This window comes from Pholis gunnellus, assembly GCF_910591455.1.
Source record: "Pholis gunnellus genome assembly, chromosome: 16".
Classification (NCBI taxonomy): Eukaryota; Metazoa; Chordata; class Actinopteri; order Perciformes; family Pholidae; genus Pholis; species Pholis gunnellus.
In genome coordinates this window covers 13,210,909-13,282,997 of record NC_136543.1, presented here as the reverse complement: position 1 = coordinate 13,282,997, position 72,089 = coordinate 13,210,909, and the positions used below count along the sequence as shown (strand labels likewise).

At 42.2% G+C, this 72,089-nt stretch overlaps 2 protein-coding genes across 2 annotated transcripts; both read left to right on the top strand.

Moving 5' to 3' along the window:
- Positions 1 to 12,220: 12,220 nt before the first annotated feature.
- Positions 12,221 to 14,331, top strand: sem1 (SEM1 26S proteasome subunit). The gene is made up of 3 exons (XM_079175918.1): positions 12,221 to 12,342; positions 12,833 to 12,926; positions 14,128 to 14,331. Exons 1-3 carry the CDS (start codon positions 12,267 to 12,269, stop codon positions 14,168 to 14,170), a joined length of 213 nt encoding a protein of 70 aa, XP_079032044.1. The 5' UTR covers positions 12,221 to 12,266; the 3' UTR covers positions 14,171 to 14,331.
- A 15,085-nt stretch (positions 14,332 to 29,416) lies between these two features.
- slc25a13 (solute carrier family 25 member 13) lies at positions 29,417 to 71,833 on the top strand (the record flags this gene model as incomplete). Its single annotated transcript, XM_079176442.1, has 15 exons — positions 29,417 to 29,526; positions 34,905 to 35,020; positions 38,086 to 38,225; positions 43,348 to 43,494; positions 45,541 to 45,679; positions 49,925 to 50,018; positions 51,172 to 51,256; positions 53,213 to 53,294; positions 54,340 to 54,498; positions 56,460 to 56,512; positions 56,838 to 56,918; positions 62,057 to 62,197; positions 66,594 to 66,732; positions 69,902 to 70,060; positions 71,625 to 71,833. The coding sequence occupies 15 exons, from the start codon at positions 29,417 to 29,419 to the stop codon at positions 71,831 to 71,833; spliced, it is 1,854 nt and encodes a 617-aa protein (XP_079032568.1).
- Between the last annotated feature and the right edge of the window lie 256 nt (positions 71,834 to 72,089).

Here is a 72,089-nt window from a genome sequence, read left to right as displayed (position 1 = left end):
ACCTCTGCACACATGTCCAGAGAGTGGATCATGCACCGAGTGGTTGCAAAGCCTTCTGAAAGGGGAAGACAGTGTGTGAGCATGTTTGTGTGTCTGTGTGAGTGTAGTGGAGGAGTTGTTCTATGGATCAGTGTCACTTTGTTCATTTGTTTGTTTGTCAACATGATATCTCAGATTTTGACCTAATATGTGAGAGAGATGGATTTCACAACTCTAGCATTTTAAAAAGAAAATATCTATACCACTGTTTACAGACTGCTAATTTTCTTTACCAAATTAAACAAAGCACAGGAATTTGACACAGTATAGCGGACTGTGGGTGCTTCCACGACGATGCTGTCGGTTGGGACGCTTTATCAGCTGTGAAACACAGTTGGAGAGCAGTGCAGGACAGAGAATGTCAAAGGATGCACTAACATGCACTAAAAGCATGCACATCAAGCTCAGATAACAACACCAACACAGAAGGGGTGTGACTTTATTCTCTGCTAGATGTTACTCCACTATATCTTATATAGATAATGGTCGTTTGTAGCTATATTAATGACTGTTAAATACATCTCCTTTAACATCAGGGACGGTTGCAGTTTTGATTATACATTGAAAAGTCAACGACTCCTGTCTCAAGCTCAAAGATGTTCATATTTTCAATATTAAACCACAATCTTTCCCACACCTTAACCTTAAAGAGCTTTGATTTGCCAAAACATAGTAATACAAATCTCAATCATGCTTTAGTTACTAGGAGAGGATACCGTAGAAAGAAATACATAAAATACATTGTCGGTGAATGTTTCGCAGATAGACTAAGTATGCACATTTAGTGTGTTACCGTGACTTTCCAATTCATTTAGCTGTTTAGTAATTTGTGACGTTTCCCAACACAGCTCACGTACATTTAGTTTGAATTCTATTTCATCGAATTAGTGTGTCGACTGCTGTATGCGCAAGCACTCGTGACTGACCATTATGTCTGTGTGAGTGTGTGTGTGTGTGTGTGTGTGTGTGTGTGTGTAGGCCTATGTCTCCGCATTTATGGCTGTAAACAATGGGACTGGTTCATAGACGCCACTACAAGCGGCCCAAGGCCAGAAGGACGTTGGCCCATCAACAGCTCATACAGACGACTCCCTGGCTTCTTGCCCATTATCTTCCCCCAACCAGCCAGCCAGAACTACTCTGTGTTCTGTGGCCTTTTACAAAGGCTGATGAATAGACTCAGTAGCAAAACATGAGAGGATGCCTAAAAGGCCATTCTGGGCATAACACAACTGTGACAGGGCTGTCTACTGACCAAGTAGTTGAGAGGTAGAGGTGTCCTCACACCTTTTGGACGGTGTATGTACAGATCACGTATGTGTCCTCATGCTCATAGTTTCATGACAAATGACAAGTGAAAATACTTGAAGAGACGAACCCCTCTTTGCAGATGATAGTCCTCTTTTATTTTGAAGTAACACACTTTTTTGACACATCAAAAGGAAGATGAACAGAACAGTATTTAGTTTCTAGAATAAAAGCAGTGATGTTCTCAACGCTTTTGCCCTTTAGTGTCAAGCAATCAGACATGATTCAGGTTGCTGTAGTTTTTAATTTAATTTGATTTCATTACTGTCCAAAATCAGCTGGATTTTATTTCATTAGAGCTAGGGGCAAAGCTAACCTCTTCACAGTGTGTGTACAGCGTGCAGTGCTACTGATGATATTACCTAGTATGTGTTTTTTAAAATGCTTATTATTCTGAGCTGTGGATGTTCACATAATGGAACAGAAGAGGTGTTTCACTGAACAGGTCAACTCAAAGTTACACCATTCTAAACTCTTTAGCATCTCTTCACAGAGTTAAAAGCATTTTAAAAAGTGTGCACTCTATTATATGAGAGGATTTTTGGGAAACTACTATAAACCACCTGCATGCACATGGTTGGGTTTGAGTGTCGTGGGAATATTGATTCTGCAGCCTTGTAAAAGAAGTTGCCAGTGATTTATTTGTATTTTTTTGTAATGATTGGTGTTCCTTTAAGAACACCATAAATGTTGACATTTGTTGATATATGTTGTCTTTCAATACTTTTTTTTCCATGAAAGACTTTTTCATGGGAAATTCACTGACATCGAGTGTTTTGTCGACGGCTACAGAGCAAGTATGTTGATGTTGATTAATTGACTCATTCTAGATCAAAAGACCAGGTTATCCTCTCCAACAATCTTTTTTTTGGCAGGTGGGTGAGTCCCATTAACATTGCTAGTAATGAACTATAATCTTACTTTAAAATTAGTTTCAGGAAAATCTCATTTTCTTGCAATGATGGCGGAAAGCATCCTGTGCGACCCTGAACTGCCCTGCGTTTACCCTTTGCGTGTGTCGAGATCGGAGAACCTCCCACAAAATCCCAGACTGCCTTGCTCCTGATCAAAGGTGCAGCATGTTATTCAGAGAACCCTGGAACTATGATAAAGGGGCTCTTGTTACAATAAGTGGGAAGTTGTACTTTCTTCATCGGTACCCCTCCACCATCCACGTCTTGTAGTCGCGTTGATCGGACGATTGTGGACATGAGAGCGTCGGCTCTGACCTCCGTTTGACAGTAATGATCGCGCCTTGACCCCGGGCTTTTTTGTCAAAGTGATGACGACCCTGCATGTATTTTGGTGAGACATGACTAAGCAAGATCTAATGCAGATAAGATGTACAACACACCATTTGTATGATTAGTAACATAATGGTTAAACAGTTAGGGTTTAACCGTAGACTTAGACTAACCTAACCCTTGTGGTTCCCCTCTCTAACTTTGCCTCTGTAGACTGTAGGCCTCTTTAAACCAGCAGCTGCACTTTCAAATCTCTTATCCCAGTATGCATGTATGGGAACTTGTCCTTTTTCCCCTGCAGTTCCCCCTCCTTGCATCCCCCCATCCACTTCCTGCTATCTCCAGGGCCAATCTAAAGCTGTGCTATTACGAGTCCTGTACTCGGTGTGTTGGCGGCCGATTTAGAACATCAACACCATCAATCAACCCACCGATGGGGCCAACCAGCTGGCTGAACTGTCCTGTCCCACTGCCGGACAATTTGTCATACGACGAGGCCAAGTTGCGTTCATGTAACTACACCCAAACCTTTCTCCTCTCTGTCTCTCCCCTCGGTAAAAAACCTTTTCTTGATGACTTTTTGACTTGCCCTTTCATCTACTTCCTTGAAGTCTCGGCATCTTGACTCACTAAGGCCCTCTTTACCAAAAGCTTTACAATTGTTTTCTTTCTGTCACCTCATATGAGGATAATAAACACTTATAGACATCCACAGGACAAGGCTCACTTTGGTTTCTCTTGACTGACGGTTTTGTTTCTGTTCACAGACAGTTTAATTCACTGTTTTTTGCAATTACTTTTGGTGGAAAAAGCTGAGCATTGGCCATTACAAATGTTTCCCCTTTTGCTTTATGTGGTTTGCTGAGGTGGGTCATTATGCACCAAAATATATGGCCAACATATAAACAAACAAATAAACATTCAATGGAGAAACCATGAGTCATTGTCCTATAAAACACTGGATATGGCTATCCTGCTCACTTTAACTACGCAAATATTTGATTTTATGCATGTTTCCTGTATACTTGAGTGATAATAACAGAGTAGAACAGACTTTATATGTTCATAAAGGTCGTAGACATGGTCGATTAAAGGGGAGGTTTTTCACAAACTGATAAAATGAATCAAGATTTATGTTCTAAATTTATGTCATCAACTAATATGCAAAAAAGAAGACAGATTAAATTACTTTTTGGTTGAAAATAATAAGAAATCTGAATTACTGCAGCTATACATTTGACAAATGACTTTTATAAATTCCCTTTAACAATGATGTCATAGATTCCTCATCACCCCAGCTTCTAACACACACACACACTGTCAGACACACACACACTTCCTCTCGTAATTGCTCAGTGTTCACTGCTTTGCCTTATTACTTGGTCGCTCTCACTCTCCAGGCCAGCTGAGAGGCCCCTGGGGGCACTGTGGGGGCCCTAGAGTTGTCCAAACACCCCAAATGAAGGTCTGGGGAAGTTCCTTGCTCTTTTGTCTCTGCCGTCTCTTCCAGGGAAACAAGTGCAGCACAGTGCGCAGACTTGGTAGTGTGTCTGCCGGGGTCATGATATGGCTGCTCGGCGGTGCCTCGCAGTCACGCTACCATTTCTCCTCTCAGCACCCCACTGCCCTGACCAGCCAGACAGACGGCCCCAGCTGCACAACTGGCTGCCCTTTTACCAGTTCAATCAGCCAAGGTCACCAACAATCAACCAGTGATGATGCACATCTGTGTCTGTGTGTGCGGGCAGAAAGGTATCGAGCAGCATGCCTCTGAATTCCTGAAATAAAATGGTAATGTGTCTCCTACTACACACATACACTCTATTGTTGCCGTCTGCAGAGAGCTGTGTTAAATTTAGATGATCAACTTTCAAGTGTGTGCAAAGGATTAACAAGAGTCTGCAACAAATCACAGGCGACAGTGAAAATTATTTCTGCTAAACAGAACCATACATCAAAACTGGCTGGCTTTTTTCATGGTCGCACGCAACTTTATTTGCCTATAAATAATTTTCCAACATCCCATTCAAAAATTGGAGCGTTTGATTTCAGTTTTATGAGAGCATGTTTTACAAACGCTACACTGGCCAAGAGAAACTGTACCTGGCAGTAATACTGAAAAAGACTTTCCTCACCTTCTCCCGGTATTAATGAGCACAGAAACAGCTCGGATCCCGAGCCAGAGTAGATTACATACAATGTGAGGCAGTTGCCAAACAAATTGCACGACAAACATTGGTGCAAATGCTGCTAAACAGATGCAGAACTGGATTCCATCACATTAAACACAGTCTGATTACAACAATTAATGTTTAGAAATCAAAGTCGAAAATTGATAGCAACATTGTAAAAACGTTCCTGGCATTGTGACGAATGTGATATTTTTTGCATGTAATCACATGCTCCAAGTTGCAACTTGTGTGGTGTTCTTTGGATACCTAGAAGAACAATGTGTTGAGGGGCATGGGGGAGCGATTGGAGTGAAATTATAACAAGCAAATTGGACCCTTGGCATTGGCCTTTCTTTGAAAAGTCTTAATGACAAATCACCACTTTCCCTTTCACCTCCTAGTGTTTCATCTGGGCTATACCCAGAGTGCTCTGCTCCCATCCTGAGCGCCACCTCATTGGCTGACCCGTTTAAGCCTCGCCCATGGCCATATTCTCAAGAAAACATTTTTGGTTTCATGCCTGCCTGAACTTCTGTGCTAAACTGACATTTACTGTTACCGCTGGCTGTTACCGCAATTTGAAAATGCAGACGGGCAAAAGTATGTGGTGATTTTGTTGTGGTGCGAGGATTGATTCTGTGTCATCAATACCTCTTGCAGACATTATCACTTAAATGATATATCATACATGTCTCAAACAATTTCTTACTCCTCCAATTTTTATGTGAATGAGAACCAAACTAAGGAAACTTTAGAAAACGTATACATGTGTGGAGTATATTGTATTCTTTACTCTCTACTTAATTTAAGATGTTTATTTTGTATTCCCCCCCCCCCCCGAAACTTGTGAAATTGACGATGAACAGACACACTGTGCATCTTTGTTTAAAAAGTCATCGAAGGAGAAGAAACAATTAAGAAACAGTAATGACTTTAACAAAGGGGGGGAGTTCAATGCCTACTCTTGCATACCTTCCTCTCTGTTTTATCATTAACTTCCCCCAATACAAATAGCTGTGAAGGGAATTTAAATTGATACCAAGGGGGTAAAGTTAACAAGGAATGAGAATGCCTAATTAATATTGTAGACTTCATATTATCCTATCTTGTGGACAAAGTGGATTGTTAACATGCAATCTCAAAACACACAGGATGGTTTCCTGGTTGTTTTCATAAAGTGGTAATAATTACATCTTTTTAACCTGACCAGGCTAAACAAACACACAACCTTTAACCCTGGTGCAGAAGAGTGGATTGTGTCCCATTCACAACATGAAACCACAGTCAGACCTCCAGACCTGACTGATGGCTGCGCGATGCCAAAGCTAAATCCAAGCCCAGGTGACCACCAGCGGTCCCTGTCTGCAGCCCTCGTCTTGAGGGTCTAACTACTTAATAAGTGGCTGTCCCAGGTTTCCTGGACATAGTCCAGACCCACAGAGGCCCCCTTCGAACGGACGCCCAAAAGCATAAGGAGGGCTTCATTTATCAATCAGACCAATCACAGACTTTTCCGGGGCTAGGGACGGCCACATGTTGGGGATTAGGCACACGGAATTCAGTGCAACCAAATTGTGGAGGTTTGGTCAGTTAGAGATTATAGCAAATCAACAATGAAAAGAGTTGGATTACACTACAGTTGCTGGATCGATGTGCTGGATCGCCTATCAATGTATTGTAAGACACAGACTGCAAATGACATGGGTAATGCTAAATTAGCTAAGATGCTAAGCTATTTTAACAGTAGCACAAAGTCCACAAACTGACCTTAGACAGCAATACTTATATCTAAAGTCTGCTAACGTTAGCCACCAAAAGTTGATTAATTTTATTGCTTATGAGGACAACTTTTCATTTGTAAGAGGAAGAGTTATTTATTTATTTTCTAAAAAGTAACAGAGTCTGGCATTAAGCTTTTAGAAGATTGTATGTAGACGGATAAATGTGGCAGAATAAATTCCAAACTCATTTACAGTTTAACCTGATCAAACCTGATCAGTTTAACCTGATCAAACGTGTGCAGACGGACACTGACCGTGCACGTTTCTCCCGCCACATCCACGGCATCACAACTCAAATGTCAAAGTGAGTGTGACATCGCTGCATTACAAATAAGGTTTATCTGAAAGCTTCGGAGTAGATAATTATTGTTACCCAACCAACATCCAAGCCGTGAGCCGTGCATCTGATTGAGAAGCCGACGGAGAGAGCCGTCAACGTCACCTCTGGCATGTTGTGTCACTCCTGCTCATTTCCATCTCTGCACACAGATGACAGACGAGGCCCTGACAGGTGTCACCCCCACCCCCCTGACCCCCGCTGTGTGGGACATGCACACTTTTATATACCATGACTGTAACTAGAAGGAGAGGTAGGTGTTTCTGTTTCTGTGTGTGCGAGATAGAGAAATAGAAAATGACTGGAGAGAGGAAAATGGAGAAAAGAGACACATGGGTGATGATAGATGTAGGCAGCAAACACTATGTAATGATCCTCTTAAAATATCAAGCAGACAAAGAAATTGAAGGATAATAAAGTCTAGATAAGGCACATTGGGTGAAAACTACAGACTTTTTCCAAACAAAAAGGTTAGAAATCCAGGTAGCCAGCATTTCTCCATGGACATGTGACATGTGTCATCTTTCACAAAGCCCTTTTGTGGGGCAGATCTTGGGACACGTCACAGCACAATAGATGCACTTCAGGCCCAAGTTAGCAAACGCGGAAAGTATGAAGTACAGAGTACATGAATCATTTTACCTTCTTGGCCTAAACAAAAACCAAATTATAACCATATTGCCATTCAATTATTTTATTTTTCATGTAGAATTATGAAACATCACAGAGCTCAGTCATTTGAATATGTAATATTTGAAAACTTTAGCGGGGAGAAAAGAGCAATAGATGTCATGTTACCTGTATGTATATACGGTGTAATATTTTTGTATCTGAGCATTCAACTATTTAATTTACCTGTAATTTATTTGTAGCAGTCAATGAAAATATGTGTCAATTTACCATGCACCATCGCCAAAGAAATTAACAATGATTTTACACAGAGGACAGCTTAAGCTAATGACTTGGTGTCAGCATGAAGATAGACTTAGCAGATAATGGGTACTTCCAATAAGAGTGCTTTTCACTGAGGGGGTATCACCTATGGGAAGAGTGTGTGAGTGCTTTTCACATACAGTATAGGTCCATGGCATTGGACCATGGACACAGAGGTAGTGCACGATTAGCGCACATTACTGGAAATAAATTAGCATGTCATTTTAGAATTTTATTAAATGATATTTTGGAGGTTTAAAAGTTGTTGTAATTGTGTAAGTGTTGGGCAGCAGGATTATGATGCATTTATGCAAATAAAATTAAAATCTAAAATGGTTTGAGTGGTATTTGTACAACCTTAGTGTTGGTAACAAATATTAAAAGTATATTAAGTAATATTAAATAGTATCAGCAAGTGACTATTGCCATTATTGGGAGTCATATGGTGTCTATTCCAACCCTATCGACAGTCTAGCTCCACCAATAGAGGTGTCATTGTTCCTCAACTCTATGGATTTCAACTAGGAGCTCAGGCAAAATGGAGCTAGACCCCCCATATTTCATTTCTCCCTCGCTGATAGCATTTATCAGCAGTGTCCTGATAAAAACAAAATATGCAACTTAAGCCCGAGCAGGGCTAAGCCGCCGAGGTGGACAGGATTACCTGGAGGCTAGCCGGGACAGGCATCAGATTGTACTGTCATAAAGGGCCATTAGACTCTTGGCAAACTGTACCTCAAGCCCAAGATGACAGAGCTTTTCAAGACGGACAGGGGGGAAAATATGAAACTTAAATTCGTCATGACAGACATCTCAGTGAATGAGACCCCCAGAAAAATGGCTCTGTGGAGAAAAACAACATAGAAAAGATACTTTATTTTTATGTTCATATGACACCTATGGCAATTTAATTGAATGTATTACCAAGTTTGAAATAATCAATACCCACTGTTCTATACACAATCTAAGTATTTATATGAGTAGAGAGACTGGGTTTCCACACAACACACAATGGAGTAGACTTACTGACTGGCTGGGATTAAATTTAATACAGGATCTTGACAGACATATCCTGAATGCATATCACTCTCTCTGCAGATTTCCTAGGAGCAAAGCTTACATGTTTTTTCTTGGATTTGCCTCATTAATTGGCTAGTTAAGTCCCCCTAATCCACGATGATCACTTTCTTGTATGTTTTAGGGCATTTCTTTAAGCTCAAGTATCCCATTACTTTCTTGTTTCAATACTTCACATCTTTCACAAGTAAATAAAGCTCAAACACAACGAAGCTTTGAAAGACATGAACACGCTCAGTTTTGAGTGGCACCATATGAAGCCTCCATTTCGAGGCAGAGAAAATAGCAATGCAAAGTGTAATTGTTGTGAGGGGGTGTCTAGACAAAGCGTCCGCAGGTACAGCAAGTATACGGCTAGACGACTCAGCAGACAGCCGTCTGTCTTCCTATGCGCTGTCACTTTCTCTGACATGTGGAAGAAGAGGTCTTGTCTGTTATCTCTGTGAGTTGATCTGGATTATTTGGAGACACGCACTTCTCTCGTCTCTCTCAAAAGTCCACCCATTTACATCCATCCACCTCTCACTGTGCACCGCCTCAAGGCCATATCAGTCAGGCAGTAGTGGCGGGGTTGATGTGGGGGGGGGGGGGGGGGGCAGACTGGCCGGGCAGGCTTCAGCTGGAGTCTTCCTCTGTCTGCCCTGTCTGTCTCTTTCAGTGTACTTATAGCGGCTGTCGACCTGTCCTTTCCCAGAGGGCTTTGTGAAAGGATAGAAATGTGATGCTGCTTCTCAGACACAAGTTGCGGTGGAGTCTGTCTGCGGTGGCCATGTTGTATCTCCCTTCTATGCCCCCCCCCCCCCTTCCTATTTTTTTTTTTAACAGAGAGACTCCAGGCGCCAGGCGCCGTGTAACTGCAGTCTCAGGTATGCTGGACGGACGTTGCAGCCACTTCCCAGGGCTTCACCTGCACCTGAGACTGAGTGACGCGGGCACCAGAGTCAGCTAGAGAGAGCAGCTCAAAGCAAGACAGGCTGCCATTCATAAATCAAATTCTCTAACAGAAGATGTAAATGAAACTGCCTCGGCGGTTGTCACTATATAGTTTATGGCCTTATTAACTTAGATTGCACCCATCATTTCAATCCTATAGTCTCTTTAAAAAGGGTGACAAGAACTTATTCTGTTTTCAAAAATATTGTTAATCAGGCTCTGAGAGCATCTAATCTGTCATAGCTATCATATAATGCGTACTCTATATATTGCAGCTATTTCCATAATCAATAATAATTTTTTTCAAGCAAAAATGTAACAAATGTGTTTATTTCAGCTTCTCAGTTGTAATGATTTGCTGTTTTTCTTTGTCTAATTTGACAGTAAACAGAATATATTTAGGCTTTGGACTGTTGGTAGGACACCACAAGACATTAAAAAATAGGTATTTTTCAATATTATTTGAAATTTGGTCAAACAATTCTTCAATTAATTGAGAAAGTTATCTGCAGTTGCAGCCTGAAAAACATCATTAATTAGCATGTATCACTGTTATTCTCCATTCATTAATTCAAATGAAAAAGTCTCAGACTCAGTAGATGTGATCTTTTGTTTTATGATCTGTTATGCCTAAATCCTGTATTTTTACGCATGCATTTCTATGTCTAACTATAATGAAGCTATTTAAAGACAATCGCATTTACTTCCTGCACTTTCTCTACATGTCTTGTTCGTCTTTCCTCTAAATGTTGTGGCATTGTCATGTGTAAAGCCTTAGGATGATTACAAAATAATTTGAAAATAGAATAAGTACGTAGAGCCTAAGTTGAGGTTTGCTCCATCTGTCAACATATGACAGCTGCAGAGCAATTTTCATTGTGGTGTGAGTGGTTTTGTGGGAAATGTGCGCTCTCATTTATCTAAAATACATCCTAAGCTGTGGCTGCCGCTTCATTATTTGAGCAGGCCACATGGGTTACAATGTGCATTTGTTCCTAAATGAAAAATCTTTGCTGAAATTTGACTGACTTGTGTGCATATGTTTTGAGGACTGCACAAGGCTTTTGTGGTGGTGTGGGAGAGAAAAAGTGTGCCTGGGAGAGAGTGAAACAGCCTACAGGGAGAAATTCAGAGGGGCAGAGAGAAATAGTTTTCTGTTTTCCCCAAAAAGATTTGAAGCTTTGCTTTGCTCCACCCTTTGAAACAAACAACTGTTATTGAAATCCATCCATGCTGAAGACAAGGAAACAAGCAAACAGATGCTTTACAGTATAGCCTTAGCTATATCTACAATTTACTATACCGATGAAGCTCTGCATGCTTTTTAAAATGTCTTTATCAATGAGGTACAACAACAGTCATGAAAATACACAAATGCTGTACAGGCCAGGGGATACTAAGGGATATTTAAATTCTCATGACACCACCACCACATGGACCTTTCCTGTGTATAGCATATATGCTTAGTCTTACATATCGCCATCACATCTTTTATTGCCACCTATACAGTATGACAAAGCCAGTAAAGACATCAGTTAGGCTACTGGACATCCAGAATTACTTTAAGATCAGAATAGGTAACTTTTCAATGCCAAGGCCCCGAAAATAGCATTAGCTTACAGCCGAGGCTCCCCTTTTGAAAGTTATATGGCAAAAAAAAAGATAATAAAATCATATAAAACATCTGAATAGATTTCCTCAACAATAATAAAAATATTGATAATAAATCTTTTTTTTTTTTTTAATCTTCCCTGAAATTTGCTGAAGACCCCCTGGTTTAAAGAAACTCACTAGTTTATACACTATAATGCCCTCCACCATTTCATCAAGCTTTTGATTAGTTACTGTATTTTATAATAAAATAATAAAATGAAAATAATACTAATAATATACTATTAAATATAATATTATTAAATGTGTGTGTCTGATTCTGTCTGTCTGTGTAAATGGTGTCTTGGCGATGAACGTGGTGTTTTTTAATACTCTCCCGGACTGAGTGGAAATGCATATTTATCAGAATTAGATAATTAAATTATTAAATTTGACTCTGGTTTTCACATTGCTCTCAATGTACATACATATAATATACAAATAAACAAGAAAAATATAAAAAAACAAGGACATTAAAGACAACAAAGTAGAACAGAGAAACTAAGCATAAACATTTAACTACTATGTACAATATAAATATCTATTGAAGAATATATATGAACATAAAGAACAACAAAAAGGACAATGGATTTGGGAATTTAATGCAATATTAATGTAAAGCACATTGAGTTTACTTCAAATCAAATGAGCTACATACGAAAAACAAATGCCTCGCTGAATGCTGCGCTTTTCTGCGCAGTCAACGCAACCTAGAGCTGCTCGAACATCCTCAGCGTCCTGCGATAGAAAGCCATTCATTAATAAACAGCAACACAGCGCCATCACAGCTAACATGTCAGACAAGAAACAGACCGTGGACCTGGGCTTACTGGAGGAGGATGATGAGTTTGAAGAATTCCCAGCCGAGGGTAAATACTACAGATAATGTCTGAAGTCACACTACGCTTTTTTACTTTTCTTACTGACCGTCGGTAGCTTGTTTTGTCGGTGCTGGGCCCTGCAACAGTGACTCAGCTAGCCTAGCCATGTTAGCTGTAGCGTTAGCTAGCAGTTAACTCATTTGCTGCTAACACGATACACAACGACACACAGCCAGGTGATTTACCTTTAACTAACGTAACGTTAACCGAACCAGTCAACTTGTGGAGCTTGTTGTCTTCTGATTTCATAGACTGTAATTATATTACTTCACAGTTGACATATTTGTTAATTTGCTAGCGTTTATGCTTTAGCTCCCTCGCTAACGTTAATGCTAGCCGACAAGCTAACTAAAGTGTTAGCCGTGCAGGTAGCATTAAGCTGTTGACAGTCAATTGTTTTCTTTTTTCTGAAATGTGAGGTTTTGTTTACAGTACTTTGTTTTCTAATCTTGGTGATATCCCTCTGTATGGTTCGTAGACTGGACGGGGCTGGATGAAGATGAAGACGCTCATGTTTGGGAAGACAACTGGGATGACGACAACGTAGAGGATGATTTTTCCAATCAGCTGAGGTAATCAATAAAATACACAATGTTGAGCTGCAGCCCCTCAGAGGCTGTCAGTGTATCTAGTACATCATGGGCACAGATGGATTTTTTTCCATTAAATTAGCTTTGCTTTAAGTAGTTGATGCCATAGAGGCCAAATCCTCTTACATTATTAACTTGCACCACAGTGATGGAAGGACAGGATACTGGTCCTTGAAAAGATTTCCAAATATCATTGTATCATTAGCCTTGGTGTCATGTGTTAACTATTTATTTCGTATTGACTTAAAAGTACTTTAAAGTACGTCTGTTAAAAACCAAGGGGAAATGTTTGCTCTTAATATCTTACTTAAATATGTTATGAAGAAAATATGCCCACATATACTGTTGCAGTTCCAATGGAAACAAATGCTACTGATTACATTGTTTTAAACAGAAGTAGACATTGTGACAGGACCAGTTCCAAGTGGTTTCTGGGACTGATTTAATATCAGGTCTGTGTTTCAAAATAGTTTTTTTACAGCATTAAAACCAGAGTTTTGGACATGGCTCTTATACTGTAATGTGACATAGTTTTAAACAAATATAAAATTGCCTTTGAAGTTCTTGCTGTACACTCCAGATGACAGAGGAATGAAATCCAGTGCAGAGCTTATGGTCTCTTTAAAGATGGAGGGTTTTCTCCAACATGCAGCTTGAATTGTCTTGGTTTCTTGCTTTGTAGCCGTGCTGCAGCTTCTCTTTAATAGCTTCGGTTGGGTATTAAATAATGTTTGCTGTTGCATGTTTCACTTGTATCTGACATTATGCCATGAACACCTTGCATTACACTTCAAAGTTATCATAAGATCTGTCATACTTACATTCACATTTATTGGATAATCAATAACGGATGATAAATAAGTGGCTGGTCTGTTTTTATTCGAGTACACTTTAGACCGTAATATGCTATTGTTTTATTTAGACCAATTATGATAGCCATGCTATTAAGTTGTTTCTTAAAGATATCATTATTGTTAAAGGGCACAGCTGCCACATACATCTTTTTAAAAATGTGTAATCATCAAATCCATAGCTGCACACATTATGCAATATTTTATGTATTTTTCACTCCCATCTCTTAATGGTTCTCGCAATCAATAGCAGAGGGTACTTATGCCTCTACCTCCCACCTGTAATCATCTCCACTGACTTGATCTTTCTATTTCCCTTTTCCTCCCTGCAGAGCTGAGCTGGAAAAACACGGCTACAAGATGGAGACGTCTTAGCGGCTAACGAGGCCGTTCACGATTCGATGGCATTGGATATGGACATTTATATTTCAACATTACTGGTTGATCACACGCCACCGGAAATCATTTGAGGATGTTATTTTGTTTCTTTTTTTGTAAGAAATATTGATGGAAGTAAATTGTTTGGAGAAAAAAAACTGTTTCTTTGAGTGTTTTTCCTTACAGATTATACAGCAGATATTTAGATGACATTTATAGGTACTTCTTTTGCTATTGTTTATGTATTAGATGTGAGTTTATTTTACTAAATAATATTTAATCTGATCGAAAAATGGATTGCATTTCTTTAGTAATCACAGGAACATTGCTGAAATTATAAATGTTATATTGTTAAATTCAAACATATCTGCCTTCATACCTCCAATTCATGCCGCATAGACGATGGCTATATTAACCTGATGCCCAGATGTTCATTATCAGAAATCTAGCAAGCTTCTTTTCATCTCGTCCTTAGACGACACTTGTTCTTTGCGTAAACTAAATCCGTCTTTGCAGTTATTTGTTTTTGTATGGAAGATGACACACGGTTTGGCTAAAATATCTACAAATTACAGTCTTTGTAAGAGCTGTTGATCTCCGCAGATGCACACCTGCCAAGTCAACACAATCTACCTGTAATGGAAGGCTTGTTATTGCCCTCTGACACAGAGTACATTTATTTTGGTCTACATGAATTTTGCATGATATTATTCAAGTTCAAGTGTGCTCAACATCATGTATCAAAGATATTCGTGATCATTTTGAATCAACCATATTTTATTTCAGGCTCTGTTTATTGAAATTGTCCAAGTGATGCTTTCATGAAAGAGGAAGAGTGGGGGAAAAAAAAGTGTACACAGGGAAATGGAGATGTACATAAGAAGTGTGCAGTGGAAGTACACACAATGCTAACAAGTGTGTGTTTGTGGTGCATGCTGCACACATACAGAGGCAGTTCCTCTGCACTGTGCTGTATAACAGCCCCCTTCCCTCTCAGCCCCACAGCGCTGGGCCGAGTCCCTGAAGGAGAGATTATCTACTGCCGTGTTTGTCAGAGGTAGGGAGGGGGTCTCAGCATGGGGCCTCCCAGCTTGCCTTGCCTGGGCCTGCCCCTACTGCCAGCCAGGCCCTTCTCTTCCGCTTGGCACAGCAGGGACTCTCGTACTGAACCAGAGGCCAATTTATCCCTGCCACACTCCCCCGGCAAAATGATTTCTCTCAGTGTTTTGTCGACTCTCAGTCCCAGGGTCCTAATGAGGTGAAATAGATGCCAGTAAGACCAAGGCTGCAAGAGCAGCTTTCATCCTTAAACAACATCCATCCTCTGCCTCTACAAGTAGAAAGTAACCTAAAAATATTTACACAAATACTGCATTTACGTATAGTTTTTGTACTTGTTTGTGATGAAAATGTAGTTTTCTAATCCAGTATATCTAGTTTATGTAGCTACCAGTTACTTTGAATCATGCTTTTTTTCCTAAATGTTATGCAGTGTGTGACAGGGTTGTGTTGACATATTATTGTCCATACACTGCTAGAAAACCTCCATCTGATCAATAAATGTCATGCCATACAGTGAGAGACTTTAAACTTGTTACCAAAACTTGAGCGTCTGTATTTTAAAACATGAAAGATGTAGACAAGTCACTTCAGGAGAAACTTGATTTAACAAAATACCTGAAACAATAATACAACTAACAAATGTATTCCGATTGTTTTATCATCAATTGATTCCATAAGAAAAGTCTAGCTGTAGTCATCCAGTATACAATATTGTGAAAAAGCCAAGCTCTGATTCTGTGTGTCACATCACTTCCTGCTTGTAAAAAGTGTAAGTGTCGAGTGATAAGACCAGTTTTGACATTACAAATCTTATAACCTGCCGATTCCTTACCAGTTATGACATTTTATAATGTTTCCATTCATTTTTTCCACATTTGGAATCATTTTTCCACCTCTGCCACGTTTCCTCTCATGGTGCTGAATTATCAACAAGATGTGCTGTTTATCATCTGTTTATATTTGGAACGAGTCATTCTGCACTTCAAAGTGTTGGACTCAGATTTTGGCATTAAAGGCTGGAAAAGGTGGAAGTGGAAATCCGTTAGTTCAGGTCAAGTGTTTAAAATGTTGGCCAATGAAAGCACACTGACAAGCATCTGACAGTCTCTCATTCTCTTCTGGGAAAATGCAAACTCCCTGTTTACTAGTTATTATCCCAATCAGCTGCATGTCACAGCCCAACAGCTCCCCTGGGCCCATATTGGGATTGAAAGACAATGATCCAGCTGCTACTGATATATCTGTCGATAAAGAAGATAAACATTCTGTTGGCAGGTATGCTGCGGAAAATAAAGCAAGGTCAGATCTTCATCAAGTGAACTCAAAGAGCTGTGACTCATACATGGGGATGCTCAGTTCTGTTTATGCCCTTGAAACTAAGGGCCCTGGGCCAGATGATTATTCTAAGGGTTGGGAAGTCGGTGAAGTGAGAAAATCGGTAAGTGAGAGTAACAGAGGAGGACCTGTGACCATTTTGTTTGTGCTGAGAGCATGAGATTGGTCCCTTGTGTTTGACGCCATGAGGGCCTCGATGGGCCCTCAATATTCAACCTTGCACAGACTGCCAGGCTTTTCATTGTCTATGCATTAGTTCTTCTTTGATCCCATTTAAACGTGACTTTAATTTGTGCAAGGATTGTTGTTGTTCCTTTGTGACCCACATGATTCCCCGTGACATGTACGAGAAGGCTCATTGTGGCTGATATTGACTGACTTCCAAAGGCCTGAATAATGGATGAATACTTTGACCTTATTGAAAGGTTTCATTTTAAATCTTTTATACAATGGATAACTTTTTAAAAGGGCTATCCTTGTGTTACTGGTGGCAATGTTCAGTCTTCATACAGAAATCCACGCTGTGTAAAACATGCCAACAAATGGCATTCTGTATGGGAACAACTGCTGCTGCACATTCTGTAAACTGATTCTTGCCTTTATGAAAGACTAGATTCTTCAAAAAGCATTTTCTTATTTGCAAATCATTTTCCCTCGGCCCACGCAGTTCTGAGACCACATGACTCCATGCGAGAGAGCAGCCAATGGAACTGTGGCGAAGACTATTTCATAACACTTCATGTTGGGAGATGGCAGATCCATTGTTCTCAAGGCCCACGAGCCTGTGGGCGAGAGTCCCTGCTGTGTCTACACCGAGGAAGCACACCAGCCTCCCAGGCTATATTTTCCTCTCTTTCCTGCAGACACTGGAAGCTACTGTGACCATTCAAACTCTCTCCCCGCTGCTGCAGGCCCTGCTCTCTCCACTTCTTCCCTCTCCAATCCCTTCACCACTGAGCCAGGGAGAAGACGACTCTGTCTCTGCACAGCTAGGAAGCATGCAGCTGCTACTATAATAGCTCTAATTGCACGTTTCTTTTGTTGGGCTGAAATTAGCGGCGGGGCTACAATACTAGCCTAAAACCCCCCCCAAAATGTCCAAGTAAAGATGGAGGAGAGAGAGTAAAAAAAAAGACACTCGGGGTTCACCAGTGAGACTGCCAACCCACTGCCGAATGGCCCACACCTGCACGCTCGCACCCCCGCTAACGTAAACACAGATAATAAGGTATAATTACTTTAGAAAATAATAACGAGGAGCAACCCTTCAGACCCCCCTACTCCCGTTGACAAAGAGCTGCCTGTTTATTGTGGGGGGTGAAACAGCCCCAAAGGACGATGGCGAATACCCTATCAAAAGACCTGAGGGCCCTACTGAGGGTCCCTTATAGGACAGCCATCAGTGTCAAGGAGGGCTGGGGCTTTTAAGTTGCTTCTATCCTAACTGCCTCAATTAACCAGTATGGATTGACCACAGGCTACTTTTTCTGCTCCATTCATTCTCACCAAAATGATCCTGTGTTGTCTTGAATGGTTCTCCCCTTTTCTATGGGATCAGAAGAAACCCAGAATATGTATCGTCTGATAACATACCAATAATACCATGTGGTGTCTGTGATCGTGGATATTCTCCTAATTTAAATACATTAAAATCCAGACAACGTGCCTTTCTGAAGCCTTGGGGTTACATGTAGTACTATAGTGTGTTATTGATGTTACTATAGGAACTCCCACATCCTTGCTATCTTTAAGAACTACAATGGAAATAAGTCTTTAAGTTTTGTGGTAAGCAGAAGTTCAATATTTTGGGAATGAAGCTTACTCAATTCTGGTGGAGACTTGCATAAAAAGAATTGACATCAATTTTTTATATTTCTCTTTTTTATTGTATATATTTCATGTGTGTGTATGTACGATGAGTGTAATGTGTAACCGGAGTCAAATTCCATGTATGCGAACGCTGATTCCGATTCTGAACATCTGGGTTAGACATGTCTATCAACCTGACATTGTCATTAGACATCTCCGTTCCTGACGCTAAGTTCTTCTTAACTTTTACAGAGGAGCAATGGAAGCATCGTGACTGGAAACATTACAAACTGGCTTGGGATGTGCACGGCCCAGGTAAGGATGGCTCTACATAGGGTGTTTAACACAGCCGAGGACATCTACTGAGCATCAGTAGTATTGGTGACAAGAGGTGCCTGCGCAGAGCCCAAAGGATATTAAAAAACAACACCCACCCGAGCCACAGCCTCTTCATCCTGCTGCTGTCAAGAGGTATAGAAGTATTAGCTGCCACCAGACTACAGAGCAGCTTCTTTACTCAGACTGAGACTCACCAACTCATTCTTAACACTACAACATAAAGATAGTTTTTGTTATGTAGCACAATGGGACTTCAACTGCATGTTCTTGTGCGTTGGACAATGACAGTAATAACCTTGAACTTTGAAACTGGGTTGGGTTATATTTCATGGTTCGCTTTGAGTTTTTATGATATTCATCACAGCTCAGATGAAAATGAGGATGAAGCCATTTGAACATGTGGACATGACACTGGACATTTAAGACACTATGGGATCACGCCACAGCCTCACCGTCACTTAAACCTGTCTGAATTTTAACCCGATCTGACATGTTGGCATATAGAGAAAGAAACAGATGGTTATGTTTCAGTTTAACGCTATCCGTGGTGGTTGAGTCACTATGAAAACACAAGGCTTTGGTTTGATGTCAGGATGGATTATGAGTGCCCTGTTTCAGCCGAGCAGTTTATGACATGATCTATCTCGCAGGTCTTTGACAGATAAATGTATAATTTCACAAAGGCGAAAGACAGAGCACAGACAATGTATATAGTACTCTGTACTGCCCTACAAAGCCAGAACAACATATTTGATCAATTGGGTATGGACTAAAGTCCGACCTAAAAAACATTATGCCATAGAAATGTGTAATTCTTTTGAATTTTTTTAAATAAATTGTACGAACCGCAAAACTAAGTTAAACTAAACTAACTTAAAAACCCAAACAATGACTACCCTTCGGCTAGGTAGTAAGTGCCTTCTCTGCAGCCGCTGATGATTTGAGATTAGGCCACCTTTAAATCCCATATTTAAACATAATTAAATATGATTTTTTTTTTAACTAGTTAATTTGTTCAAATGAACAAGAAAGGTGAAGAAGAAGCAAGAGCTATGTGTTTTTGATTTGTCCAAACATCAAGTGCAGTATCTAAATGTTTTAGGTTTTATGTAAGGTCTGCTGCGATTATTAAAAATGTATGTTTTCTTTGAGAGCCCTCAAACTATTAACATTGTTTTTCTCAACTTCACTGTTGTAGTTACTGCTCTCTCAGGCAGTTCATGTTCTGTAACGTGAGTTATGTGATCTGCATTTATGAAAAATGACACTGTAGGGACCATGGTAACATCCCAACAAAACTACTTCATTCATCCATGAGCAACCAAATACAGTCATAAACCAGGCTGATAACCAGCCTACACTGGAAATAACACATATGATGAAATTCTCACTGAGCAAATGTTTAACACAAGTTTTGTGGAGTCTTGCACTTTTATGAAGACGTTTGGGTGATAAATGCTGTGATTAAGGGACTCATGTACAGTGAATCAGTGTTGCATGTGAGTCATCCTCACGCCATCATTAAACCACAATGTGCAACCGAGCCCAATGTCCCTGCAAGGATGGCAGCGTGTTTTTAACTGTGACGTCTGTGGCAACAACACCCCCCTACTGCGTTTCCTTCCCGTACACCCATGATACCTGGCAATTAGGGTGTTTGTGTTTTATTTTTACTCCCAAACCTCCAATATTTGAACACACCGTAACAGTCATCCACCTGTCCTGCTGCACTTAAAAGCATTGGACAGTGAGGGAAGATAAATTAATAGGGAGGTGGAACAATTTAGACACCAGAGAGGATTTTCCATCAGAGCAGTAAAGCACACTTGATGTTATTATCATCTCTGGTGAATTATCAGGCCTAATTGTAATTAATCAATCATCAGGCTCACTCATCCACTCCCAATGAAACCCAGCATCACTGTTGATCAACCTGAGCAGTGTTAACCTATGAGAAATCAATGTGCAGCCATGATTCAAGGCAAACGCTTTAGAGCTTTCTTCACTTTGATAAAGTAATTTGAGTATGGTAAATTACATGTCACAGTATCTGCATTATGACTACATAAGGGAGGGAAACAATTGCAGTCCATTTAAGACCTTTAACATTGCACGATCCAACTCTAGGGAACATTAAAAGGTTGCAGGACAAATCATCCCTTCAACTCACATCGATCATTTTCACCACATTCGACCAAGAAAACCTCACCACTTCACTGTGTGGCCAAGTTCAAAACAATTGCATATGTTTAAAAAGAGAGTACATTGACAGACAAACTAGTAAAATAGGACATAACATTCTCTCTCTCTCTCTCTCTCTCTCTCTCTCTCTGTCTCTTTCTCTCTCTTTGCCTTTCATCACTCTCATCATAACTCTCTCTCACACACACACACATGTCTGGTAAGGCTGGGTGGGAGGCCTTGGCCCAGCCACAGTCAACTGGTCCCAGTCCCAACAAGGAAACAATTAATCATGTGTGAGCGGCTGTCTGAGTGTCTGCTCTCTGGACAACAACAACACTCAGCCATTTATCTCCCCTCAAGGCAGGACAGCCAGCCAGCACACCACGCAGGCATGCACTCTCTCATCCTCACACTCACAGATGTGGAAGAACAAGAACAAAAGTGCACATTTCCGATCACACGCAAATGTACAAAAATACAAAGCATTAAGACACATTAGCAAACAACACGTTAATGCACAGACCCTTTCAACAGCAGATGGGAGTAACATTTGCCGATGCACACACACACACACACACACACACACACACACACACACAGGTGCTGTTTTGTCATCCTAATCAGATAGATGTCAGCACTTATAATGGTCATGATGACATACACAGGAGCTACACGTTGCTGCCTCACTAAATCCCCGAGATCAAAAGCAGACTAAAACAACTCAACTTTCTTTTCTAATTCATTTGAGAGCGATGCCTTTTACCACGGTTGCCTTTGATATTTCAAACTCTGTTTGCTGTTCATTACACAAAAACAGAATGGAAGGACTGGGGTATTTTTCTTGCACTCTTCTGGGATGATGGAGCAAAGTCGAGTTGACAGTCATTTCATTTCAGGAAATTTAGTCCTTTCTAATTTAACTCTTGGTCTTCCGACATGGCAAGGCAGTTTAGCAGTGACGCAAAGCAGGCTAGACTTAATTAAACAAAATAGGAAATTTGTTGTTCATTTCACATTGCTGCATCTACCTCAGACAGGGGGGGGTTTGTGAGTGTGTGTACATGTGTCGTCGAGTGTGTCCGAACATCGTGTTAGTTTCAAAGTGTGTATTTTTGGTGTAAGCCTATGTGCATCTGTATATGTATTAGTGTCCAACCTGGTGAAAAAAAAGGGCCTTAAACCTCAAGTGGAGCAAACAAAGAGGCCGGTGTGTGTTCCAGGATGGGGCATCTGGATGGCATCAGATGAGGCTGGCAGATTGGTAGTGACATAGGTTACTCCTGAGGTCCCTGGTGAGAAACACATCGCCGTAGTCTGCAGTGGAGAAGGAGCTTTGAAGCGCCACTGAGTAAAAGGAGGCATCTGCAGTACAATGTTTTCATGCAGCTAGTTTTTTATTACAACACCCACCTAGATAGGGTTCGACAAGTGAAAATCAGTCAAGAACAGAAAACCAATGTTTGCACAGTGATGCCCATGCCCCAATCGTTGAATGAAAACCCCTATATGTTAGGTTGCATGGAAAGACTTATATACTATACATGATGCTGTGCAGTTGAGAGAGGAATCAGCACTTTGTCTTTGACTAAACAAACACAGTTGTTTCAAAGTTATAGCCGTAACCTGCAGCTGGTTAGCTTAGCTTAGCATAAAGCCTGGAAACAGCAAGCCTGGCTCTGTCCAAAGGTAACACAATCTACCTATCAGCACTTCTAAAGCTCACTAATTAACACATTATATCTCAAAAACAAACAAACGTAAAAAATAAATAAAAACAACAGGTTGTTGTAGTCTTTGTGCAAAGCTAAGCCGGCTGCTGGCTGAAGCATCATAATTACCTTACAGATATGAGAGTGGTATCTAACTCTCTGCTAGACACAGACTATTCCTGACACAGGTGCTATTCTATAGATAGCAGTGACAGCTTAGCGTCGTGGATCAAGTGGGCTGTTAAGATGAACACCTAACCCACATCTATACAAGAAATCCTTCAAAGGCAATTAATCACACTATTCATGTTACATTCTAAAACTTCCTGCGCCAACTTGAACTTCAATTAAGTAATTTAGACGAATGCAACCATTCTCTCGCTCCCTCCTTCCCTCTCAGTCCAGGTGGCAGCTTGACAGGAAGAGAAACAGGAAAGGACTTAAAGATTTGCTGCTGCTCTCATTCTCCTTCAAAGACAAATGCCCCTCTGATCATTTCCCACAATGCTCCTTGCACGGAGGCCTCTGTGATCAGTGGTTATGAGAAAGCACAGGAATCACAGGACAGATAACTGCCTCAACTCGGGGAAGAAGGGGAAGAAAAAAAAGAGGTAAGCCTCCTCTTTTTCTGCCTCTATGACCTACTCCCCCCGCCCTCATTCCATCAGCCTGGTCGCTCTGCATGTGCGGGAAGCATCTGGGTTCATTTATCCCCAACCCAGGCAAGCTGGAGGACCCCTGTGCCCTCTCGGGTTGCAGGGTCTGAGCGTGCTTCAGTGTGGGTCCTTGTTGTTGTGAAAGAGAAGAGCTTGAGCCTGCCCGCTATCCCGTCTGGACCATCTCAAAGCTCCCATCCACCCCTTCCCGTGCTTCGGCCCATCCCAGATGCCCCGAAGCATGGTTAGTGTAGCGCTTCATCTGAACTGAAAGATACTAAACAGATTCATCCAGAAGCCTCAGAGAAGACAGCCCGCCTTGAGGTTTAGGTTGGCAGATGGAAAGGAGGGAGAGTCTGCAGAATAAATGTGTAAATCAAATAAATGTGTGTGTGTGTGTGTGTGTGTGTGTGTGTGTGGGTTGATATTAACTTTACGTGTGAATGCACACGTCAACATTTGCATAATGAGACAAGCGGATGTAGACTGCATCCGCAATGTGTGTGCAGGAAATGCACTCCCATGTCTCGAGACCGCAGGTGAAATGCCCTGAGAAGTCCATTCAGCCCTACTGTTTGGTATAATCCGCAGTCCACTCCATGCCAAACGTCAGTCCAGGTTATCAGGCTGCACGGCTGAATGGAAGCAGAGTGAGTCTGGCTGCTTACTTAAAGTCATTGAGAAGTTATTCAAACACCCAGTTATTATGGTGTAAACAAAAGTGGCTTGTCACACGCTATTACAGATATGGTGTTTACAAGAATGCCACTTTAATGCAGTGCATGTTATGTATGATGATTAAGGATAGTGTTTGACAACCAACTGATTGAAGAAATGAAAGTAGATTATAATAGGCAGTGTTTTGTTGTTACACAGACAGCAGAGACTATGCATACGGAGAGAACTCTATTATTTTGCTAATAGCTTTTATGTATTAGCACAAATTATGTTTTTCTCATGGAAGAGGTAGTCCATCATAAAGAAGCACAAAAGAAGCACAGAACATCAAAAAATACATAATAATCACTTTTTTTGTCTTGGATGTATCAGAAGGCTAATTTTCTCCCATAATTTCTCTTCTTTCCCACCTTCTTGTCCTTCATGCAAAACAGATTTGTTTGAGTTGTACCACGCTATCTGGGCAGGCCGTCTGTGTGGTTTTGGGGACACTTCTAAGTTATATAAAATTCCCACTTTGGCAAGTGTGAAGTTTGCAATGGTTTGTCATTGCACAACGGGCGTTTTCATCTCCGAATTTGCTTCTGTCAAATGCTGAGCACAACTGGAACGACTCTGGCATCAATCTTGGCTCTTACATGAAACATTCTTAATTAGAGGGGAAGTAATGTGGTTATAATCAAGTGGCTGCAGGTTTGCAGCTACTGTGTCCATCAACAGCTATATGTGCCCTGCTGATGTGTCCTTGAGCAAAACATTCAGCTTCTCACAGATCTGAATCAGCTGAATCAGCTGAAATTGTGCAAAACAAAAAAGTGATTCTTGGAAGAATTAAGATGTGGGTTAGGTCAGGGCCACCCAAATTGGAACATAAAATTACATTTTGCCGATCTGAAAACACACTTTTTTATTTTCGAGAATAATTCTTCTCTGTGTGCCCACAGAGCTTTCAATCAAAGTCACTCACAAGGGGTCATACTTTTGTCTCTACAGCTCTTTAAATGGGCAACAAGCTAATTAAAAACATGTCTTGTTCCAGTTTGCCTGAAGGTAGATTGGACAAGACTCTGCATACTGGCATTTATGTTAACAACCTTTCTGCTTTGTTCTACATCTGCCATGTTTAAAGAGATACATTTGATATTATCTTATATTGTTATTGTCAAAAAATCCCATAAAAAGACCAAAGAGTTATATTTAACAGTACATATGACTGGGACAATTTTCTTCAGCAGCGGATTAACACACATTTGGTGCTCTATCGAGTATTTTCGGCAGCAGGGCAGTGTATATGGGACTGACTTGTTTTTTCTGTTGAAATTAACAATTGCTTTATAATAACCAGTTCTTTGGTATTGCTATATTTATATAAAGGCGCTTTAAATTTAATGTATTATTATTTATTATAATTAAGAAAGCATTGCTTTTTTTTTTCTTTTTAAACTAAACATTTTGTTAACAGTGATCTACTGTTCATTTTGCAAAGTTTTATATTATATTATTTTTAAAAATGTAAGAAATGTAGCACCTTAAAAACAACACACTTATGGTAGGATGAGAGTGCAACAATACAATACCAATACAATTGCTAATGACCCATGCTCTCCATCAACCTGTTTTGACAGTAAGTGACAGATCAATATATTCCTCAGTTGTTTCCAGATCTGAACTCTTTGGCTTTGTATCTCCATCCCACACATTTAAAAATGACATTAGGAATAGTGACAGTCAATGTAAAACTGTATTCTTGAGCTGTGTGAAACAGTACAAAGCCATTGCCACAATCGGCCTCTTTTTTCAGGTCAAAAATGAAATTCTAATTTCATTACCATGTCATGAATATGTCTTTGGGAATCCATTAGGCATTTCCTGACTAAAACTACAATGGGAATTCACATTCAACCAAAAAAGCCAAGAAAGGGTGGGGAATGAGAATAAAGCCCCATCAAGAACATTACTGTAAAGCTGTTACAGCTCTTTCAGTCCACTTAAGTGGAGGCCGCAAAAAAAGAGAAAAATGTGAGTGACTGACAGACGATAGCAATAAAAGTAAGAACAAACTGGCCATTTTACTGCGGTAGGGCCATTTGAGAAGAGATTATTAACTTGTCAGCATTTCAAACTGAGACACAACTTTTTCTCCTTTAAAACACATCCCCATGTCTCTGTTACTTTTATTAGAAAGTCTTTAAACCTTTTGACCCCGGAGGGCCTCCGTTATTGGCTGTTAATAGGGACTCGCTGGTCAGTGGGGAGACCCTAAGTGCCCTATTAATCATTTGTTTAGAGCTCGGTTCTATTTTGGAAGCTCTGTGTTTAGTGTGGGTTAAAAATAGGAGGCGGCAGATTGAGACAGCCATCCGCCACTCATCGCTCAAAGCTGTCAGGACGCGTGGGCCCTTGGGGACGCGGGCAGGAGACCCTTCAAGCCAATGAAGTTCAAAGGTCGCAAGGTTTATCATTATTACCCACTTACTCTGTGGCGGCTGACAGAATCATCGTTGTTTTAATTGCTTAAAAAAAGAGGGTGAAAGACATGCTCTAAACAAAAAATAATTGCATTGAAGGTAAGTTTTAAAGATTCTTTATACATAAACAGCCAAGAGTTGCATGTAAAAGCTGCTAAACACTGTAGTTTACATGACGCAAGAACATTTTGCCACTTATGAATAACACACAAGCAAAGCAAATGCTGCTACATGCTTCCTACAAAATGCCACAAGTAAGTGAGTTGTTTGCTGGCAGATTGACAGCAATGGGAAATAAAATGTCAAGGGATCAAATCATTAATCTTGTCAAATATTGTCATATGACAGGGGAAAATACAGGTGTGGAGATTGCATCGGCTGATAAAACATTACTTACAGCCATTTTTCCAATAAGCGATGGACTCAGTGCTGTCAATATTTGGAGGGGATGCGAGGTATGCCCTAGCGAAGGCCATTTTGCGAGGAGCAGAGAGCCTGCTGGGAAAAATACAGTGGTTCATGCTGGGTCTCTGGGAAGCTGAAAAGCCACCGGCAAAAAGCTATGAATTATTTTGAGCGCAAAATACATTTTCTTTGAAGACTGTCGGGCCATTAGAGCCCTTTTGCTCCCTTTTAAATTGTTTTTATGCCGTGAGTAATGTTAACCTTTGCTTTTGTAGTCATGAAATTCTCTCTGCACCTTTTTCCCTCCTGGCACAAAGCACAGATGGGCTGGAAAAGCTGGAAATAAAGTATAGGAACCATTTACAGCGACAAAAGAATCGGTGTGAGGAAGGAACTGAGGCTTTTATTCTGACGTCCATTAGACCTCTGTTCCTTAGTGGACTAGAGACTCAATGTGCATAAGAATAAACCCACACAGAGATAACCACGTTTAATATACATAATAAAGCTTGAAGGGAATATTGCAGTAAGAACTTTAAAATACTTTGCAGTTACTGGGGGCTTAAAATCCAAATCGTCGGAATTATAATTATTTGTCATAACACATGGACTGTTGAGTAAGATTATGAGTTTATGAAGAAGAAAGTGGTTGTTTACATGATCACCGTGGATGGATCGTGAGCTAATGGGCTCCTTGGCATTGTTTGTTGTCGCTTTGCATGTTTTGCGCTGTATTTTACTGATCTTGGCTCAAACATTGGTTAAATACCATAGAAAATATCATAGGAAACCAACAAAAGAAAACCTGTTTATTTAAATAGCTTTACTAGTTTTAATACACGTTTACTGTAGCCAAAGTATGGATTACCTATGATGAAAATAGATAGCAGATGAGACTAGTCAATACTGAAGGCTCGTGATTAAACAGTGAGTCCTGATGATAAATGCTTATTACAGTCACTTTGAACAGAGGCTGTATCCATCCATAATGGTCACACATTCAGGGAAAGGCAGACTATATTTTAAACATTTTAAACACAGAAGGATAGATTATGGCACTGAATGGGTAAAGTTTAATACAAGACACAGGTACTACGGAAACTTGATCTCTCTCTCTCTCTCTCTCTCTCAAAACACACACACACACACACACACACACACACACACACACACACACACACACACACACACACGTGTTATTGGATCAGTGGGTTTATCGGTGGATGTGATACCACAAGCCTCTGACCAGTTGACCTCTCGTGCTCTTCGCACCACGTGCTCAGCTGATCCTCCTTCATGTCCTCCACGGGAACACCGTCACGCAGGAGGAAGTGAACGGGACCCGGGTTGACAGTGATCTCGCTTAGCATGGCAGCAAAGGTAAGCTGAGTTTTTCCACTTCAGTTTATCCTCTTTCCGGGGAGAAGCAAGCGCCCCGGCGGTCCCGGGGAGCGTCTCTGCCCCTCGGAACTGCGCACCGGTCAAGTTAAATGCCGGCTGGTCTGCTAAGAGGATGTGACAGAGGTTGACACTGACCATACGACAATGACATTGTGTCTTTACTGTAGCCGCTTGACTAGTTTGATGCATAAGTTGGCTCACGGTTTCTTCGTCACACTGACCGAGCTGTCAGTTTTCAACAACAAGTCACAGCCACGGTGCTGTTGCTGCTTTTTAGTCCACGCGGCTCCATTCAGGCCCGTCTCCAGTTTACTGCTGGGTCTAAAAAAAGCCCGGCTGTAATCACAGGTAACCTTGGCTAGCAGCATGCTAGTCGCAAGTCGCATCCAGGTGAACACAACTTCTCACAGGGAAGACGTTTTTAACATGGTGGTACTGTCATTGTTTGTGCCGGACCCCAGCAGAAACTGGTTCGATCAATGTACTCTCTCACACGTGACTCATTTTACAGTCCTCTGCTGCCACTTTTTTTTATTTTTTTTATTTTTTATTATCTCACCAGCAACAGCATTATCTTGTACAGGGTGGATCCCACCCAAGAGTTCAGGACCCCCAAGTGGTCACAATGTGAATCTGAGGGGCTGTGAGATTATTGACAGGAGATGAAAAAAAGACAAGAAAACCCCCAAAAAAACATTTGGGATAAATTTACTAGCTTTTTCTAGAGCTGCACGAATGAGTGGCCAAGCTCAAAATTATGTTTCATTTGCAATTGTTTCTTGTAGTCTTTCTCTTTGTGAATTACTGGGTTACGTTTACATCTTCAGTCTCCTAAAAAGTATTTTTATAAAACTCACCGTTGAACGGCGTTCCTCAAACGATATACAGGATGCAGAGTGGAGCATTGTGTGTGGAAGTTGTGCTCACAGATGTTCACTTATTGTCTTGCAGGCCGTTCTGCCTAGGAGGGCCGACCCCACTGAGTTGAAAGCCATTTTTGAGAAGGTAGGATTTTACCCATGTGTATATTGTGTCCACTTTCTGTTTTGCCTCTTATGGAAAAAAAGCTTTTCATGTGTTCATCGATTTATGTTTGTTTCGTTTCTATCAAATTCTAAAGCTCAGCGTGCGTCCTTGCGTCTGTGTCTGTTTTTCTCGTTACAGTATGCCAGCGTGGAGAAGAATGACGAGCGCCTCATGTCACCGCAGGACTTCGTGAGACGTTTCCTCCATGCCCACACAGACATCCAGCTTCCGGACGAGGCCACCAAGCTGCTGGCTGGAGTGGTGGATCAGAAGAAAGATGGGTCGGTGTTCTGATGTTTCTCTTTTAATATTAGCTGAGCTGATGTTTCACATATGTGAAGATATGATGTTGGTGCACCTTGCACCTTGGAGGGTGTACTGGAATAACTGCTATTATAAGTGCGGGGATGTGTCACTAATACTGTGATAGACAGACGACAAATATAACCATATATTCCTTTACAAAATTATGAAAATAGAGGATTGACATCCGAGTGTCTCGTGAGGATTGAGGTTTGAAAATATCTTTGGCAATAGTTGCTGATCTGACTGTGAAATTGCTATGCTGATTAATATCAAGCCAACTGCTAAGTAGTAAGCTTATGAAAGACTCTTATCAAAGCTATCAGTACATGAATTATTTATGTCTTTGATCTCGTGCGACTACCTTTCTAGTGGTATTTAGCATTTTATAAACAAACCTATGACTGCATCCTTTGGTGTAAAAAAAAAGAAGAAAAAAAGAAGGATGTTCATACTTGAATTATATAGCAAAGAGACATCAAACCACCAAAGGCCCCTTTCAGGTGTTTCCTTCTTTGTAGATACCCCCCCCCCCCCCCCCCCCAATGTCACACTTACTCCTCCCCCCCCATCCCCATCACCCCTGTTTTTTTACATTAATATGTATGTATTTAATGATACATAATGATGGGTAATAAAATGTTAGGGTAAGTCAAAAAATAATTATTTTTTTTAAACACATTGCCATGGTAACCACCTGGGCTTCTACAAAGAGCAAAGTGCACATGGCTGTGTAGCTTCATGTTATTACATCTGCTCTAACGTGTGTGTGTGTGTGTGTGTGTGTGTGCAGAAAATGGTGAGATAGAGTAGTGGGGGTTTAGGAATTGAAAAAAGAGAAAGCAAGCCCCCCCCCCCCCCCCCCCCCCCCACACACACACACACACACACACACACACGTGCACATAAAAAACACACACATGCACTGTAATTGCCCGTGCTATTCAGGAGCACTCCGTTGCATTGTGCGGCTTTGGAGCAGGATAAATGGTGGCCGTGGCATCGGGGTAAATCTATTAGGAACCCATGGCCCAGGCTTTGTATCTAAACCTCATTTTGGTTTTGTGGAGGGAAATGGAAATGATATGGGGGCAAAACAGGAAAAAAGTCTGTTTAGACCTAGTTTTAGATGTGATTTTTTTTTTTTTTTTTTACAGTTGACTTTGTAAAGGCCTCATGTTGCTCATATTTGGTGATGTGCTATTTTCCACCTGAACTTTGATAGATAAATGATTTGACGAGACAAAAGAGTCCGGATGATTATTCTGCAAACCTGTGTCTCATGAACACAAAACAAATGGATCTAGAAAGTAGAGATGTGGCAACATCGGCGCCGTTCGCGGTAGCTGGAAACACGAATGCATTGTTTTTCAAGCGCTCATCTGTGAAAACCTTATGAAAAGAACGGAGCGCAAGACAAAACAAAGCACTTTAGTGACTGTATTTTCATCTAGCTCGCCCGATCTCATGCAAATAAGCTTGCGAAACAATACATTTTGCTTGGTACATGAGCGCAGTACATTCGAAGCATAGTGTGCCTGATGCTGTTTTTGCCAGATAGGACTCCATTTCAACAAGATGAGTCGGGGGGGGGGGAATAGATTTAGCAGGGGGTCGGATGGCAGCCAGCCTGCTCGCTTACTTTTCTGTTGGAGTGTATCTGCGTGAGAGAAATTTGACTTGGAAGCCGGTGTGTACGTGAGTGGTTCGGTGTGTATGTGTGGAGATGTAAACAGTGAAAATGCATTTGTCTGCCTCTCTGCGACTGTGTAAATCAGGAGATATAGTGACAGTCGTAACAATCTGTTATGTGGAAATCACTTTTCTCCCTCTTATTCTCGCCGCTCCCAGTGAGACAGAGAGACAGACAGATAGATAAATAGATATAAGAGAGACTTTGGAGGATGGAGGAGACGTCTCAATTTCCAGGAATCAAATGTTTTGTGTGTGTGTGTGTGTGCACTGACGTCCGCTACAAGACGGTTTGAAGATTTTCCTCTTTCACTCGACTTATTTATGTCCCCTCTATTCGCTTTTGACTTTCTCTGCATTCCTCCGCTCTCATCACTGTCTTTACACCCTCTCGCATACCATAATGCACTCCGAGCGTCCTCCGTTTCAGTTGGGCTCCCTCCGATTTCCTACCTTTCTGCTTCTCCATCCCTTCTTCCCTCTGATATTTCGATAGAAGCATCTGTTCAAGTGTGAAGAAACACCACTTCAGGTTAAACCTCCTTGGAGGTTAAAAAAAAAAAAAAAAAACTTTGTTAAGTGAGCGTGCTGGGAAAATAGCAGTCTGCCAGCTGCTGTGGGTATTCTGGACCTGTACTGGTGGGTGTCCACTCTTAGAAAAAACAAACGGATACTGGCAGCTAGCATTCATCTTGGTGTGTGTGTGTGTGTCTGTCGGTGTGCGAGCACGCTGTAGGTGGGTGGAAGGCTGTCAGTAACAATGCCAAGTAGCCAGGGACAGGGAGTATTGAAGCCCCTCCAGGCCCCTCTCTCCCACTACTATCAACGAAGGAGAGCTGTCTTTCTATCAGCTGGGCCTAACCAACACCATGCATTTACGTTACTTGTAAACAATGTTTCCAAGCCTGGTTTGGGGTTCAGAGGAGTGTATTTAGATGCCCGCTGAGAGTCGACAGAGATAAAAGCCGGGTGGCGAAGATAAGATGGAAAAACAAAAAAAAGAATATATGGAATATAGGGTGTTTTTATTCCAGACAGACGTAGCGAAGACAGTTTAAATTGCATTGTATTGGCATCCGAACAAAAACATCATTCAGCTGTCATCTGCCGAGGCACATGCTGGAATTAAGTCTTTGTTTACGTCTTGTGTGTTACATCTCTAGTTTGATACATGTCACGGATATGTCAGCGACTGTTTTACGGTTTAACACAATCCGGCGGAGTAAAGCAAGTACACAGTACGCTGACGAGATGCCAGACTACAGTATCACATTAGCCCCGTCTCCGATGAGTTCAACCCAGGCTGCATACACGGGTCGGCTCGCCCTGGACACGTGCCATAACAGTTGATGGTTGGGAGATGCTGTTGGTTGATTTGATTATTGAGTGTCTCGTTCGGGGGTTGGGTCTGCATAGCAAAAACGATGGCTTCCCCCCCCCCCCCCCCCCCTCACGGTAATCATTTTGCAGCCGTCATGGCGCTGCTAATCAAGCATCATAAGCTCCGTCCTCGGCTGCGGAGCTGTGTGTAAATGCTTACGAGTGCGTGGAATGTTTTTCTCCTTTCTTTTGTGTGTTATGGAGATGCCCCCTGGATCTTGTCTGGACTCCCTGCTCTAAACCATGGTCCAATCCCTTCGTGATCAGCTGCCCTCTCAGTTACACTAATAAGCTGATTATCCACGTCTGGCAAAAAACGCAGACGGGAAGACCAGCGTGCATGTAAAATGATGCGTCTGAAAAAGGAGAAATCTTGACTTTTTTTTTTTCCCCCCTCAGTTCAGTCTGGGAACACTAGTGCTCTCTGAGTCCTCACACTATAGCTCTAATCTCCTTTAGAGTCTCTCTTGAGGTATAATTTCTTGTGTGTACTACATCTGTCACAAAAGAATGATCATTATAGGAGGGTTTGAGAGTATTCCAGCAGCGTGAGCGGCAACGGTATTAGCTTTGTTTTTAGCAGTGGATCCACGGTCGCAGCAGTGTGCTTTTGTGCCAACTTCCACCTACTTGCCATCAGCAGGGCCCCGCTCTTAAGCACCACCTGCTTAGTTAATAAAACCTTTAATCATGCCTTTTAAAACGACAGCTGATTTAATTTGCCACTGTATGCTCACTTTCTTTCCTCTTAGTATCTCTTTTGCTCTCTCCCACACACACACATCTACTATTGTCGGTAAGGGCATCGATGCATAATACCAGTACATCTTGAAACCAAGTGTTGATCTGAGTCGTTTATTTTGACTATTTTGGCCTCTTTTTTTTTTCATGAACATCTTTGGTATCTCTGGCATTAATGGTGTTATTTTGACAAACAACACTTTGTGTCAGTGCACAGCTCCTCTGATTAGGACAGAAAGACTGAGACTCTTTTTCATCGATACAGTATTTTTATCCAGCATATAAGTGCCCATGAGGATGCACATACAGATCTGAAACACTCAGATACTAAACAAACACATCTAAATTTCATCAGTACCATAATTAATTAAAAATGTAATCATTGCACCCCCCACCTCCTCTGTACCCCCCCCCCCCCCCCCCCATGGAAATTGAAACAGGTTTAATAGAAGGATGCGCGGGGACCGCTCATTAGCACTGACCCCTCCTGTAATTATCGGAGCCATTTGTGATATTCATAATGGTCTTGTGGTAACAGTGGACCAGGACCTAAAATAAAGGCTAGACTGCGTGGTCCAGTCCCCCACAGCAGGACTCTCCCACGGGAGCTCTCAGTGGGTTCACACAATAACGATGTTTATTTTTTATTTATTTTCTTGTTAATGATGCATGTGGGCATTTTGTGTTTTTTACTATGGAGAGACAGGAGATGAAATAGTATTTATCAAAACACTGACAAACTTGGAAAGAGAGGCAGCGGCATTTAGTGGTAACAGGAAAACTGATCTGCTTACTTTCAACTCGTAGCTTGTATCCGAGTGTTGATGCAGACAGATTTGTTCCCCATTCAAAAAGAATGTTCCACCTTGGCTGCTCAACCTGACATTCACTCTAAATTTCATATTGTATTACGTTTATATTGAATGGAGTTTTATTTCCTTAAGTGGCTGCCAACTCCCTCCTCTCCTGTCTACTTGTTTAAAATGGCCCACTAAAATGTAAAACTTCATATTTAATCATTTTTCTTCTTTTGGTGTAAAGTTGACTCTCTCTCTCTCTCTCTCTCTCTCTCTCTCTCTCTCTCTCTCTCTCTCTCTCTCTCTCTCTCTCTCTCTCTCTCTCTACCAGCTGCCAGCTCAGACTGGGAACTCATACTGAGCCTTTTAAACTGTTTTATTTTCTTGCTGTCGCATTCGATGAGTTTATGACATTATATATGGAATAACAGACGACCGGATAAAAGGCCTCGTGAATTGCGCGTCGCACAGACTGATGGGCTGTCTAAGTGTGCTGGTTTGCCACTGTGTGCCAGTCACATTAGCTTGTTTTTTTTTTCATTTCAAATTTCACTTTTTTAGTGCAACGTAAGTTGTTCTTTATTATGTATTAAATGAACATGAAAGACTCTGTCTCACATGTGTTACTGATTAAGTATTCATACAGGGCCCTTGAAACATGAATACCACATTAATAAATCAACTCAAATCACAGCGTTTACCAGTTTATCACAATCCTGTCTTCTTTCCCTCTACCCTTCTCTCAGGTTGATCTCCTTTCAGGAGTTTGTCGCGTTCGAGTCGGTGCTGTGTGCCCCAGACTCCCTCTTCATGGTTGCCTTCCTGCTGTTTGATAAAGCAGGCAGTGGAATGACCACCTTTGGTAAGTAATCGTGCCTCTGATTTACGGGGGTTAGATGGAGTAACACTGCAGTCATGTTCGCAGAGAAGAGCGGCTTACTGAGCAATTAGCAGGTATATGGTAGGTGCTGTTAGGTGCTCTACAAGAGACCTGGAGTTATGTGTTGATAGTTGAAAAGTTCAAACCACAGAAACTCATGATCACTTATGTCACATAAAGATATTTCCTGCTCATTTTCAAATGTTGGTATTATGGTTTTTATTATGTTTTCCCTCCTCTCTTCTGGGAGCATTGTTTTCCCTTATATGCTTACATATTTTTACTTTGTCTTCAGTTAATCTCCCTTTAAAAATCAAGAGAACTACTTCATACTCCGCTCCGAAGACCAGGGAAACCAAGCATATAAGGATAATGCATATTATTTCTTTTATAAAAAGGAAGTTGAGACATTGCGTTTGACATTAAAGAAATACTTAGTCAGCCAATTCCTGACAGAGCGGAGCGCATGCTCCTCTTAAACGCACCTCTGAAAAAGTTTTGAATACAAACTCCTCGTTTGTTTATGTGAGGGTCTGACCTCCGCTCATCTATTCTGTTCTGGTCGCATCCACAAACAACAAATTCTGCCCGTGGTGTACGGTGTCTTGTCTGTGAAGGAGATAAGGTTAGGTTTGGAGGTGGAGAGGGCTGGTGGCAGCTAAAGGATGGAGATGAAGATGGAGGAGGGGGTGGGTAGCTCCATGTGCATGATTGGCACCATTACTCTGATGCCTGGAAGCTCCGAGGTGAAAAGGGAAGACATTTGTACTCGTTGCTTATTTCACATTTGCCTAATTGATTTAAACAAGTCTAATGCCAGCCTTCTGTAGGTGTGCGAGGCGTCAGCACATTAGGCTTGATTTGAAATGCAGTGCACACATCCCGCGAACAAACAGGGAAGTAAGTGAATTTCATTTTAATTGTTGCTGTCGACAGGGTGCAAGATCATTGCGGGTGATTATATATGCACATATGTAAATTTTCATATTTAAAAGGATCAATTAGAGTGACGTTGTCTTGGTGGCAATTAAAAGGTCTGCTGTTTTCCTGCGTCTCCCAAAGGTTAATGAATATCCCAATGCCTGTGAGTTATGAGACTCGCACACAAGTGGAAAATTGCATGAAAAACATACCACACATCATGCCGTGCACAAACACTGACTACAGCGTCTGCCACTTGCATCGGGCTACCATTTAATCAAAAGCAAATAACGTGTGACTGAGATTATAGACTAGTTACTTTATTAGAATTCTCCCTTTTTCTCAGATTAAAGAGCCTCACCAAGGCACAAAATAAAGAACTCTCCTTTTATTACCTATTAAAAACATTAATAGCTCAGGCTTATGTCGCATTAAAGGCCCGTTTGTTTTCCCATGTAATAAATGTCTGTGCTCTGATTTCTTTTAATGTCATTTTCTATGAAGCCATTTTTATTTGATAATAACCTGAGTAATTTCTGTTAAGTACGGGCGGCGCAGTGCTCTGAATTCTTAGCACTTACAAAAATAAATGCATAATTTGGCGGAATGTGGAGTTCATAAAAATTGCAACATAACATGGCATGTGAAATGCAGTTGTGCGTCAGCCAGAAAGACAAAAAACGGAAAAATACCCAAAAGACGACTGAGTGCTGACAGGTCTATAAAAGCTGATAATATAAACGGCGGGCTCTGCAGCGGCCTCTCCTTTAAAGAGTTAAAGGCTGTATATTTATTGCCTCATTAAAGTGTAAAAAAAAAAAACAATGCACAAGCTGTCTTCCTTCAGAAGGTAAGGCTGAGCTGAAGTAAATATCACCTTTCTCTTTCACTCTTTTTCTTTTTTTTTTTTTCCCCTCTCCCTGTCTGTCTTTATAAAAAAATAGTTTCTTTCCTCCTTTCCTTTCTCCACTCATTCAGCGCGGCTTGTTTGGTAATAAGAAACAGGTCGCTCTATTGGTTTGTTTTTGTTTCTTTAGTAAGGCTGTAATTTAGGACTCATGTTCAGTGTCTCTCCACTCCGCTGGCTGCAGAGGCTTAGAGGGTTCAGGCGGAGGAATATAAGTGAGAAGAAAAGGCTTTCCTTCTGAATACAGAGCCGACACAGCTCAAACAAGTTCTGCCATGTGTCATTCAAGACTGATTTAGAGTTTAGGAACTTAAGTCTCAATCAGAGCAGAATTGTGTTCTGGAGATTGACGTTGACGTTTTGTCACAAACAGTCACAGGCCTTTTTCTTTTTTTTTCAAAATTCAAAAATCAAATAATTACCAAATAGTTAACCGCAAGATAGGAAACACATGCTGTTTGTTAAGACCTGACTCACAAGACTTTGTAACAACAGATTTGAGGTCTTTATGAGAGCAAACTAAAAGAGAGGAAGAAGTATTTGATAATTGTTTGTTATGAAAACATGAACATACAGAAAGGAGAATATTGAAAGGATTTTAATGGCGGTGAAGGCTTTATTGATATTGATGGTTAATGTATGGTCATTTGCCTTAAAAGTTGGGTGTAATCTGTCAAACCTAAACAGAACTGTTATTCTACCATTTTAAAGGATATGAAGAACAACTGTTGTTGTTTTAGCATCTTTGCTAGCTGATTTTTGTTTACATTATCTATCTAAATACGTCAACACAGGAAATCTGTACAAGATTGTACTTGAGTACAATTTTGGGGGGATTGTGCCCGAGTGCTTTCATTTTATGTTAAGTATTTCATATGGTTGAAATTAGCTCCAGCTCTATTAGCTACAACAGTCAAATGCTATTTACACATTAATGCATAAGAAAAAATAATCCCATGATGCAATGTTTAACAATCACATGGGCTGTTTGCTTCTATGACAAATAGATGGACTTGATAGTTTCAGTACATTTAGCTGATATTGCTTCAGTACTGTCACTTTAAGGCAAGACTTTTACTTGTAATACAGATCTGAATGCCTTCCCTACTTCTGGTACACTATCGTATGGAGTTGTTTCATCTTGTGATTAACACTTTGTTGTTATTAAAGAAGCAGTCTTGTCTCTTTTTTTTTTTCTTCTTTTCTGTCTCCTCTGCAGAGGATGTGAAGCAGGTCTTCGGCCAGACCACCATCCACCAGCACATCCCCTTTAACTGGGACTGTGAGTTCATACGGCTGCACTTTGGCGCACAGCGGGACAAGCAGCTCAGCTACGGAGAGTTCACCCAGTTTCTCCTGGTAGGATTCCTGTTGACCACCTGCCCCTCTCGGCTCTTGCATGCCGTTTGTCCCCCGCTCGGCTGACATGAAATCACTTTCTTTGTGTTTCTTTAGTTTTTCCTCGTTGTCTCTCTGCTGTATCATGTCTTTGGCCCTTTCTGTCGGTCTGTCTGTCTAACTAACTCTGTCTTACTTCCATTATCCAGTGAGCATCAATGACAGTCAATAAATCTGTATCAACCCAGTTCTGTGCCTGTACACACCGCCTTAACCTCACTTGTTGTTTACAAGCTGTTCATACAATCCTGTCATCTTAACTGTATTGCCATACTTATCTAAACTTGGCCAGACGAATGTGTGCACATGCGGACACACACACACACAGGTTTTCCCGATTCCCTCTCAAACGCAGCCCTCCATATTGACCAGATTAGTTATTAATGAAACACTGAGGTTATATATTTTGGGACATTTTCTGGCATTTGTTTTCCATTAGCTGACGTACACCTAGCATTACTCCCCTCCACCTTCTCTGGAGCAGGTAGAGACACAGTTCTAACCTCCATAAATAGTATAGCTGGAATATTCCTAGTGTATTTGTGGTGTATGAGCCATTTTCCAATACGATGTCTAGACTTAAATCAGGCCTAAGCAGGGAGAGTTGCTGGTGGGGGTAGGAGAGAGGGCCAGAGCTGTGCCAACTTTGCATCCACACTCACCATGTATCTGAATGAGCTTTTTATATTACACTTAACTTAGACCAGATGGCTTACACACAGTGGGCAGCGGCGCATGGATATTGAGACATTGTTATATGTGCGTGCGTCCTCGTGTGTGTGTGTGAGAGAACATACAGTATGTGTGTCTGGACATTTGTGTGGTTCTGTGTATGCATGTTTATCTTGCTTATCTGCTTTGCCGTATTTGTGAGCAGTGGCATGCAAGCTTTGTGCATCTGTGTTTATGTCGGTGTTTGTGTGTGCTTGTTTTTTTTTTCCGTGTGTGTGTGTGTGTGTGTGTGTGTGTGTGTGTGTGTATGTGTACAAGTCTGTGGCGCTGTGGCCAGTAGACGCTGTACTTTGCATTGACAGCGTGCCCAGTCCTCTCCCAGTCAGTCACTCAGTGGTTTCCAGCTCCTCACAGCAGCAAGCCAGCAGCCAGTCACACTCATTGCTCAACATGAAATGCACATTTCCTGCAAATGCTATTTGATCATTTCTCACAGCTTTTGATTCACGCCTTAATAAATGGCAGAAAAAAAGGGAATTCCACGTTGTTACAGAGATATTCAAATTAGAATTTATTTCAAGTGTTGGAAATATTGTCCTGCTTTTCATCTGTTATTACTTGCTTCACTTCAGTCTAATAATATTCATGAAGAAATATTTTATAATGTGATCAATATTTTATTTTGAGAGGTCTAATGCTTCCTCGGCTTCTATTTTAGTGTGTCACATTAATAGGACACATTAATACCACTGTGATGGTGTATTACTTCAATTACAGTGCTTAGGTGCAGGTAAAAATTTTGGTTTTGGCAATTCACTCTTACAGTGTGTTATCACCAACTCCAGTGATTGATGGCGGGGTATGACAACATTTCCTGAACCAGAATTTAAACGTGTGCAATTACTGCATACTTTGTGATTGCACTTCTACCCAACGCGACTTTTGTTAACAGACAAAGCATTTGTAAATGTCAGTCGGGGGAAAAAAAAAGAGTTTGTGCAGCAATAAAAGTTATCAGAGAGTTGTGAAAACAACACAATCACACACACACACACTCACACGCACACACACACAGACACACACCATATTCTGAATATTTGACAGTTATTTTTATAATTCTCTACCACCAAGCTTCCCCCCCCTAAGAATGTTCCCATCCTTTATTTCCTCCCCTTCCTGCCATACATGCATGTGTTTATTGTGTTTTTCTGCCATTGTAACCACGCCACTGCCAGATGCTCACAAGATGGGATTATCGGGGAAAACGTTTGCGCCGCATATTTCTCACAAGGGCTCTCTCTGGCCAATTACTGACTTGATGGAAGCCAGAGATTCTCACCAATTACATGCATTTTTCACGTCTCACGCGTGGACGCCGGCCAAGGCTCAGCTCGCACTGTCGGCGTGGTGTTGTCTCTGGCAATGGTATTACTGATGTCCAGAGAAGTGGCACATAGTAGTAGCCCATATTCTAGATCCTGGCAAGTAAAGGGCTTGAATTGCATGGGGGGGGGGGGGGGAACACCACATATGCCACTTCTTTCCTAAGCACTCAAAAAGTTTTTTCTTTTTTTTTTTTTTGGCATTGTTCAGATTTTAAAAGTCCCAATTATTTTTGACTCCAAAAATCAGCAGACAGCTCTTAACATCACGATAGAGGGCTGACTGGCACATGTAAATGGGGCATTTGTGCCGAAGCTTCTCCTTGTATAGCTTTAGCCCCGTGCTGATAAGAAGCAGAGATTGGAAAAGAGAGATACAATCCTTCTCCACTCATTTCTATTGTTTCAGTTTTGATGAGAGGACGGGAAAAGAATCACAGCCATTGAAAACAGAGGTGGGTTGTCATGTGTTTTTATTTTCATCCAAGGACAATCAACGCGACTGCAAAAGCCTCGATCTAGTTGGCTGTCTGAAGCCCCCAGCTTTATGTCTCCGGCCTCCCTCATTCCTCTCCCAAATAAAAACCACGTCCCTGAAACACACATACAGTTGCAACAAGTTAAGGTTTTAAGAGGCTGAGAATATAAACTGCTCCATCCCCTGGACCACAGTTGTGTTGTTGCTCTGTGCGGTTGGTGTGTGGTTTTTCATAGTTTTGACTGGTCCAGAGAAACAGGATCACTTTTCTGTTGTTGTTGTTGTTGTCATTTACAGATGGACACAAATGCTCATCCTTATATTTGGATCTGCACACAGCCATGCATGTCAAACATTATCTTCTTCACTTTCCTTTTTTTCTTTTAACTTTAAATATTCAGCTCTTCTCCTCCCTTTCCTCTTCCCAGGTTTATTCCACACTAAAGTGTTCTGACCTACTCACAACTGACCGGAGAAGTGAGTCTCGACACTCAGGATGCCGACACCAAAATATCTCACCTTATTTACCTTGGGAGTGTTTACATGTGTCAGTCTCTCTTCGTTTCCTTGCCTTCCACTCACTTATACACTCTCCGGAGCCCCTGCTGTGCTCCTAGGTGATACTGACACATGGCTGCTACATTTGCTGTTTTTTGCAGATCGGGCTCTTTTGTTACAATGTCTATTCTTACTCCCCTCCGGTCTCCACTCAGCTTTGTGTTAGTGTCACTCTTCCCCAGTCGTTTCTCTTGGGTGCTGCAAATGTAGAGTTCGATCAGTTCTGCTGTCAGTGAAATATCACTCAAATTCAACACAACAATAAGTCAAAGCCTCATCGGGTTTTGTGTTGTGGTAATACCACTTTTTTGAGTTCCATTTATAACAATAACTTCTGAATCAATCAATTGAATAATGCCATGCATGTTCGAGATTCAAACAGTCCCCCTTTCAGCACTTTTTGTCCGACGTGTGGCTTAAAGAAGAATGTCCATTCTTCTTGGACAAATTGAACTTATTGTATTTAAACTACTTACTTTAAGAAATGTCATAAAAAAAAAAACATTTACTTGATGAATCTGCATATACACTTTGACATATTTTCATTTTTTATACGTGTTCCTATTTGATATAATCTTATTTTGTGAGATGATGTCAAATGGCTTTTTAAATAGAAAAATAATTCATAGTGTTGCACTTAATATACATGTAAAGCTGTAATGATTATTTTCATTATCAGTTAATCTACTGATTCTATTTTATTTTGTATTAATTGATTAATAGTTTGGAAAAAAATGCCCATTACAATGGACATGCACGTTGAGATATTCAGATTGCTTATTATTCAGTGTACTATCACAGCACTGAAAGATGGGCACAACATCGTCACTTTTGAGAAGCATGAAAAAGGGGATGTATTTAGAAATGTTCTTGTCGATCCATTATTGTGTATATTGTGCATTTTTTAATATCCTTGCTGCTGTAACACACACATTTCCCCTTGGGGATGAATAAAGTATCCATCCATCCATCCATCCATCCATTATTGGAATAATTGTTTCAGCTCTACATATTTGTGGTAAATTACAAAAGAGAATTCAGAAAAGCTCTTAAAACCTCTTGCATGGATGTTTCAGTTAAGTAAACACATTGATATGTACTTTAAAGGAAGTAAGCCTGAATTGGTCATTCAGTTTGTTGGTAATGTGTCACTATATGTCAGAAACCTCTTGAATAGGAATAGAAGAATAAGACTTCATCGGTTTTGACCCAAAGACCATGATACACTGCGAGTGAGTCAACAGCCAACTAGTTGTACCTCACTGCCCTCAAGCTTATGGCTGATTTTTACAACGACTCTTTGTGGATTATTATTGTTCCGATATCCCCGTCTTCAGCTGCAACCAAGTTTTGTGTTGTAAGATGAAGAGGATGTGACGGTGGCAGCGGTTTGTTTACAGCCTCTCTGTAGACTTGTGGTTGCAGGTACCGATAATGGCTGCTAATTTCAAAGGCCTTGTGGGATGAGTCCCCACCACAGCCTGCTGTTGTCCCTGTGGACCTGTGTGTGTGTGTGTGTGTGTGCGTGTGCGTGTGTGTGTGTGTGCATGTGTGTGCGCGTGCGCAAGAAGAGAGACAAAGTGAGCAGTGAGGTGATTAGCCGTCTTGCCTGTGTATGCACATCTGTGTGTGTGTGTGTTTTGTGTTTCTCCCTCAAGTGGGTTTAATGGGGATTTTGGGAGGGTGTGAAAAGCTCAAGCGACACCTCACAGTAGGCAAGCCGCTGTCGGGAGAGGAGGCGAGCGTGAAGCCTGGCCAAACGCCGGCTCCCCTGTAACTGAGAGGGGGAGATGGCGCCAGGGGGCCCATCAAAGCAAATGCTGTGCGTCCATGCATATGTGTTTATATGAGTGACTTTATGTGGATTTTAATTTATGAAGACAACTTAAAAAGGCGTATGACCCGCATATGTGTCCAATAATATGCATCAACTGTATGATCTAACACCTAAACTTCCCTCCTCTCTTCTCCCCCCCTCCCCCTCCTTCCACAGGAGATGCAGCTGGAACATGCGCGGCAGGCTTTTATCCAGCGGGACCAAGCCCACAGCGGCTCCATCTCCTCCCTGGACTTCAGGGACATCATGGTCACCATCCGGCCGCACATGCTCACATCCTTCGTGGAGGAATGCCTCGTGGCGGTGGGTTTTTGTTTGGCTCTGCGGTTCCCTCTTCCGTTTGTTTTACTGTGGTCCAAGACGAGCCAAAGTCGGCTAAATATAGCGAGATCGGTCCCTGCTATTCACCTGCAGTTCTGATACTTTTGTCTTTATTTCAAGTACAAATTGGGTGTTCTCTATGTGGGATCATTTAATTTCACACTGTTGTTTTTATCACGGTACATCTAGAGTCATCATGTGTTAGGGATGGTGTGTTGTAGAAACATATATATATATGTATTTAACCAAATCTTTGAATGGCCAAACGTAAGATGATGGACACTTTGAAACAAACACAATGTCAACGAGTGCTTTTACTTTATACGTGATGCTTGCCACTGATTCAGTTGCTAATGCCAGCTAGGAAGGCAGGCAACCTAACATTGCTCTATTCTCCATAGAAAGGTTAAAAGCAGGACTGTTTTCTTCCATCTCACTTCCTCTTTATTGTCTTTTCTCCGTGTTCATTTCTTTCTCTCACACCCCCACAACCAAACAGCGTGGCTTTCTCTTTCCCTCCAGCTGTCCATCTCTCATTTCGTCCTCTTCCTCTTCACCTTTTTCTGTCACCTCTCATCTGTCCTCTCTCTCTCTCTTTTTTTCCCCCCTCCCTTCATTTTTTTTTTTTTTCTTCCCTCTCTCTCAACCGCCACTCTTTCTCTCCCTCCCTCCCCCGTGTCTCTGTCTCTCTCCCAACATGTCATTAAGTCTAACCTCTCTGGCAGTGTCAAAGCCAAGCAAGGCAAGCTGAATAGGAAGATAGAGACGGAGATAGATGGAGACTGGAGCTTTACAGTCCATCATCTTTGCCCGTGTGTTTGTGCATGAGCAGCTCTGCGCGTGTGCTCTTATTTGTTTTGAACTCTGAGGTGTTTGTCTATTTTTGTGTCTTGTCTTTTCGTTATATGCGTAACTGTTTTTGTAGAGCGTGTGCACGTCTTGCGTCTGTGTCCATGTCTTGCCCGATTTCATAAACACCTTGTAGACTCTGTCATTTTCTCCGCTGTGTTTACCTCACCGACCAGACATCTTGGTGTGCTGTTAGTCCACTCTCTCTCTCTCACACACACACATCAAAAATCCCATAAACACTGCAGACACATTAAAGGTGGTATTACAGCAGAACACAAACAGTGAAACAGCAACCTTTAAGTCACTCACCAACATGGCAAATGATCAGCGCCATACTCTTTTTTTTTAACCCAAATATGGTTCTCTTCTCCCCCTCTGTGAAGGCCTCTGTGTTGGGTATCATGGGAAGATCCATGCCTATAGGCTCATAGATATGAACAGATACAAAAGTGTCTCTCTGTTAGGGCAGTTTCCCCCAAGCCAGAGCCCCCCCCCCCCCCCCCCCCCCTCTTGTTGCAAACACAGTGAGCTGAAAGCGACCTTCCTGAATGTGTCTGTAAAGCAAACAGTGCCATCTAGTGAAAGGAAGCGCTGCATTTTCTATTGCCTGAACCCTCAACGCTGTTCATTTGATACTCTGGCCTAAGCCGAGTACATTTATGAAATGTACTCGGAACAGGCGTTTCTAAACGGACAGCCGTTTGAGCTGCTCCTCTAAGCGTTTGAGAGGCTGATTTGATAAAGATGGGAAGCTGGTTCACATAAAAAAAGAGTTTGTGTGCAGTCTGGAATGTCCACAAGAGCCCAGCGTCTATTTTGAATCTGTTACCTTTTTTTTATTTTCTGTTCTTTTTATCACTTCCTCCACCTCGTAAAAACAAAGTTAATTAAACTCCCCGAGAGTGTTCGTTGTGTGATGGAAAAAGTAGCGGTTGAGACAGGTTTACTTTTCCCTGTGGAGGGACGGTAGAGAGGAACGTTGATGATTAACCACCGCTGTTCGTTGAGATTTCCTTTTGACGTGTGATGTTTTTGCGCGTTTCTTCTGACTTGCACGTAATCCTAATACCGAGATGCGTTTATTCTGTTTTGAGTGTAGTGTGATTGTGTCTGTGAAGGTGGGTTACTTGTAAGATTTTATTACATGTTAAAATATGTGACTCCATCCTTGTCCAGGTTGCGGGTGGCACCACGTCTCACCAGGTGAGCTTTTCATACTTCAACGGCTTCAACTCGCTTCTCAACAACATGGAGCTGATGAGAAAGATCTACAGCACTCTGGCTGGCCACCGCCGAGATGTGGAAGTCACAAAAGGTACACGGGGGGAGAAGAAAAAACACAAAAAAAACACAAAAATCAGATGCCCGTTCATGAGTATATACGAACTCGCATGTAATGAGGTCCTCTAAGACAGACGGCACACGGGACACACACTCGCAAAACAAATGTGAGCTTGCACTGTTTGTTCTCAGATGCACAAACTGTTACAGTCCTACACTTCAAATGTGTTTTCCAGATAATGTACGTCTGTGTGCGCTGAGGGTGGAAACTTGTTTTTGTTTGGTTTTCTTCCTTCCCGGTGGCATTTAAATGGGCACGCTGGATCTGACCCAGCACACGTACTGCATACCCACAATCCCTGATGGAGCCTGTCTTGTCTATGAGACATCCTGGCACTTATCTGAGAACCACTCTTTTTTTTTTTTTGTCTTGGGATGGTTTTGGTTGATGATGAGATTTTCAACTATTCGAAAAAATCAGACAAACAAAATGAGGAATGGTTTATTTGTTAAAAGTCATGTACTCACTTTTCAGGATGCAGTTCAGTGTGCACGCCAGATAGTTAAAACTATTTTATATGATTTATCTTTACTCTCTCATTTAAATTACTGTAGAGCAAAGTTGTAAAGCTACAAGGTGATGGATATTAGGTATTATTATCTATTGATCCGACAGCCATTCTTTATTTTCTCTATTTCTCTCCGTCTCCCATGGTTAGTTTCTTTAAATCGTTATCTCTCTCTCACTTGCTTGCCCCCTTTGCTGTCTCTCATTCCTTTCGTCAGTCCTTGGCAAGAAGCCCAGTTATAGCTTTTTAATGTCTCTCTCTCTACCTTTCTCTGTCGCTTTCTCTCTGACTCGCTCTCTCCTGCTCTGCTTGTCCATTTTGACCTCTCTCTCCGTGGCCTCAGGGCCACTAGTGTAGCCTTATGATGCTATCTGAAGCCTTATCAAGGGTGTGGACCGTAGCCGACCCAAACCAAGAGCCCAAATGCTCCCAGGCTGTTCCCACCATGGGTACACCGAGGCTGGGCTTGGCTCGACCCGTGGTGGCCCGTAGCCAGCCAGACCTCCACAGCCACCACCCTCCGCTCCCTGAGTCATTAAGGCCTCCTCTGGGACTGCAAGTGCTCGGCTCCATGTACCGCTGGTTGGCCGACAAACAACATACTGTACGCACACCCGCATGTATCGAGTGTGTGTGTGTGTGTGTGTGTATTTTGTACCACCCTATTTCAAACATTTATCACATACACACCAGCATTCAGATGCATTAACACAGCCAAGCATGCACACATGCGTAATAATCCTGATTGATTCCGTATGTGCAACAAGGCCACTGTTTGCCTTGGGGACGCCATTATCGTGCTTAACGCCTACACAACAGTGAGTGCACACATGTGTGTCAGTGTGTGTGTGCGTATGTGCACAAGAGACCTTTACGGAACACATCTTTTATTGAGCCAGCAGTGCAGAGCAAATTATGACCGTGCATCTTCGTGAACAGGTTAAAATCGGACATAATGCTTTAAATGCATCTGTTGCAAAACTAATTCCTAATTGACTAATTAGTCCCATCAGACTCAACTGTCCTTTGTGTTTAGAGCTAATTAGTTAATGTTGGCATGCTAACATGCTAACCTTAGATGACGAACATGATAAACATTATATCTGCTAACATCAACGTGTGAGAATGTTTGCGTTCAGCACACATCACAAAGTGCAGCCTAGATCAAGCCCAGCAGATCTTGCTGTAGATGCTTTTTTTCTGTAATAGCATATAAATGTTTGTTCCTTTTTTATGTTTTACATGTTTGTGTGTTTCTTCTCTTTTTTTTAACCCATTTGTAATGAAAAGTGCTGTATAATTCACAATTAATATTATAATACTCCATCAGGCACTCATTAACAACGCACAGCAATTGTCTTAACAAAGGATGGTTTGGAGAGTTTAAATTGAACAACTCTGTGGTATCAATCTTTTTAAGTGCTCTTAGGTTGTTAAGTGTCAGTCTGGAAATCTCAGGAGCGGTGACCAAACTGATATTTTACATCACATTTCTTTTTCTACATCCTCCAGTCAGTTTGAAAATATTAGGTTTGCAGAGGAGAGTGGGTGATGTTTCTTCTGCTGACTGCTGCACAGGTTCATAGCTTACATATATACTATGTGGGAATCTGCTTATCATTTAGTACTCTGTGGGCTAGACCACTTTACAGAGAGGCAGGTAAATATAAAATGTGTATAGAGGTCAGTCAGGTATGTGTGTGTGTGTGTGTGTGTGTGTGTGTGTGTGTGTGTGTGTGTGTGTGTGTGTGTGTGTGAGAAAGAGAGCATGCCTCAGGGGTAAGCTGAGCTTTGGCGGGGTGAATGGCTCCAGTGTAGGACGACTTTGTCACAACCCCAGCCTGCTGCTCTTTGAATAAAGCAGGTCAAACAATGCTGACTCCTCCACTGTAAGCCAGCCTACAGTCAACCTGTTCTTTATTCCACCAACAATAGATCGGGTCTTAAGTTACGGCACGCTAAAACTCCCTCAGAAGAACTCTTGAAGTCTCTCCATGGCCACAATTTCTTTTACATTTTCTCATGATGAATTCAACATGCTTTGACACTTCTCACTTGTAAGTTCCAACCAAGTCACATACTGGTGTGAGTGGCAGAGCCTCAGGGAAAAATCACCATAAAAAAAAAAAAACATTTAAAACTGATTCTAGCAACAGGTCATGCATGTCCAAGCCAACATTATCATTTTCACCTTCCTTTATTCAATCTCTGCAGCAAAGAACATAACAAAATGCAACATTTTACTAAGGGGCACCATCCAAGGACTTAAAGATAGCTACAGCACACACAACAACCGACAATGTATGCAACTGGATTTTTTTTCTCTCCTATTAGCAGTGAATGCACACTCATTACACATATAATGTTGGTGCATTGTATGTAACATAATATCAATTGATGATACTGAGTCAATGATGCAGTATCATGAACGGTTCAATGGCATTATGAATCAGATAAGAATAAAAGAGATGTCACTCACAAGAAACTGCTCTTGTTTGTGATCACAGATTGTGGCTTTAAGTGATTCAGTCATCTCAGTACTACATATTTTGACTTATTTTCATGTCGTAATGACAGGGTTTAATATATCACGCACTCATTAAAATGTATTGTGACAAAGTTAACATACCGACTGCAGATAGATATTAAAAGCAAAATGTTTGTGTACAAATTTGCTCTATTGCTTTAAACCAAAGGGTATATACTGTGTGTGTGTGTGTGTATATATATATATATATATTAATTGATTCATTTAGTTCCTATGCCAAAAAAACACATCTCTTGATCCTAAAATAATCTGGAATTTTAAAATCACTGTTTATTGTGCCTTTATGAGAGGCAGTACATATTGTCTGTACCCACCAAGGTTCCTCGTCACCTGTTCTGTTTGTGATGGTCAGAGACAGAATCCCCAAAGCAGCCAAGGAGTTGAGCGTGTTCAGTTCTGTTTGCTCCATCAGGGCTTGACCCAGCATGCACTGCTGCAGTTTGGATCCAGCTGTGCAGCTACAACATTTTAGATCCGGAGGACGGCCAATTGCCTGCTTTGAGTTAAAAAAGAATTGCTACCTCGACTTAAGGAGTTTGAGATACAAGCTTGCTAGCGAGGATGTGTATAATGGAGCATGAGATGGACAGACAGATTGGTCTCCCGTTCACATTGTTGCGGATGTTGTACCCTTGTACTCCCGTGGTGACATGGAAACTGAGGCTCTTGAGTTACTTGTCAATCTACGCTCCTGTACCAGTGGTCACGAGCTTTGATCTGGTTTCTGAGAGTTTAAATATTCAGAAGGAGCTCAGAGTTTGCGGCTCCTTCGCATTGAAAGGAGGCAGAATAGGTTGCTCAGTGATCTGATCATGATGCTGCCTGAGTGCCTCGCTGTGGAGGTCCCCAGACCCAGAACACACTGGATGAATAATATAAATCCCATCTGGCCTGGAAATACCTGGGGATCCCCCAGATCCAGCTAGAGGATGTGGCTGAGGAGAAAGTCCTCTTTGTTGTTGGAATATCTGCTTTGCTGCCATTACGGCCTGAAGACAGATTGGCAGTGGAAAATGGATGAATTTCCAATTGAGACATTTTTTTATTTTATTTCTTTATTAATGTGTTTCCCCGTTATTTAATCAGTTTGCATTTCTGCAAATGTTGATCTGTATCTTAAAGTGTGGTGCTATAAATACATAAATATCTGTCTTTATTGTAGAGGAGTTCATTGTGGCGGCTCAGAGGTTTGGTCGGGTGACACCCATGGAGGTCGACATCCTCTTTCAGCTGGCTGACCTGTCAGAGCCCCGCGGGTAAGACGGACACACACACACACACACACACACACACACACACACACACACACACACACACACACACACACACACACACACAAGCTTTGATTTAATAGCTTAATTTTGATAATATGACAGCGTTTTGTATATATAACTTGCTTTCCCTATTTAAACTTGTCAAGAGGTGGGTGATACAATCTTCATGGAAATAATTATTAGTAATGTGGATATGATGGCCAAGCTGGTTTAGGCATTCATTCTACGTTTCACTGACAACAAATAAGTACAGACAATTGTAGCTGTGTTGTTAGCTGTATTGGAGGAATAGCATCTCTTTTTTCCTCAGTTAGTCAGGGAGTTGTGGAGGGTAAGTCCATCCCACACTTGCCCCCCACAGCGCACCTTAAGCCCCAGGGTCCATACCTCTGAGAGAGCCTTTTTTTTTTTTCCTCCTCAAACTTCTCTGCAAAGGATCAAAAGAATCAGCCATGACTACGTCAGTGCCAGAGAATCCTCTTTCAGTCCAAAACCAATCCAAACTCTCATTTCTCTTAAAAAATGGGCAATTCCAGCCCCTATGATCCGTGGCACACAACAACTGTATGAGTTTCACATTCCCCCACTTCCTTTGCGTCTGCCTAGCGGCCCAACCAGTGCTCTCATAATTCCTAACCCCGGCCTGAGACACCACCTGATTATTATTTCTGGGCAATGGGATACTTTAATAGCCCTCTCCACTCCCCTTGATTGGAGATGCGAGAGATAATAGCCTCAATATTCCCTCGGCCTGGGAAATCTGTGACCGCCATAGAGATGCAATGGAAAGTGGAAAGACTCAGAAAGGCAGCAGTTTCACATCCAAAGGTTAAATATCTTTGTTATACTTGGATGACGGGATAAAGGAGTGGGAGTTGTCAGTTCCTATAAATCGGTTGTCTTACTCAATCATGCCAGGGACAGGCTTGGATTTTTGAATGCCACAATATTTTCACATGGAACGATGGCAAAGTATCCGTAAACTTCGACGTAACTTCAGACTGACAGATCGCGCTTCCAAAGGTCATGGACTTGGTGATGCATTGATGAAATATTATATTGCTCTGAGAGTTTTTACAACAGTTTAAAGTTACTTGAAACCTCTCACTCTCCCTCCATTCTCTCTCCTCATCAGATGTGTTGGTTTAGTGGACATTGAGCAGATCGCTCCGCTGGAGGAAGGCGCCCTTCCCTACAACTTGGCTGAGGTCCAGAGACAGGTACAGAATATGAGGACTTGTTGATGTGTTTGGTTTCCTCTTCCACACTGGCAGCTCTTTTTTTCGCCTCAGTACATTCTCTAGGGCTTGATGTCAGAGGACTAAGATTTATAATTAAGGATAATGATATCTCCTGTTCGCAAGTAATTAATCCCCCATTGATTTGGGATTTTGGCATGAATTGCACAATTCATTCATTGAGACATTGTTTTAGAGTTACATGTAAGTAAAAAAAAAAGAAAAAAAAGAAAGGGAAACACAGATCCAAACATGTTTTGTCAGATATAAAGTGGAAAGTTTGCCCTCAAAACCTGCCAGTGTTCGTCATTCCTGCTCATTTTCAAAAGTTCATACCAAGGTTCAGACCAAGTTGTGTCAAAGTAACTTCCCATCACGGAATTAAACTTAAAGAGACTTTCTTGAGAGAAAACACCAACCTGACCTGGTTGATGTCTAAAATAAACATACAGACCAAACTCACAAATCCAAGGAAATAAAGACAAGAGCCATCCTCGAGGGACTCATGAACCTCAAACGTGTTTCACATCGCAAAAGATAGATGTGAAGAGAGTTTGCAGCAGCTAACAAGAGCAATTTGTAATGAAGAAGAGGAAGAAGGACGTATGGACAGCCAAACAGATGAGCAGAGGACTGCTTTCCATCTTTGGCTGTTTGGTCAGAGTTGTGTTGCCTGGTGGGTTCCAGCACTACAGAGACGGCTTGGCCGGGCCATATTGGAGCCGGCGGGGGCCAAAGGGGAGAAAGCAAAGGGGCCCAGCACTACACAGACGCCAGTCCCACCACAATGAGCCACTTTAGGCCCTTGTGGTTTGGCCTCAGGGGCTGGCCGCCAGCTAGCTGGAGCTCTCTCTCCTCATCTTTTGCTGCTTCTCTCCATTTCCTTTTTTGATCTACTTCTTCTTTCTCCCTCTCTCTTATTTCTCTACATGTATGTCGGTTGGCCTTTTTCTTTCTTTATATCCTGGTTACTTGTTCCCTCCTTCTCCCTCAGACATCTTGACAGCTAGTATTGCCGAGTTGTACCAGTGCACGGGCGGAGAGAGGATGGGAGAGGCGGAGAAGGTTGTGTATAAAGGAGACATTTGGGCAGGAAGGAAAACCTCTGGGGATGAATTGTAGTAAGGGGTGGGAGTTTACTCTGACAGGTGGACCTGTTCTAGAGACCCCCATCCCCCTCTCTCTCACACACACACACACACACACACACACACACACATAATTACAACACTCCACCCCCCCCTCCACTCTCCCCAGGGTCGAGAGGCCAGAGCTGGGCATACCAGACAAGGCTACCAACAGGTACCTCAGGTGGAGAGGGGAGCGTGGCCAATGTTGCTGTGCGGCAAAAGCTGGCTACTAACACTCTTCTGCTATTTGCATGTCATGGTGACGATCACAAGGTTGTGTTAAGATCATTACCTGCGGCCCTGTTTTTTTTGTATTATTACAAATATATACTACAGTTATATCTTAATCAAATACTCAACATCTTGACTGCATATTAAGACATTTTTGTACATTATGAGTGTTTGTTTATTTGTGCATTACCTCACCAATAACAACATTGACATTTAGTCTTTTATTTCAGTAGCTTCCCGCTCTCTTTCTTGTCCGCATAGTTTTATTAATTGACCGCTATACTATATTCCAGTCTCCATCATAAAATTGGGACTTGCTGTCAAACACTAGACAGCAGGTGTGACAAATGATTGATTTAATAGCTGGCAATTAGGCTTGCAAGGTGGCGGAATCAGATGTGTGGCATGCAACGTTTTTTTTTTTTTAAAGAAACAGTATTCAAGTGTATGTGGATCGGTGGAGAGAAATCAATGTCTGAAACAGTAGGTTGTCATGTCTCACTGTTGTTAATTCATTGTCTTCCACTGCTGCACTAATGTCTTCATTGTCTCCTTCCCGCTGCGTGTGCTGCTGCAGTTGGGCGGTGACGTCTCCCGCCCCGTCCTGGTCCAGGTGGCAGAGTCGGCCTACAGGTTCACCCTTGGCTCAGTGGCAGGGGGTAAGAGTCACGACCCATTGGCTCTCTGCATACCTTCAACCCACCCGCCCACCTACCTGCTTGCGTGTCTACCTGCCCCCCCCCCCCCCCGCCCTCTGCTGTCCTCATAAGAAAAGGGTGAGAGAGAGAGGACAATGGCCCCTCTATTGCTCTGTCCCTTGCTAACAAGAGCAACGGTTGCTCCCCTGCTTAAAGAGAAGTGCTCCCTCTCTTTTTTTTTCCTCTCTCTATCCATTTCCCGCTCTTTACCATCCCTCTGCCTCGTTCCGTCCTGTCTCTCGCCTCTCTGCGTGCCACGGGAAAACCCTCCTGTGTGGATTCTTTTGTACCTGTGTGGGTGATCAGTAGAGGGAGGATGGGGGTGAAGGGTGGGGCCTCGGCCTTGTGTTTGTCTTCAGACTCCCCACTGTTTTTCTACTCCTCCTCCTCCCTTCCTTCCTTCATTCCTCCCTTCTCCTCCTCCCTCTATCCCAAGGGAGACAGCTTAATAAGGAGGTATGGGTCTGCCATCCCTTCTTCTCTCTCTCTCTCTCTAATTAAGTCTGTCGCCTTGGGTCGGTTCTTTTTGTTTGTGTCCGTCTGACGGGCCGAAGACACTGGGACTCAAAACACTTTGGCTTCTTTCTTAACCTTACCTCCGCAGACTTCCCCTTCCTCCTCCTCCTCCTCCGCCTTTTCTTCCTCTTAAGGGTCAGCTCACACAAATTACAAAGACATATTTTCTCACCTATCTTCATTGGCGTTTAGCAAAGCTATAAGTAAAACATATTCGTAATCTAAATCTTTCTTAATAGTTTCAAAAGAAAAGGAAGGCCAAAGTACATTTTTATCAAATAACTACTCAACCATGTCTGTAGCATTTTTCAACGTTTTTTTCATTATTTTATTTTTTTATTGTTGTCTTCACTTGCAAAACAAAGGCAAATGGGTGAGATGCAGTTGCTGGATAATTTAAGGGGAATAAGTGAATATGGATATTTAAATAAACAAACCCTTATAAGATGTAATCAGTATCTAAATATCCATTTTTTTGTATTCTTTGCAGCCGTGGGTGCCACAGCAGTGTACCCCATCGACCTGGTGAAGACACGCATGCAAAACCAGAGGAGCAGCGGCTCCCTGGTGGGAGAGCTCATGTACAAGAACAGCTTTGATTGCTTCAAGAAGGTTGTGCGCTACGAGAGCGTGTTCGGCCTTTACAGAGGTCAGTATGCATGGAGACAGATTTAAACCTCACAAGTTTTAATGTGTAATGTCAAATATCTACATACTGTTAGTAGTTGATGCAAACTGTGCAGTTTGATACCGTCTTTGAGGACTGCGTGCAGCATTTATCCTGCAATAATAGTGGAGCAGCTACTGTAGCTTATACGTGCTGGAGTGTTTATTGTACGATCACTATAATGCATCACTTGTACCTTCCAGATCTTTCTTCTCAGCATGTAGTAAACACTCTCAACAACAGTATTTCCAATATCATGGTGGCTACCATGGTCATGTAAGAGAGAGCAATGTACCAAAGGTTTAATAATAAGTATTTACAGACAGCTTTCAGGAAAAACAACTCGCAGGCAGTCAAATCGGCAAAATGGGGTTTTGAAAAAATGAAAAAAAGGCTGCGATGTGAGAGAAGAAAGAAGAAGAAGCAGCAGCAGCGAGTAGTCGGGACAATTAAAGTGAAGAGAAGGAAGAGGAGACGAGAGGAGAAGAAAAGTGTAGGGTGGACAGGAGGACTGTGTGAGTTCACCTCTCTGGTGACCTGTCTCCTTTGAAGTGATTCCGGCTGGCTGGGGACTTTAAAGAGTAGGACAATGAACGTCACACGCAAGGCCACATACCTTTAGGCCTGTGTCACGATGTGGTGATGTCGCATGTCTGGACTTACACACTCTGTACGGACGCAGACACAGACAATGAGCAGGTGCACAAGTATGCAGGCATGCACACACGGACAAGCAGGCGACTGCTTGGGCATTCAGGTACGCACATACCAGGGCATGACATCCCTAATGACTACCTGCCCTGTCTTCAGAAGCTGGGGTTAGGGTGTCTGTGTCGGTATTGTTGGGGTCGGATTGAAGATGGATTGAAAAATGGTCCCCTGGAACAGTGGCGGGGCCCTTTTTTTAAAATCCCATGATTCTGATTGACAGCACCGGCTCCCGAGAGGAAACTTGAATGCTTGCATTTCTGTGGGAAACACAAAGGCCATCAACAGTGGAATGGCTTCAGAGACGCAGAGACAGACAGGTCTGGCTCCAGATAGATGGCCAGACGGCTATCCTGACAGCCAAACTGTAGTTATGTAATATAAGTTGACAGTGCCTTCACTGAAAACCTCGGGAAACATCTGCTGAGTGAAGAATGTGCAAAATTGGCACAATTACTAATGTAGCATAATGCCGGGATCTCTCACAAACAGAACGGCACCAGAAAGACGGGAGCGTCTTTGCTCCCGTCTCTCTCGATGGTTTAGCCAAAAATAAATGAGGTGTATTTTTCCCATGTCCTGTCATGTGTATGCATGTATGTTCTGTATTGAAGAAAGTATGTCGAAAGAATTCAGGTCCAGACATCTGGTCCTTTCGCCAACTTCCAAATTAAGTGTATGATTATGTGTGTGTGTGTGGCCTCGCTACACACAAACTACTGTAGATCATTAACTGTGTTTGTAACTTCGAGGGAGTGTGTGTGTGTGTGTGTGTGTGTGTGTGTGTGTGTGTGTGTGTGTGTGTGTGTGTGTGCTTCTGGCCTTGGGGCTGGGTAGGGGGCCAAGTTTTATTGTGCTCTGTTGTGATTATTTTGTTTATTTTTATCCTGCTCTGGGTTGTAATTGAGGTCTGCGTAAACTTTTGGTTGGTTTGTTTTATACTCTGCCCTTTTTTCTATTCTGGGAAGCAGTTTCTCTCTCTTCATCCTCTCTTTCCCCCTTCTTCCTCTCTCTGTTGTTGCTACTCTGATGTCCCCACACTCCACATCAATAGATTTCATTAGCGTCTGGAGGACCTTGCCGGGTCAGACGCATGCATTGGGGAAGCCACATATGTGGAGTGTGTGGAAGTGGTATATGTGAATGTATGTATGAGTATGTGTGTGTGTGTGTGAGTGAGTAGGGGTACCACAGCCCTCTTTTTTTCTAATCATCTCGTCATTTTCTAATGATAGGTCTTGTACCACAGCTACTGGGTGTGGCGCCCGAGAAAGCCATAAAGCTCACAGTAAGTTACTGCATTGGAAAGCGCATAGAGACACGGATGCACATTCACAGAGAAGGATATCCATGATGTTCCTACAATGCTTCAATCTTCTTTATGGATTTTATATAATGGGATACTACACATATAACACACAAATAGATGTGAAAACTGATACTTAGCACACACATACATACTTAGATGCACATAACCTGATTTATTCTGTTTCTACATTTTCAGGTCCGACATAAAACATTGTTCACAGTACATTGACTTTATACTCACATCATGTTCTACCATAGCAGCTTCAAAAATCCTTTGCCTGATATTGAAACCTTTGTGTTTCCAGGTGAATGACTTTGTGCGAGGAAAGACCAGACAGAAAGATGGAAAAGTCCCGTTGGCAGCTGAGATCCTGGCCGGTGGATGTGTAAGTCTCAAGTCAACTGTTACTTACATTTTGTCACGAGAGCTTATCTGCTAGTAAAGTGAGGAACTAGCTCTGAGCTAAACAACCTGGACAGAATTCATGACCGGATGGCTTTTGAGTTTTATAATTCAGGGCTTTTCTTTCATCCCATCAACTTTTAAAATATAGAATGGAAATGAAAAAAAAAGACGTTAACATGCCTACATTTTTAAAATCACTTTGTCAAACGCATCAGGTTGCTCTCAGTATTTATTAAACAGCGACTTTAATATTGGAAAGTAAACCATACTTGACATAGACTCTTAAGTATGGTGTCTGGTTCTAAATGTGAACTCTGAATCACTAAAGGCCAATTCATACTTACCGTGTCCATGCGTCCGCGAGGGTCTGATTTGACCCGATGGGGACGTCTGTGTGCAGCCCATCTGTATTCCCACACCGAATGTACGCAAAGTAAGGCCGCCGACTTGGCATGCTCTAGTTTTGTTCCATACATAAGCTGGTGTCGTGTGCACCTTTCGCTGGTTTACCAAGAAGAAGATGGGAAAATGGATGCTTCTTTTGAAGAGAGATTGTGTTAGGAGATCCGCTGTTCCCCACATATTTATAATCTGTCTTTCAAGGAATAACAAATGGTGTTGGACTCCTGGCAAACAACGTTATGGTGCATTACCGCTACAAACTGGAATGGAGCGTGGATCAGGAAATGCGCCTGCGTGGAAGTACAGAGTAAATGATACAAAGTCATACAAGAAAGAACACACAAGACGCATAATACGAAGCTACAAAAAAAAAGAGCACACAACATGTTTGCTTGCTTGGTCAGCGAGTACAGAGCTGTGCCACTTTTAACAGACTTTTAAAGTTGGTTTGGAAATTGCTGAAAGAGCTGCAGCTCCTCACATTGTCAGGCAGGGTGTTGCATTGATTTGTGGCTTTTAGAGAAAAAGCTGATTGCCCAAATACAGTGCGCCGACATGGTATTGTACAATCTTGTGTGTCCGGTACAAGTCCACAGCTGTCAGCGGAACATGAAAAGTATGTCCAAGGCTCAAAACAGCAGTGCTGGGAATTCTTTCTTGCGTCTGATCGCACTGAGCGGTCACACTCCTTCACCAAGGTAAAGGTTCCTCACTCAGAGTCTCTGAAAACCCAAATCTCTCCTACGAGTTCTATGAGAGTGTTGTCAGTATTATTCATATTCATATTCATATTCAGCAACAGTGTGCAAGTACTTTGCTCAAATACAGTCAACATAACATATTTCAGTATTCACTTTCTTTTCCATTAAGGTCCAAACATTGCACCTCGCTCTCCCTCTTCATCATCCTGGCTCTTCAAAGTGCACTGTGCTGAAATGATGCTGCACAGCACAGAGACAGTGTATACAGTACTAAGGCAGCATACATCTCTGACCATGTTTACCTGTTTTCTGAGTGCCGCCCCTCTGACAGTTGAGCGGACAGACATGGACCTGTTTGGAGGCCAAAAGTCGCTGTTTGTTGATGGAACGTGTAAAGATCACACATGAAAGAGCAAATGCGCATACTGTACATGCTCGCAGGAGTGTGTGCATGTATGACAAACAGAAGAGCATACAGGTGGACGAACACACACACACACACACACACACACACACACACACACACACACACACTTCCAGGGAGGAGATGAAGATTGACAGCGGCTGCTACCTGAGACCCCTACCAGTCCTTTACCTGCTCCCCTCCCATCATAGGTTTTGATCACTGAGCTGTCACAGTCTACCCCCAACGCATGCATGAACACACACACACACACACACACACACACATACACACACACACACGCACACAGACTGTGAGTCCACCAAGGCCGGCAGCTTTAGCGAATGAAAGAAGGTCTTTCACTCAACCCTCTTTTGATGCTGATCACTAAAGCAAAGTATTTCAGGATACACAAGTCATTATGGGTTTAGCTCCACTCAGGCACATTCAATTGACCTTATTTGTTCCAGGAATATGTTTCAGAAATGTTTTAGCACGGTACATTTGCTGTAAATTCTGTGGGGCTTTTTTTGTGAGAGATTTCTTTTTTTTTTGTTAAGAAAAGGAAAAAGTATAGTAACCACAGTAAAGCAAATATACTGCAGAAAGGTTTTTTTTAGCACTGCACTGGGTGTGAAAAGTAGTGGGTGCTTTTTATTTATACAACCCATATGGATTCAGAAGCAGAACCATAACAGATGCATAGGCAGAGGAGAGGATAAATGTAGAGGAGAGGAGTGTGGATGGATAGACTTTTCCTCTTTTCCTCTGTGAGCCGTCGTGACAGCTCCTTTCATCCTGGCTGAGGCCCCGGTGTTAGTGCTGGCAATGCACTCTGCCTGCCACTTTATCTTACACACACACACTCTCTCACACACACACACACACACACACACACAATCATACACACACAGACATCGAACCCTCCTGAACCCTGTTTTAGTGAGGCTCCAGCCGCAGCACATGAAATCTGTTTATGTCGTTTGGTAGCTGTGAAAGTGTTGGTTTAGACCACAGTGTCAGCCTCAGGTCCACAGTCTGTAAAGCAAAAGATGGAAAGACGGAAAGTACAGGAGAATAGTGACGTTATTCGTTCGCTTCCCGTTTCGTAAACCTATCTCGAAGCATTTCTATCTCCTCTAATGTGTTGTCACATCCTTTTCTCTGCACCTCTTGTCTTTCTTTGCTTTTCCTATTCCTCTGAAACATGCTCTTTTCCTCTCCTCACCTCCTCCACTTGCTTCCCCCCCCCCCCCCCCCCCCCCCCCCCCCCCCCCCACACTCTTACCCTCCCTAAACCCGTGGCTCAGCACCATTAAGCTCCAGTGTGGGTTGCCAATTTCTAATGATTATTTGGTAAGAATGGCATGCTCCGTTGACTGAGCTGGCTGGATGCTTATCTGGCAGTTACTGGTCTGCGTTTTAGGACTTGAGTTACACAAAATACGTACTGGGTCATTGCTGAGAGGGGGAGTAGGGTACGAATGAGAGTCAAAATACAGTAATACTTTGTCCGTTGTGAATGTAGCACAGTTTGCATGGTTGGTTTAAGTCTTTGTAATGAGCTTCTTTTTCAGGCCCGATGTGAATTATTCAAACATTATCAGAGAATCTAATACATACCCAGACCTGCACATGTGGCATAAAGGGTGTTACGTACAATTGAATTGTTATTTATGGAGGACGGCTAATGTAGTGAGTGTTTGGCATGTTTATTTGTGTGTGTGGGGGGGGGGGGGGGGGGGGGGGGGGGGTCCTCAAACTTTACTAAGCTCTTGGTGTTCTCTCTGCGGCACACACATACACACACACACACATAGCCAGGAGCTGTGATGCGTGCATAAGGTGCTGACGTTCCAGGTTTCTAAGGATCACCTTGCCTTGTAATTACCTGGGAATCATCAGAGAGCCGCCAACGCTGTCACTCCATAATCACAACCCTCAACCTCTCTGCCTCAGCCTCGACCTTCCCTCTCTTCTCTTGTTTTGACTACTCCTCTCTCTTGTTTCTGTCTCTCCATCTTTCTCTCTCTCATTAGCTCATTCTGTTTATTCGTCAGATCCTCTTGTTTCTATTTGTCTCCCTCTCTTGTCCTGGATGCTCGAAGTTATTTTCCACGGCTACCTAGGAACGTGACGATGAAGTGCGCCAGAAGCTGTGCACCGTCACTCCTTCTGTCTCGTGTTGTCCGGCCTAATTGTCACCTCATCTTTCTGAACAATGTTTACTCTCCTTGAGTAAACAACATCTCTATCTTCTTCATCTCCGGTCTCATTAGTATCCAATTGAAACAGCCGACACTGCTGAGGGCCGGAGCCAATAGCCTCTTGATGCTCACGCTATTAGCCAGCATGTAATCAACTCGGTTATTTCCATAAAACAAGTCATAAAGAGTTAGCTGTGAGATGTAGCAGCTTTAGAGCGACAGCCCTCCCGCTATGCACAGCCTCTCGGGTCTGGAAGGGAAGCTGTAGCCCACTATTCTGTGGGTTATTTAAAAAGCGGCTGCAAACACCTTCAATGCGACTATTATGATCTCTGTCTCCCCTCTCTCCTTGTAGGCAATATATGGTAACACTTAAAACGGGGGGGAAATTGAGCAAAAAAGAAATGTTGCAGATTGGAGCTCGATGCCTTCCCGTAAGGCAGGAGGCGACGAGCACAATCCATCATTCATAACGAAGCGACTGAAGGCGGGGGAGAAAAGGAGAGAAACGACAACAAACAGACCAGGCCTATTTAGGACAGAAATGGCACCATGGCAACCGATTGCTATCTAATTGCGATGTGCCGCCCTTTTGCGTGTAGCTACAGTAACCACTGGCAACCGTAGCCGGAGGGAGACAATAATAGAGAAGATGAGAGAGATCGTTTGAGAGGAGGTCAAAGCACGTAAAAGGAGAGAGACAATACTGGAAAAGACATTGAGAGGGAGAGAGAGAGAGAGAGAGAGAAACAATTGAAGGAAAATGTAAGACAGAAGTCAGAAGATTCATACCGACGCTTCACTCGGCGTAAACATTTCTCAGTATCGAGAGGCATTCTGAAGGTGCCGTCATGTTCCCCGACTAGACACAGTTAACCATTTGTCTCGCCACAGCTCTACCACAGCAGTTACCTCTCGTACTTAAAAGCCCTGCCGACCTGAAAGGCAAAGGAACCGGTCTGAACTTGCCGCAGTATTGTTGCCCTCACAAGTACAGGTTGGGAGAGCGGTGTGAAGTGAGAAGTCGGAGAGAAAAAGAGAAGTCAGAGTCTCCCCGCAGGGTTTGTGTGATGAAGACAAACAGCTGACAGACTCCCCTGCATCAGCTGGTATTTCCCGGTACTCTCCTCCTCTCGACGTGTTTGTTTTGCAGCTGGTTGCTGAGGTGGCACTATTGATAAGTTGCATCACTTGCAGTACAAGCGAGCGATTGTATTGAAATGATTTAGTTTTATTCAATCAGTGTGTTGTGTTGAAATGAACACTTTGTCTTCAGTGGCTTTGAACGATGCACTCAAAATCTCATGTTTAACGCGGACAAAATGTATGTCGCAGGCAGTATAACTTAAGTATCCAATCCATGTCTCTCTTCTTGAAGTTTCTTTTTGTATTTCTGTTCCTCCAGGCTGGTGGCTCCCAGGTGATCTTCACCAACCCTCTGGAGATTGTAAAGATCCGTCTGCAGGTGGCAGGAGAGATCACCACGGGGCCGAGGGTCAGCGCCCTGTCCGTCATCAGGGGCCTCGGCTTCTTTGGACTTTACAAGGTGACAAACAATGTCGGGGTCAGAGGTGCATGCATAGTGCACACGTCTGTGCCACAAATCATTCTTCAAGTGCCTTTTTTTTACAGTTTTTATTACAGTATTTAAATGTGGACTGTTTTAGATGTGATGTTCTCTGCTTGCATCTTATGAGAGAATACGGACTTTTTGCATACAAATGTAATGTAACTCTAGTGTTTATACAATGCAGAAGAAATATATATGATGGGTGCATTATATGCACAAAATACAAGACATTATGGTTTCAGTAGTTCCATTAAGAGATATCAAGGCTAAGACTGGTCTCTGCATAAGCAACTAGTTTGCATAAACTAATGTGCAGAATGAAAAGCAGCATAATCCTACAAAGCAGCTAACTGGAAGGCTACAGAATACATACTGTAAATTTACACAATATTCTCAGACCTGTCTGATGTTTTCAGCCAAGTTTATTGAATGTTTCTTCTTAAATCACTGTAGGATCAAAGAGCAGTTTCAGAATTCTAGGAATTTAGAAATCCACAAAATGTGCTTTTCCTCTATTCCTCTTGTCAAAATTGTCACCGTCATAACTTTGCCGAAGTCCCTTTGTAAATGTGTTGGGTTCATGTCGATCTGTCCTGCTGGCAACAGCTTGGGCCAATGTTTACTTCCTGTCATGTGAATGAGATAATTCACAAACACTGAAGTACAGTGGGACAAATTTGGAATGTTTCCATTTACAATTGTTGCATTTTGTTGACATATTAAAGTCAAAATTGTAATGTTCCGTACTTTTTGAAGACACAACAGGTGAATAGTGTCCCCCAGTTGATTACGTACATCAAGACAATTTTTGCATTACAAGTTTTTTTAAATATTATGTTTAAACATGCAAATGAGGCATTATGGGGCGACCTTGGCGCATGGGGTAGAGAGGGTCGTCCACTAACCTCAAGATTGGTGGTTCAATCATTGGCTGAAGTGTGACAAAGTGTCCCTGAGCAAGACACTGAACCCCTAACTGTTCCCCGGGCGCTTCTCAGCAGCCCACTGCTCCCTATATACTAGGGATGGGTTGAATGCAGAGAATACATTTCCCCACTGCAGAGCTAATCATTTTATTTATCTAATTGTAACTTTTGGTTAATTTGGGACAATTTTACAGACGCAAATAGACAAAGTGCAGTGAAATAAACACCTATATGTGTATTTCGGATGTGCTCTTTCCACTAGTCTGTGAGAAGACTAAGTAAAATAGCCCGATATCTTAAAATTGATCAATGCATGGAAAAACTATGTTTTTGCCTGTAGTGTCTCGCCCTAATTAGACGTCCGGTATTCGGATTCTATTGTATTTTCATCAGCCTCGCAATTTCACAGCAATCCATTATTTCCCACTACTGTTATGACTAAATAATATGCAATTTTTCTATTAACTATTGCACTATTATATATTATTTTACCCCACGTCAGCCATCATTTAAATCAACAGTTCCATGTGGTCTTCCGTTCAAGAACAAGAAAAGACACAAATTATGCTAAAAGCTGTATTTAACCTTAATTGCCATAATTGGTATTTTTCAATAGCTCAGGGCTAAAAATTGCAGTGCACTGTTTGACCGTATTAGAGTTGTGTGATATTATGCACCCAACACATTGTAAAGCAAGCGGGAAAGATTATAGTGTCATAAGGGGCAAATATAAAGATATTGTGCGTTGGTGTGTTTTCAAGAGTATTTTCTGTATTTTATAATTATTATTATTTAAGCTATAATGACTTCTAGCATTATACGTCTCTTCACACCAGGTAGGTGGACAGCCACATAGTGTTCAGACTTGAGAGCTATAGGAATCAGTGAATAAGCTGTGGCTACCACTAACGCTATCAGCTTAACTGGCTTGACAAGGACATTAGCCCGCAGGGTAAAACAGAGCATGTCTAATTAAATTACATAAATAAGTCCCAATGGAGCTCGGCAGGGGACGTTCTGCTTCAACTGTAAACACAATCAAGGGTGAAAATGTCAATCTCATACCTGTGGTTGTTTTAATTTGCAAGTAAGATGATGGCGGCACTTGTGTTGTCAAATTCCAAGTGGTAAACTATTGAACATCTAGTCGTCTTTAGGCCGGACTTTACATTTGTAAGTCTGCTGAGTCCAAAACCATTCCCTACTCACTGTAGAGACATGATTATAGACTATATCGTGAGCTCATCAGCAAAATAAAAAAACACTTTCATACACTACTTGGGTCATTTTCTCTGTCACCAGATGTGCCAGATCACCGTCGCCTGGTGGACCATCCTCCATATAAACCAACATGCTTTTTTGTGATATATACATGATTTAATACTGATCTTACTTCCCCAATATATAAGTTCAAAGTACTTTGTGATCGTGTGTGTTATTCAACATATTATTTTCGCGCCACGACTCAAGGATTTGTCCGTCTGCCATTTTTCCTTCAGCGCAATGCATCACGGTATATTGTGCTTGTTTAGTGACAATCGGTTGTACCCTACTTTTCATGATGCATTGTGGGATAGTTTGAGTCCACTATGTAGGGTATGATAATTCTCTATACATTCAGACGGCACTATAAAATGGCAAACTAGTAGTGAGTGACTTCTCCCAGGTCCCAGAGTTTCCCAGGATTGTTTGTGCGGCTCTCTTTCTGTCTGCTGATGTGACCACCTGTCAGCTCAGACAACTTCCATGTAAACCCTTTGGCTCTTTTAATAAGGCTGTTACAGAGTGTGGAGCCTCCTCTTGTCTCTGTCTACCTGCCCCTTGTAAGTGTAGTTGTGCACTCACGCCTTGTAATTTACGACTATCTAGAAAGTGTGTGTGTGCGTTCACATAGCTACTGTCTCCATTCAACTGTCTGCTCAATGCTGCGTTACCCATAAGAGTGTGTGTGTGTGTGTGTGTGTGTGTGTGTGTGTCCGTGTGCGTGTGTGTGTGTGTGTGTGTATAGCTGTGCATGCTTGTGCACATACTTCATTGTGTTCATCTCCTGGTCCATGCATAGAGAGGAGACAAAGTGCATTGAGAAAGCAGTAGCGGTGTTGGCGGCGGTGGAGGTGGAGGTGGTGGTGGTGGTGGTGGTGGTGGTGGAGGGGAGGCGGAGAGGAGACGAGCTCCAGCCTGCAAACCCCAGACGGGCTGGCTCCGGAGGGGCTGCACCCAGGCACAGAGCTGCCTTTGTCAGGGTAATTATCCTGACGCTCACCCTCTGCTGGTGGAGCTACAGGCTGGTAGGGTGGCTAACGCACTAGCGCCACCATTCATCACTGGGGGAAAGTTGTCAGTGTAGGAATATCGAACCAGACGTTTCACGTTCATGGACCTATTGTATTGAAGTCGTTTTTGTGCGCAGGAGTGCATCAGAGGCATGTTGCTTGTTCTTACTCAACTAAAATCATTTCATTTAATCTTGGTGTAAAAAGATTCAATGCACACCATCTCAGCCGCCGGTATGCTGGTGCATTACCCTACCCAAACACCATGACTCTGATATTAAGGCTTCTAGTCCCAGTCCCTGTGACGCTGCTTGTCTGTCCTGCCTCGATAGAATCTCCCAGCTTTCAGCAGCCGCTCGGCCCCCAGCCAGCCAACAGGACGGACAGGCAAACAAGAAGTGCCAAAGGAAAGAGAGGGAAAGAGATAGCCCAGGTATCTGCCAATTCTCTCTGTTTGAGAGTGTGTGTGTGTGTGTGTGTGTGTGTGTGTGTGTGTGTGTGTGTGTGTGAGTCTGTGCTTGTGTGAGTCTGTGTAGGGACCACAGGATTATCCCATAGGAGTTAAATGAAGCCTGTCCAAAACAGGGAGACCCTGCCCAGCTCTTTAAATGTCTTCTGTTGACTGTAGTTGCTGTATCAAGAAGGTGGCAGCGAGCCAACAGGCTTTAAATACAGCGGGGGAACTCAATAGGCTTGATGATATAGTGTTGTTTACAGTGGCAGACAAGGAGTCATCTTCGTCAGCCAGTCTGTCTTCCTCTGCTTTTCCCCCCACTCTGTTTTTTTTTTTTTTTCTGTCTGCTTTGCTTTTGGATGTGCCTCCCTCACCTGCTGCTGAGGACACAGATCGTTTGCATATGGAGAGACATGATCTGTTTGGCGTGTTGTGGTCGATGTTTCTCTCTGCTATAAGAGTTCCAGGAGTCGGTTCTTTCGGTGGTAACATCAGTTGATGCTTGAATATTTGGTTTTGGAAACAGACACTGACATATTGTGGATAGAAAAAAAACAATCCATCTTTAGAGGCCAGAGCCAGTTTGAATCCCCCGAGCCCCATCGCTCTTTCTCTTCGTTCTGTTTATGCTTGTATTTGTTTTCCCTTTCTGAGAGTTTGACTCTAAACCCAACAATAAAACCGAAAACATATTCTTTTCTTTCTGACTCTTTCTCTAGGGTTCCAAGGCCTGTTTCCTGCGGGACATCCCCTTCTCATCCATCTACTTTCCCTGCTACGCCCACCTCAAGGCTTACCTCAGTGAGGAGGACGGAAGGATAGGGCCAGCCAAGATGCTGTTTGCTGGAGCGCTGGCAGGTAAAATACTTTAGACTTTAACAGAAAAAAGTAGAGAAGTAGTATCAAGTTTTGAGGCAAAGGTTAGTTTTAAGTTCCCAGATAACAATAAAAAAACAACTGATTTTGCACGAATTGTACACAAGAGTAAAAGGAAACAGAAAATGTGTTAAATAGTTTTTCTATGTAAATAGTAAAAAATTCATTGGTTTGTATTCTGAATTGGTAGTGTACTGTTGAGACTGAATGTAGCCAATAGACGTTGGTGTGCTATGGGCATGCCCCTATGGACATTTAAGTAGGCCTTACACAATATTAAGATAATTATAGCAGCTTTAAAGCTTTAATTTCATTAGGATCATCTCTGGTGAATCTTTTGAACTATATCACCAACAGAAAAGGTCTCTAAAATCTCAAACGCCGTAATCAAGTCTGTTAATGTCCGAATTACTGTATACAGCTCTGGACATTACTCTCGGTATGAATGGCTCTCATGCTGCCAGATGCAATAATCAACCATCTCACGTTGCAAATTAAAAGTTTAGCCTTTATGAGTGCGCCGTAATTTGAAAAACAGCGGTGTGTCCCGCGAACATATTTGACGATTCATAGTGAGTCAAAAAGCGTCTGAGGCAATGCATAGAGCACTGAGGTTTATGACACTCTTTGGTCAGGTCCAGTTTTGAACCAAGTGTGAGAGCAGGTCTCTCTCTCATCTGCAGTAACAGTAGCAGAGCTCAGAGTTTGGAAGCGAGGCAGCCTCTGACCGCAGGCTCCATGGCGGTAGCTGCTAATTAGAGCGCTGCTCAATGATTGGGGACTGGGGGTTTTTGGAGCTCTGTAGAGAAGGGAAGCGCCTGAGATGCCTGCCAACCAGGCCGACAGGGAAGCTTTCCAAATCTAATATATTGGACGTGCACATACACGCATGCGTACACAGCAAACATGCAATATGCATGTTGACGAATGCATACAGTGCCGTCTGTAGGTGGGTCATAACAGTCAGCGAAGAGGCCAAGGAGACCAACATCCACTGATGACTTCACAACTTTATCGTCTGAATGAAAATATGATCCAAAGCAGAGTAAACACTAACAACAGACCAGCACTTCCCTGCCAAGTTGAGAGGCTTTAGAACATTTGCATGAAAATGCTTAATATTTGTTTTGAATCCTAGGAGATGTGTCAGCAGCACTTTCTTTTTGACGCAGAGGCACAGCACAACACGGAAAAATCATAACTCCTGCCTCCCTTCTCCATTTTTACTCTGAATTCTCACCACAAGACTGGCAGCCACGGCCCACAGACTCCGAGCTGAAACGAGCCTCATGATTTCTTTATTTTTTTCGTTACTTCGACTCATTTATCGTCCCTCTTTCACATGTATTTATAATTATCAGCGGTTGCAGCATTCTGGCAATTAGTGTTTTACAGTCAGCGCAGGAAATTGAATTACACGCTCAGTTTGCACGGCATTATTTAACTAGGCATCACTCCGGTTTGTGAAGAACATAGTGTTGGCCATCTCTAACTCACATTCATTCTGTGTGTGTGCGTGTGTCTGAAATGTTGTCCTTATTCGCTGTGAGGTGTAAGCATTATCCATGTTGTTCACTCTTTAGTCATGTAAAGGTAAAAACAATCAGCCAATTCATTATTGAGATGATTATCGATTAATTGTTTGAGTCACTTTTCAAGCAAAAATATCTTATGTCTTCTTAAATCGGTTTTCGGCTTTTCTCTGTGTTGTATCAGTGTTAAAGGCACAATTGCAGGATTGGTATTATATGAAATAACACTGTGCCATTATTCTGAAAATTTAAATCTGCTATTTTTTTTTAAATATTTGCCTTTTGAGGGTCAGAGTTTCTACATCAGCTCTAACATATGCTGCTTTCCAGTGAAAGTTGGAGGTTGGAATTTCCAACTCCCGACATCCAAGCTTTCCAGGAGCAGCGCGACGCCAAAACGTAAACAACAACATGGCTGCCCGTGAGAAACTGATGTTTCTTTGACTAGTATACACACAATTGATCTCTCAGCAGTAGAGCCTCTTTGCATGTATAGAGGAAACGGGAGTAAAAACAATGCAGAGGTAACAGACGTCATTATACATTTTATTTTATTTGACTTACATGCTATATGATAGTATGTATTATTTTAATGAAATACAGGCAAATATACTTTACGTTGCCTTTTAGTTGATGGGTGCTGCTATTGTTGTTTGACGTCAGACAACTGCTTCTTCATGAAGTCGGGGGAAGATGGATATTCCCCGAGTTTACAAGTAGAAACTGACTTTGTGGGCATGATGCAATTTTTTTTTACTAAAAGATCATAAATGTTGAAGTTCTGAGTTGTCTGGAACGCAGCATCAGATCCCTTGTTCCTGAACTTTTTTTGTCTCCATTAACTTATTTCCACCACATCTTCCTCAAAAAGCTACAAAAGGTCTTCTCCTCTCTCCTCTCTCCTCTCTCCTCTCTCCTCTCTCCTCTCTCCTCAGCTCAGTGCAGGTGGTCAGTCTCCACCGGGTGCCAGTCTGCTACCTAATGCTGAGTTGATTAGGCTTGCTGAATAGCTCGTTTGGCCGTTACAAAAACCAAGAAGTCAGAATACATCGTCAAGAGGGCAGTTGATGGTAATGACTGAGCCATCAATGATTGAGCCCATTCATGGCTGAAGTGGCTGGAGAGGGGGCCTTGCAGTAACTCCCTTCAGTCAGCCAGTCACTTTCCCCGGCACACGGGTCACAGTGTGCATTGCTCTCATTACCATCCATTGTCTGGCCCCTTTCAAACGGCTGTAAGAAAAGTAAGAGAGGGAGGAAAGGGAGAAAAAAGGTAGAGATTAAATAATGGCCTAGCTGGTGGTATAGATTGGTTGATGGTGAAGTGATAGAAACTGGCCCCTACTTGTGTATAGTGCACGTATGTGGGCAGACTTACTGCAAGATGGTCAAGATCCAAGATGACGTGTTTTTAAAAGAGGGAACAAAGAACGCTGAAACCACTTCATCAGATGCAGTTACGATGATATGCAAGATTTTCATTCGGCCTCTGATGGCTGCTTTCTACAAATCATCTCGTATGTTTGGGGTTGATTTAAAATGTCTGCTGTATTTAGAATCAAACACATCCGACTGGGGGAAAAAAGCCTCACTCGACCACACGTCTCTTCTTCTCCACAGGCATGCCGGCGGCCTCTCTTGTGACCCCAGCTGACGTGATCAAGACCAGGCTACAGGTGGCGGCACGTGCCGGTCAAACCACCTACAGCGGCCTTGTGGACTGTTTCTGGAAGATTCTCAGAGAAGAGGGGCCCCGGGCTTTCTGGAAAGGAGCTGGAGGTAAAGTTTTCCACAGCCAACATCCAGTGATGTTTGTACTTCTCACCTGTCAGGTTACATACAGGTTGCTATGCCTTATTGGTGGAGGTCGTTGGGCCGTATGCAGCCTTCGAGAAAGACTTCTATATTTTTCTTTTCAGCTAATATTCTCCTAAAAAGGTTCTGAAATTGAGCATAAATAAAAGATGAGATGGTAAAGAATAGGTGCTTTGTTTTAAGATAATTTGAACATATCATAACATAAATATTTTTGTAGCAGATTAACAATACATTGATATACAGGTGCATGTCATTTGAAAGTATGTACACATTATTAATGTTTATTTGCCTTTGATTTTGTATATGTGTGACTAGAAGATGCATGTTATAGTTTTCAGCTGCTATAAATCCATATAAATATACAGTTTTTTTTAGTCTCTATGAAGTCGAGTAAACACATATCTACCCTTTCCTGCAGCTCGTGTGTGCAGATCCTCGCCTCAGTTTGGAGTGACCTTGGTGACCTATGAACTCCTGCAGCGCTGGTTCTATGTCGACTTTGGAGGACAGTAAGTCCCGTTCTAGTTACTAACGTAGTTGCCCGTTTCTCTATGTTGTTACTGTCATTACAGAACTCTCAACCACCACTTCCCCTGATCTACCAGTGAAACAATATAAAACATTCAGCTATTTCTTCCTGCCAGAATATTACAGCTAGTTCTACCGATATTCAAACACCACCTGCTCCTAGAACAATAGGGTTCATTTCTGCATACAGTCCTCCCTCCTCGACCACAGAAAAATAAATTCCACGAGACCAAAAATAATGTTTCGTGCACAGTAGCTCACAGACTGAAGCTCTCAGTCAAAGCTCTGTATGTGACAATTTTCTCAAACTCGAGAGTTTTGCCGCATAGCGATCAGGACAGGCAGCACCCATTTGACTTGCACATGTACTTTCCCCACTTCTGGGATTGCAACGAGCTCATTTTCCCCCTCAAAATAGGTCACTCGGGAATACTTCAGTCATTTTCTGAAGTTAAAAAGGTTGAGTGTGGAAGAGAGGTGGTGGACCCCTGGAAACGACTCAGAAGTGCTTCTTTCTATGGACAGCTGTGTTGCACATGCATGCATGTCACTGGATGGCTCGTGACTTTTACATGTGGCTCCCTCTCTGTTTCTGTTGGCAGCCAATCACAAAGCGCAACGAGAAATCAATGGGGGATTTGATTTGTTCTGCTGTTCCACTTTTGATTTTCTATTAAGATGTTTATGTCTGTGGTGAACAGTGTTGAATATATTAATTCATGATTTAATAATGATGACGATGATAAAACTCCTGTCTGTGCACGCTCACTTTCTCCACTATTGGGTTAAGATAACATCTTACGCTGTTTATGTTGTTCAGTTTTCCCTTTAACTCTTACAGCTCCTCACCTTTCTCTCCATTTCTCTCCGTTATTCAACGCTTTCTCACTGTGCTTCTGGCTCCCTCCTCCCGTCTCTCTCTTTCTCTATCTCTCTCACTCTCTCTCTCTCTCTCTCTCTCTCTCTCTCCCCCTCTCTCCCTCTCTCCACACCACAGAAAGCCGGCTGGCTCAGAGCCCACCCCGAAGTCTCGGATCAGCCTGCCGGCGCCCAACCCCGACCACATCGGAGGCTTCAGGTTGGCCGTGGCCACGTTCGCTGGCATCGAGAGCAAGTTTGGTCTCCATCTCCCACGCTACTCGGTGGCGACGGCAGCAGCAGCAGCAGCAGCAGAAGAGGCCCCCTCCGATGCGAGCTCCCCCCTGAACCTCCGCGGGTAGGGGGGGGGGGAAGTGAAAGACGGGGCTTGTATGTTTTTCACCAAGTCATTTTAGTATTATAAGTTACTTATTTAAAGTTGTTTATAATGTTTTTCTTTTAATCATAGTACTGTACACGGTAGTCTATATGCATCCATATGGATTAGTGAGCTGATTAGCACGGGTACTTTGTAGGACTCGTGCAGTATTTGTTTCACCATTGATTGACATTGTATAGCGTTGTATTATAATGTGGGTTTATT

What these genes read in the sequence shown, in the direction of transcription:
- sem1 (XM_079175918.1), top strand. Translation starts at nt 12,267, where the DNA reads ATGTCAGACAAGAAACAGACCGTGGACCTGGGCTTACTGGAGGAGGAT. An exon ending in TGAAGAATTCCCAGCCGAGG is followed by an intron (nt 12,343 to 12,832) that starts GTAAATACTACA and finishes TATGGTTCGTAG; the next exon opens with ACTGGACGGGGCTGGATGAA. An exon ending in GATTTTTCCAATCAGCTGAG is followed by an intron (nt 12,927 to 14,127) that starts GTAATCAATAAA and finishes TCCTCCCTGCAG; the next exon opens with AGCTGAGCTGGAAAAACACG.